This window comes from Lycium barbarum, chromosome 4 (assembly GCF_019175385.1).
Source record: "Lycium barbarum isolate Lr01 chromosome 4, ASM1917538v2, whole genome shotgun sequence".
NCBI classification, from domain to species: Eukaryota; Viridiplantae; Streptophyta; class Magnoliopsida; order Solanales; family Solanaceae; genus Lycium; species Lycium barbarum.
Window position 1 is genome coordinate 38,016,996 of NC_083340.1, and position 72,089 is coordinate 38,089,084.

The following is a 72,089-nucleotide window of genomic DNA, read 5'->3' on the forward strand; positions in this document are numbered from 1 at the left end:
TCTTTTTCATTTTTGTAATTAAAAAGCTGACACACCACGTCAGTTTTTTTGCGGAAATTGGTGCTTATAATTCCGCAAAAATTTTTAGAACGTCGGTTTTATTTTTAAAAATATATTAAATAATTTATAATTCAACTTATTTTTTAAATATTAATAAAATAATATAATTTTTATTTTTTTAAGAAACCGACGGACTACGTCGTTTCTTTAATTATTATTTTTTTGGTCAAAGTCGGGTCAAAATTAATTAAAAAATCGACGGACTGTATCGGTTTAGTCCGTCGGTTCTTTTATTACATCAACACCAAACGGGATTTCTTTTCCCATTTCCCTCTTTCCCCAGCACTTAAAAAAAACCTCACCTCCACCACCGCAGTAGCCAACCCCAGCCCCGACTTTGACCAAAAAATTGAGGTCAGTCCTCCAATTAGGGATTTTAAATTTCTTTCAATGTTAGTTTTATTTGTATATTTTAGGCCCAATGTTAGTCTCTTTAGCTTTGTTAAACAATATTTGTAATGTTATTGATGTTGAATTTGGGAAAATATGTAAACTTTATTTGACTAGTTTACTTTTCAATTTTTTTTTATTTTTTTTTTGCTTGAGATTGTGCTATATTTGTGTTAGCTTAGTTAACATCATTTGTAAATTATTGATGTTTAATTTGTGCAATAATGTATACTTTATTTGACTAGTTTTACTTTTTGATTTTTAGAATTGGTTGGGATTGTGCTTTTTGTTAGAATCCATAAGTTATTAAAGTTAGAATTATTATTGAGCATTCAAAATTAGTATTGGTGGAGATTGTGCTTTCTTAAATTATATTAAAGTTAGAATTGTTAAGTTATAATATTTCTATAACCTCAAAACTAAAATGTAGACTTTACTTGACTAATTTAACTTTTCAACTTTTAGAATTGGTTGGGATTGTGCTTTTCAAAGTTATATTAAAGTGAGAATCCATAAGTTATTAAAGTTAAAATTGTTATTAAGAATTCAAAGTTAGAATTGATTGAGATTGTGCTTTCTTAAGTTCTATTTTAAATTAGAATTCTTAAGTTATAGTATTTCTATAACCTCAATAATTTGTAGGTATATTTTTGTAGATGGATCGTATGTGGATGTATAATATAAATAATAGTGGTCGTGCGGGTGTGAATGATGAATTTTTTCAAGGTGTTAAAGGGTTTATCATACATGCAATGCCACTTCATCCTTTTCAAAATGAAGGGGTAATTAGGTGTCCTTGTCCGTCTTGCAAGTGTAGGAAGTATTTGTCACGACCCGCCTAGGGGGCCATGACGGGTACCCAGAGCTGACTACCGAGCACCACTCATTACGCTAGTCATCATACTCATCCTGGACACATATAATCTCGAAGGCAACACATGCATATATATATAAGCCCTCACGGCTGCAAAAATGATATACAAAATACAATGTAGTCATCATGGGCATCTACTACCCACACATACGTATCTACGAGCCTCTACTAGAGTACTAATACATAGGCACGGGACAGGACCCCGTCGTGCCCAAATATATATACACAAGACAATATCTCAAAAATGGCACCTCTGGAATAGTGGAGTGCTCTTGCAAATCTGCCGATAAAGTAAGCTCCTACAGGTCTGCACCGTCTCCCTGTCTACCTGTGGGCATGAACACAGCATCCAAAAGAAAAGGACGTTAGTACGAAAAGGGTACTGAGTATGTAAGGCATGAATAATACTAACATAATAAAGAGATGATGAAACATGAGGCGAAGATATAACCTGCTTAGCCTTTAATGGAAAACACATGTTACGCATATCAAATATACTATCATCGTTAACCCGCGTGCGGGTTACCATCACACGTTGCCCACTAGTGATGTCATGTCTGGCCATCTAGGCACGGTGTTATCTTAAGCCTCCCGCCTTAGCAGTGTCATGCCCGGCCATCTAGGCACAGTGTAATAATAAGTCGCCCGCCTTAGCGGTGTCATGCCCGGCCATCTAGGCACGGTCTAATCTCATCATCATGTATTTATCATAGAGTATGCATTAGAAATCTATTAAAAGCTACAACTCTATCGGGGTGACGTAAGGTCGAGAACCCCCGATTCCATTATGGAGTAGTCATGATCATCATGTCTCACCTTTAAGGAACTAGCATTATAAGGTGAGTCTAGCAACAATGAATAACGTCAAGGAATCACATAAGGACCATTAACTTCATAAGAATATCATATCGTAAGCTTTGGAATCTCTGGACTTTGAATCATCATCATCATCGTCATATTCGTAACATATCTCTTGTCTTTATCTCATGAGTAGTCCTTAATAGTCATAAGCATATAATTTTCGGAATATAGGAAAGCCATGGGAAGATAAAGGAGGTCATGTTATACGAATCATGCCTTAGAGAAAGAAGGGACTAGCCTCACATACCTTTACGTCTCTCCAACGTTATCAATTAAATGTTTCCCTCCAATGTTCACGATTCTACATTCAAGAAAATTCGTACTAGAATTAGATAATCGAAAACATGCTTAAACTTAGGCTAAAACTAACGAAAATTGGGCATCATCTCCTTTGTTTCTACATCTTTCTCCATATAATATAACAACTCCCAAACGTCCGCAACAACACTCACAATATCATAATCAATACACTTCATCAAACTATACATCATTCAATTCTCCCAATTCCATTTCAAATCATCCATAACCAAAATTACCGCACAACATCGTATTTGTCAACACACAATGTTTCTTAAACACTGTTAGTATAATTTATAATAAGATTATATTCATAACATGTCAAGAACTATAGTTCAAATCAAGTCACTATTCAAGAACATCATTATTCCCCTATTTAGACTTCATTTTCCACTTCCTTCCATAATCCAAGTCTTCTAACCACTCAATAATCTTAACAGCATGAAATGAACATAAAACTCACCTTTGAATATGTAGAAACGGCCTTTGGATGAAAATATTCCACTTGAGAAAACCCCAACTTCACCACTAAAGAAGTTCTTGACTTGTATAAACCCTAATGAGCATTCATGCTCTTGATTCAATCAACTCTTGATGCTTAACGCTTGATTCCTCTTGGGTATATGTTAAAATGACATGGAGAATATTCTAGAGCTTTCTTGAGGTGTGGAGAAAGGATGAAAATGAAAAATGAGGACTTGGGGGTCACTTTTTATAAAATTTAAAATTTGTCCCGACAGTGTTATACGGACACATATACGGTCCGTATAACTTATACGGTCCGTACATGTGACTGTATACTACTTCCAGTGGAGGACCCTTCTCTGGACAGGTTATACGGTCCCTCATATGGACCGTATAAATTATACGGGCCGTATAAGTTGGCCATATAACTCCCAGTTTCTCCGAAGTTGCTCTCGTCATTTCGTTTGATCTCCAATCCTTATGGAGCCTTCTTAACACTTGTTTAGCACTTCATTAACAATATAAGGAGCATTATAACTTTTCCTCAAAATATTATTAAATTAACATTAGCTCGGTACTTTGCAAGCCCTTTGCAAGACACGACTTATACTTGACATTCTTTAACGAACTTTCTTCTCTTGCCTCAAATGTCTTTGGAATATTAATTAAAATTGTTAAGTACTACTTCTTACTTATAGAATCATGATATACTTCTTATCCCTCATTGGTCTATCTATCACATAACGACATGAAATTTTCCGAGGTATAACAGTATTTGAAACAAGTATCACTGAAACAGTTATCATTCTAGCATTTAAATGGCTACATATGAAGCTCTATATGAAACTTTCCGTAATTTGAACATCATCTGCAGGCACAATTCTAGTAGGATCTCCGACACACTTACGGAGCATTGATACATGGAAAACTGAATGGACCGATTCAAGTTCTGGAGGTAAGTCCAGTTCATAAGCTACTTGGCCTATCTTGCAGACAATCTTATAGGGTCCAATATACCTAGGACTTAATTTTCCCTTCTTACCAAATCTACTCACGCCTTTCATCGGTGACACCTTTAAGAATACTCAATCATTAACTTGGAATTCTAAGTCTCGCCGACGGCTGTCCGCATAAGATTTCTGGCGACTTTGGGCTGTCAATAATTGATCTCAGATAGCCTTAATCTTTTCCACTACGTTTTGGATCAACTCCGGACCTATTAGTTGCATCTCTACTACTTCAAACAACCCAATTGGGGATCTACACTTTCTTCCATATAGAGCTTCATATGGAGCCATCTAAATGCTAGAATGATAACTGTTGTTGTATGCAAACTCAAGTCGGAAAATTTAGCTCCAACTACCACTGAAATCTAGCACACATGCCCGTAACATATCTTCCAAGGTCTAAATGGTGCGTTCAGTTTGTCCATCCGTTTGTGGGTGAAATGTTGTGCTAAGTTTCACTTGAGTACCCAACCCTTCTTAGAAAGACTTCCAGAATTTTGCTATAAATTATGCTCCTCTATCTGTGATAATAGATATTTAAACACCATGAAGTCGCACAATCTCTTTAAGATACAACCTTGCATAATCTACTACCGAATATGTGGTTCAAACTGAAAGAAAATGAGCTGATTTCGTGAGTCTGTCCACGATTACCGATATGGAATCATACTTGCGTCGAGAATGAGGTAACCCTGCAATGAAATCCATGTTAATCACTTCCCATTTCCATGGCTTGTAAAAATCCTCCTGGCTTTTGATGCTCGATTTTCACTTATTGGCAATTTGGACATTGAGCTACAAATTCTACTATGTCTTTCTTCATTCCATCCCACCAATACATTAACTTAAGATCGTGATACATCTTGGTTGCTCCTGGGTGAATGGAATACCGAGATTAATGAGCTTCTTCCAGAATCTGACAACGTAGTCCTACAACATCTGGAACACATAGCCTGTCTCGGTATCTAAGAACTCCATCTGTGAAAATTTCAAATGGAAACTTCTCTTTCTCAGGAAATGTATCTCTATAGTGACTCAACTGAGGGTCTTCGTATTGGCGCTCTCTCACCTCCACATCTAAGGACGAAACAGCTGGGTTGTGAATACCAATTCTTGCATCACCAAAATCAATTAGACGAACTCCGAGGCTGGCTAGCTGGTGGAGCTCATGAATTAATTCTTTCTTCTCCAAAGGGACCTCACATAGACTTCCCATTGATTTGCGGCTAAGTGCATCAGCTACTACATTCGTCTTTCCGGGGTGGTATAAAATACTCACATCATAACCTTTAATAATTCTAACCATCGCCTTTGTCAAAGATTCAACTCCTTCTGTTTGAAAATATATTGGAGACTCTTGCGATCTGTATAAATATCAACATGAACGACGTACAAATAATGTCTCCATATTATTAGCGCATGAATAACCGCGGCCAATTCACGATCATGGGTCGGATAGTTCTTTTCATGTTTCCGCAACTGCCGGGAAGCATAGGCAATGACCTTATGGTGCTGCATCAACACATAGCCTAACCCAACACCAGAGGCATCACAATACAGAACATAACCATCTAGCCCTCCTGGGAGTGTCAGGACCGGGGCTGAACTTAATCTATCCTTCAATTCCTGAAAACTGCGTTCACAAGCATCAATCCACTGATATTTTGTTGATCTCTGAGTTAGTTTCGTTAATGGTGCTGAAATAGAAGAGATGCTTTCACGAACCTCCTATAATAGCCTGCTAATCTTAAGAAGCTACGAACCTCTGTTGGTGTTGTGGGCCTTGGCCAAGTCTTCACAGCCTCAATCTTTTGAACATCTACTCGAATGCCATCAGCTGAGATAATATGGCCCAGAAAAGTCACAGAATTTAGCCAAAACTCGCATTTTTAAAATTTTGTATACAATTCTCGAGTCCAAAGAATTCCAAGAACAATACGCAAGTGGTCTGCATGCTCCGTTTCTTACCGAGAATATACTAAGATGTCATCGATGAACACGATCACAAATAGGTCTAGAAAGGGTCTAAATACATTATTCAGCAGATTCATAAACACCGCCGGAGCATTAGTCAACCCAAATGACATCACCCGAAATTCATAGTGTCCATATCTCGTTCTGAAAGCCGTTTTGAGAATATCTTCTTCTCTAACCCTCACTTGGTGATACCCCGATCTTAGATCAATTTTGAAAAACCATTTGGCACCCTGTAATTGGTCAAACAAATCATCGATTCTTGGAAGCGGATATTTATTCTTTATCGTCACCTTGTTCAGCTGCCTATAGTCAATGCACATCGAAACCATCTTTCTTTCTCACAAATAGGACAGGTGCTCCCTACGGTGACGAATTGGGCCTAATGAATCCCTTCTCAAGAAAATCTTTCAATTGTGCCTTTAGCTCTTTCAATTCTGCAGGAGCCATTCGGTAAGGAGGGATAGATATAGGCTAGGTATCCGGCAACACATCAATAGCAAAATCAATTTCTCTTTCCAGAGGAAGGCCTGGAAGTTTATCTGGAAATACATCTGGAAATTCGTTCACTACTTGGACGGATTGAAAAGTCAGTGGCTTTGCTTCGGTGTCATGAACTCGGACTAGGTGATAATATAACCTTTAGCTATCATCTTCCTTGCCTTAAGGTAGGAAATAAACCTACCTCTGGGAGACGCTGTATTACCTTTCCATTCAAGCACAGGTTGTCCCGGGAATTGGAATCGAACTACTTTCATTCTACAATCGACATTAGCATAACAAGAGGCCAACCAATCCATACCCATAATCACATCAAAATCTAACATTTCTAGCTCAACTAAATCAACTTTAGTCTGACGATCACATACCACAATTACAAAATTCTTGTATACTTGTCTAGCTATTACGGGCGCATAGACGAGGAAGAACCAGCTGTTGATCCTATGGGCTGGACCCCACCTCTACCGTACCTCGACGGACAATCATGCATCACGTGCCCAGTTTGTCCATAAACATAACAAGCATCTGAACCTTGGCGACACGGGCTCGAATGTAACTTTCTGCACTAACTACATCGTGGAACCGATGGTCTCCTCTAACTATAATCACCACCAAACTGGGAACCCGAAGCTCTCGAGCTCGGACCCTGTCTTGAATGAATGGGGCGGTCAGATCTCCTGCTTGCAAACCGAGGAGGTGCACTAGTCGCCGACTAGCCTGAATATCTAGAATATGACTGCCTCGATCTCCTTTATAGTCGCTGCCGGCACCAACAGATCTGGCCCTCTTATTCTGCCCTTTATCAATATCGCGCTAACCCCTTTGCGGATGTTGCTGCTCTTCTAAGTTCTGGCCATGGGCCTGAATACGGAAAATATCCATCCCCTCTTGCAATGAAGCTGTCAAGCAATATTTGAACAAATGTGGCCCTAAGCCACTTGCAAATCTATGTACTCTGTCTACCATGTCAGCCACCATAGCCGCAGCATACCTAGCCAATGAATTAAAGTGAAGGCTATACTCCTGGGCACTCATATTCCCTTGATTTAAATTTAGAAACCTATCAGCTCGGGCCCTTCGAACCTCGGGTGGCAAATAGTGGTGGATGAAATCATCTACGAATTCTTGCCAAACTGGGAGAGGTGCATTTTCCTTTCTTGCAAACATCCAGTTATTATACCACAGAACTGCCACATCCCGGAGTCTATAATATACTAACTCCACAGATTCAGTATCGGAGGCATGGATGATTCTCAACGTTCTCAGAATCTCATCAATAAAACCTTGCGGGTCTTCATCCGGCTTTGACCTGAAAAATTTTGGGGGATTTAAACTCATGAAATCACAGGCTCTAGTACTAGTCGCCCTATCACCTGGACCCGTACTCTGCCACTGAACCTGAACGGCAACTAGCTGTGTCAATAGCTGAATAGCTTCGGTCATTTGTTGACCCCAAGCACCCAGTGGAGGAAATGAAGGCATAGGAGCCGGAGCTGAAGCCCCCTCGTGTTCTTCTAGAATAGGCGGAGTGTGAGAGTTATTGGTGGAGCCTCATTATGGGATTCACCTTCTTCTATACCCGTTAGTGGCTCCCTTTCCATTCGCCGTGTTGTAGTAACCATGCCTTTCTGGGCGGCTGTGGCTCTTCTCTTTACCGGCATCACTGAAATCATAACGCACAATTAGGGAGGAGAAAATCTTATAACATGGCTCTATGGCACGATCTAATAAGAAAAAAAATGGTCATTTATCCTAAATGCCTGCAGCCTCTCGTTTATAAGTTTGGCGCGCTTCACACCCATAAACAAGACTCTACTGGACACGGCTCGTAGACACACCCTAGGACAGAACTGCTCTGATAGCACTTTTGTCACGACCCGCCTAGGGGGCCATGACGGGTACCCGGAGCTGACTACCGAGTACCACTCATTACGCTAGTCATCATACTCATCCAGGACACATATAATCTCGAAGGCAACACATGCATATATATAAGCCCTCACGGCTGCAAAAATGATATTCAAAATACAATGTAGTCATCATGGGCATCTACTACCCACATATACGTATCTACAAGTCTCTACTATATTACTAAGACATAGGGACGGATAGGACCCCGTCGTGCCCAAATATATATACATAAGATAATATCTCAAAAATGGCATCTCCGGAATAGTGGAGTGCTCCAGCAAATCTGCTGATAAAATAAGCTTCTACGGGTCTGCACCGTCTCCCTATCTACCTGTGGGCATGAACACAGCGTCCAAAAGAAAAGGACGTCAGTACGAAAAGTGTACTGAGTATGTAAGGCATGAATAATACAAACATAATAAAGAAATGATGAAACATGAAGCAAAGATATAACCTGCTTAGCCTTAAATGGAAAACACATGTTTTGCATATCAAATATACCATCATCGTTAACCCGCGTCCGGGTTACCATTACACGCCGCCCACTAGTGGTGTCATGTCCGGCCATCTAGGCACGGTGTTATCTTAAGCCGCCCGCCTTAGCGGTGTCATGCCCGACCATCTAGGCACAGTGTAATAATAAGCCGCCCGCCTTAGCGGTTTCATGCCCGGCCATATAGGCACGGTGTAATCTCATCATCATGTATTTATCATAGAGTATGGATTAGAAATCAATTAAAATCTACAACTCTATCGGGGTGACGTAACATCAAGAACCCCCGATTCCATTATGACGTAGTCATGATCATCATGCCTCACCTTGAAGGAACTAGCATCATAAGGTGAGTCTAGCAACAATGAATAACGTCAAAGAATCACATAAGGACCATTAACATCATAAGAATATCATATCGTAAGCTTTGAAATCTGTGGACTTTGAATCATCGTCATCATTGTCATATTTGTAACATATCTCTTGTTTTTATCTCATGAGTAGTCCTTAATAGTCATAAGCATTTCCGGAATATAAGAAAGCCATGGGAAGATAAAGGAGGTCATGTTATAGGAATCACGCCTTAGAGAAAGAAGGGACTAGCCTCACATACCTTTACGTCTCTCCAACGTTATCAATTAAATATTTCCCTCCAATGTTCACGATTCTACATTCAAGAAAATTCGTATTAGAATTAGATAATCGGAAACATACTTAAACTTAGGCTAAAGCTAACGAAAATTGGGCATCATCTCCTTTGTTTCTACAGCTTTCTCCATATAATATAACAACTCCCAAACGTCTACAACAACACTCACAATATCATAATCAATAAACTTCATCAAACTATACATTATTCAATTCTCCCAATTCCATTTCAAATCATCCATAACCAAAATTACCACATAACATTGTATTCGTCAACACACAATGCTTCTTCAACACTCTTAGTATCATTTATAACAAGATTATATTCATAACATGTCAAAAACTATAGTTCAAATCAAGTCACTATTCAAGAACATCATTATTCCCCTATTTAGACTTCATTTTCCACTTCCTTCCATAATCCAAGTCTTCTAACCACTCAATAATCTTAACAGCATGAAATGAACATAAAACTCACCTTTGAATATGTAGAAACGTCCTTTGGATGAAAATATTCCACTTGAGAAAACCCCAACTTCACCACTAAAGAAGTTCTTGACTTGTATAAACCCTAATGAGCATTCATGCTCTTGATTCCATCAACTTTTGATGCTTAACGCTTGATTCCTCTTGGGTATATGTTAAAATGACATGGAGAATATTCTAGAGCTTTCTTGAGGTGTGGAGAAAGGATGAAAATGAAAAATGAGGGCTTGGGGGTCACTTTTTATAAAATTTAAAATCTGTCCTGACGGTGTTATACGGACACATATACGGTCCGTATATGTGACCGTATAATACTTCCAGTGGAGGACCCTTCTCTGGATAGGTTATATGGTCCCTCATACGGACCGTATAAATTATACGTGCCGTATAAGTTGGCCATATAACTCCCAGTTTCTCCGAAGTTGCTCTCGTCATTTCGTTTGATCTCCAATCCTTATGGAACCTTCTTAACATTTGTTTAACACTTCATTAACAATATGAGGAGCATTATAAATTTTCCTCAAAACATTATTAAATCAACATTAGCTCGGTACTTTGCAAGCCCTTTTCAAGACACGACTTATACTTGACATTCTTCAACGAACTTTCTTCTCTTGCCTCAAATGTCTTTGCAATCTTAATTAAAATCGTTAAGTACTACTTCTTACTTATAGAATCATGATATACTTCTTATCCCGCATTGGTATATCTACCACATGACGACATGAAATTTTTCGAGGTATAACAGTATTTGAAACAGGAAACAATTAAGCTTCATTTATATAGTTGTGGGTTTAAGGAGAGATATTTTGTTTGGACTGATCATGGAGAGATTGATGGGGTCAATGGTATATTTTATAAGATGGTTGTTGGTGGAAGTAGTAGGTCGCAGGAAAATAGTCGTGTCCATTATGATAGAGTTAATGATATGGTTAATGATGCTTTTGGCGTACATTTTGGGTTTGAACCTGAGCAAAATTTTGAGTAACCTCCCAATGAAGAAGCAATGCATTTCTATCAAGAATTAGACTAGGCTAGTCTTCCACTTTGGATAGGGAGTCAGCATTCCAAGTTTTCTATTTCAGTTAGAATGATTAGTATTAAATTAGATTGGACGGTTGCTCAAGCTGCTATGGCCTCAATGATTAAGGTTGTTGGGGAACTAGTTAGTCTGGAATTCGACATACCTAAGAGTTACTATCAAGCAAAGAGATTTGTTTTCAAGTTAAGATTGTCATATGATAGAATTCATTGTTGTCCAAAAAGTTGTATGTTGCTCTATAAGCGAGATGCTGATTTAAATGAATGTAAATTTATGTGGACATGCGTGTTTTAGGCCGGATCCAAGCGGGAAGACGGTTCCAATTAAGGCAATGCATTATTTAGCTCTTATACCTAGGTTAAAAAGGTTATTCGCATCGCTGAGTTCTACTCCTCACATTAGATGGCACATCGAAAATAGAAGGACACCTGGTGTTATGTGTCATCCATCCGATGGAGAAGCATGAAAACATTTTGATAGAACTTATCCTGATTTTGCCAGTGAACTAAGGAACATTTGTTTGGGTGTGTGTGCGAATGGTTTCACACCATACTCTGTTTCGGCTGCACCCTATTCTTGTAGGCTTGTATTTCTTACTCTGTATAATCTCCCGCCTGAGATGTTTATGACAAGTCCCTACATATTCCTAAATTGTATTATCCTTGGTCCCCGTAATCCAAAAGTTTTGATTGATGTCTTTCAACCTTTGATTGATGACTTAAAACAATTGTGGTGTGAAGGTGTGCTGACATATGATGTATCAACTAAGACAAATTTTAGTTTGCATGCTTCTTCAATGTGGACTATTAACGATTTTCCTTCATATGGGATGATGTCCGGTTAGATGACTGCTGGAAAGCTAGCTTGTCCTCATTGCATGAAAAATAGTAAAGCAATTACTTTAAAACATGGCCACAAAAATTCATGGTTTGATTGTCATCGTCAGTTCTTGCCTATGGATCATGAATTCAGGAAAATGAAACAGGCATTTAGAAAGAATAAAATTGAAAATGATCTGCCACCTCAAACATTGTCAGGAGAGGAAATTTGGGGAGGATTTGTCACTTGCCTAAAGTCACAGAAGTTGCACCTTATAGATTACCTGGTTATGGCGTTGAACATAATTGAACTAAACAGAGTATATTCTAGGAGTTACTATATTGGAAGGATAATCTTCTACGGCATAATCTTGATGTAATGCATATTGAAAAAAATTGTTTTGATAATTTATTAAACACAGTTATGGATGTTAAGGGCAAGACAAAAGATAACCCAAATGCTAGATTAGACTTAAAGGAATATTGTAGGCGCCCTAAATTTATCTTGCTAGAGTTAGCGAATAATAAAGTGTTCAAGCCCAAGGCTAGTTTTTCATTCACTATGGAGGAGAAATGAGAGATTTTTCAGTGGGTTAAGAATTTGCAGATACCAGAGGGGTATGCGTCCAATTTTGACAAGCATGTTGATATGAATGAAGGAAAATTGATTGGTATGAAAAGTCATGATCGCCACGTTTTCATGTAAACTTTGATTCCTATTGCATTTAGCCGCCTACCGAAAAGAATATGGAAACCAATTACAGAGTTAAGTTTGTTCTTCACGGATTATGTCCTAACACTTTGACGGTAGAAAACCTTCAATGAATGGAACGGAATATGTTAGTCATTACAACTAAGCTCGAGAAGATCTTTCCATGTGGGTTTTTTGATGTGATGGAACATCTTTTTTCCATTTATCTTGTACAAGAGGCACGCCTTGAAGGCCCGGTTCAAACTAGGTGGATGTATCCTTTCGAGAGGTAATAAACCCAAACTTACTAGCTCTTTCTTTAATGTATTTTTTAACGAATTACTGTATAACGTGATATTAAACATGTGCAGGGCCATGGGCAAATGCAAAAAATTGGCTAAGCAGAGATCGAAGATTGAAGGATCTATTTGCGAAGCATATCTTGCTAAGGAAACAACGCATTTATGTTCATATTACTTCGGAGAGCAAGTGAAGTGTATGAGAAATAGGACCAACTGTAATGATGAGGGTGAGGTTAATCCTAGCTACCCACCAATGTCCATCTTTAATCAACCAGGCCGAGGTTCTAGAAAGCCTCCAAAACAAACCTTGAGTAGTATAGAGATACAATCAGCTGTGACACATGTTTTGCTCAATTGCCCTAAAATTCAAGTATATATTCGGTAAGTGTTGAATTTTGTTATTGAATTACATGGGTAACTGATAAGGGTGAAACTAATGAAAATCTTGCATATGTCGAATAGTTACTTCGTAGAACTCGAGGGCGATGAAGCCATATATTCGAAGTTTTCCCTTTGGCTGTACAATTTTGTAAGTATGGAAGTTCATTGCATAATTTCAATTAAATGTAGGCTATATATAAGTTATTGATTTTTAATTTTCCTCCTTATTATATAGGTTTATCATACAAGAGAACATACCCAATTTGTGAAAGATATAGCTCTCAGACCTGGCAGTCACGTTAAGACAATGAAAAAGTACATTGTGAATGGTTACAAGTTTCAAACTGAAGAAGTTTCTCAATATAAGAAAACCAATAATAGTGGAATGTGCATTAAAGGCGATGCTGATGCTAGCGGTGTAACTGTTGATTATTACGGTGTGCTACAGGAGATCATACAACTTAAGTATCCTAGTTATCCTAAGAAAAAGATAACATTATTTCGGTGCAAGTAGTTTGATCCAAACCAAAGAGGTACAAGGGTGAATCGTCAGCATAATGTAATTGAAGTCAAACACACAAGACAATACAATCACTAAGACCCCTTTATAATTGCACAAAATTCTAAGCAAGTGTATTATGCTCCATATCCTTTGCGTAGGGATAAGGCTGATTGGTGGGTGGTTATAAAGACTAAGACTATGGGTAGGATTGAGGTCAAAAATGTGTTAGATATGGCATATCAAAATAATGTACCAGTTTTTCATCAAACGGTGGACACAGAGTTTGAAAATAGTCTAGAACATCCTCAACACTTATTAGAAGAAGTTGGCGAAGATGAGTTAACTGTCGTAGAAAATATTAAGGAAGAATCGACCTATGGAAATGAAACAAGCAATGGGGAAGAATCATCTGATGAAAATGAAACAAGTGAGCATAAGTGGGAGGATGAAGGGGCGGATGACTAGTTGCATGTTAGTTTATACTATACTTGCTAATGAAACAATTTTATACTTGTTAATTTTTTATTCTAACGCAATTAACTTTTTGTACTTGTTAATTATATTAGTTCTTTTATACTAACGTAAATTTGTATGCAGATGTCATCAGGTGGTAGTGATCAAGGTAGAGGTAGAGGTTGAGGTACTAGTAAGAAAAAAGATAAGAGACCTGTAGATCCTGAAGCTACCACTAGCCAGTCCATTCCCTCTGCTCCACATATGCACTCTACTTTGCCTCCTTTTTTTATGTCTGGTTCTACTATGCAGCACCAGTCTGGTCAGTGGGTCTTCCGGGTGGCACCACCTCAGCCGCTCTCATTTACCCATCCTACTTTTATACCTACACCTATGTATTGTCTACCATGGGGCTTCTCTCCGTCGACATCGGCCTCTTTGTCTCCTTCTTCTTCTCCATGTGGTACATCTCCCAGTGTATCTAATTCGCGCCTCGGAGATAGCAGCTCTGAGCCGGAGTCACATCCATCAACACCAGCTCTGAGCTAGGCTCAGACCTATCCTCCTGCACCGACACCGACACTGGCACCAAAAAATCATAGTCTACTGTCTGGAGATACAAACTCGATGGGTTGAATTTTCATCATGCCTAAGGGAGCTGGGTAAGATTGTCTTTTATTAAGTTTTCATAAAGTTTTTTCCATCTTAATCTTATGTGCGATGAAATTTTTAATTTCATGTACTATCCAGACCACGAAACTACAAAAGCCATACTGGATGTTGTTCGAAGGCTTTATGGCGATCGGTTTTATACTTCATAGGGTGAAATTCTATATGATACTCGACAGGCTATGTTTAGAGAGTTTAACGTATGCATCTTATTATACATTCCATAACTTGAATTTACTTTTATATATCATCTAACATTAGCCATTTGATTTGCAGATGTTGTGTACATGGGATCCAATACACAATAAAAGAGTTGTATCGAACTTTGAGAATAAGGGGAGTGCAAGGTTGTCTGACTGGTTTTCAAGGGCTAGAAAGCATATGAAGAAGCCCGAATGGCTAAATGAAGGACAATGGGAGAAACTTAAGGCATATTGGGGAACTTCTGAGTTTATCGCCAAGTCTAAGTAGGCAAAGGTTGCCCGTGCATCACAGAAAGGTGGCTTTTTGCACACTGCAAGTGCAATAAGTCAGGGGCACGTGGCTAGGACAATGGTAAGTAGTTTTATACTTTTAAAGTTACCTACGATCAATATTTCATTATTGAGTTATTAATTCTATCTTTAACTTTTTTTTGTAGAAAAAGGCGATGAACAGATGCCAACTCATGATGAGCTATTCCTAAAGACCAACACAAAAAAGAAGAAGTCAGAGTCGGATCCGATCGAATGGGTCGAGAACAGGGTTGAGAATTCTTATGTAAGTGATAATTTTATTATTTAAGTAATTATATAAGTCTAATTATGATATATTTGTTATATACTAACTTTCATTTTTAAACATACAGAATCAATTTATGCAACAAGTGGAGCAGTACAGCCAAACTCAGCCTGAAAGCCAGCCAAGCCGTCCTCCACCGGAATTAGAGATAGAATTTTGGTGTAGATCAGTTGGGGAGTACACACTACAAGAAAAAATATATTTGACAAGAAAATTATTTTTATTGTCATAGATTGATCATTGTTACAAAAAGTACATTTGGCAACCAAAAAAAAAATTGTTGCATAGACTTTTCCCAATGGCTGTTATTGCAACAACGTGCAACAACTCTTTTTTTTTTTGTTGCCAAAAGTAATTTTTGCAATAATAATCAATACTGTGGCAACAAAATTAAATTCTTTAGCAACAAAAAAGTTCATTTGCCAATAATAAAACTAAGTTGTTGCCAAATATTAAATTTTTATTGTTATTTCTATACTTTCTTGTAGTAACAAAGGGGTAGAGTGTATGGTCTAGGCCCAAGGCACAACTTAAGTCGCGTTCAGTCAGGATTGTGAGGTGAAGGGTCTTCTTGACAGGCCGAGGGAGTTGATGGTGTTCAGGTCGCAGCTATGGCACAACAAATCGAACAACTTAATCGAAAATAAGCGTAGATCAAGGCTCAAAGAGTTACGAAAAGGAGGGTGATGAAAGAGAACCTCGAATCGCTCCAGGAACAAGTTAAAAGCCACATTACATGTGGACGATTTGGTGTGCCCCCTTCTCCCCCGCGCTCCGAACCAGAAGATGATGAGGACAGTGAATTCGAAGCCCGGACACCGGATGAAGAGATGCCTTAGTTTGGATTTCATAATGGACTTATATTTTATACTTTATGGACTTATGTTAGAACTATGTAGAACTAGTTAATGGTATTTTTGGTGGAATCATTTGAATGTTTTGAACTTTGATGGTCTTTTTAGATCGTATTTGATGTGTTTGATTGTTACTTAGGGTGATTTTATGTGTTGTAGCTCTTTTAGAATTCATTTGGCAACATTTTAGTGCTAGTTTTGTGCATGTGTGGCTACAAAAAATGTAGCAATTTGCTGCTGGTTTTTTTTCTAGAAAACCGACGCAGTCCGTCGGTTTTCTAGAGATTATTCAGAAATAATTTTCAGAAACCGATGGACTGCGTCGATTTTCTAAAAAAATTAATATAAATTAAATATATAACCGACGCAATCCGTCAGTTTTTAATAAAATTTATATATTTCTTTTTAAAAATAAAATATTGAAGGGAAATAAATAAATAATAGAAAAACGACGCTGTCCGTCGGTTTTTAATAATGTTTTATATTCTTTGATTTAAAAGCGACGGACGTCGTAACCGTGATTGTCCGTCGCAAAAAAATGACGCAGTCCGTCAATTTTCGAAAAGCGACGTAATGTAAAACGACGGACCATGTGCGTCGATTTTTCGTCAGTTTCATTAAAAAACCGATGCCTTTGGCTGTCGGTTTTTGACCCCCACCAAAGGAGCATAGCCGCAGACTTGATGTCCTGTTAGGGATACAATTCATAAGTTCGAGGTGGAGAAAAAAAGTTGATTCACGTCATGTCGCGACGTTAACTAAGGCGCTTATTGGGAGGCAACCCAATATATAATGATTTTAGAATTTTATTTTTATAGTATCATGTTTTATTTTGTTTTTGTTTTGCAGATTAGGGGAAGTCTGAGTATCCGAAGTTGAAAGCTAAGGAGCATGTTTGAGCTTAAGTGTGGGGTCGTGCCGAGCCTTGATGTTGAGGATCATGTTGCTAGCTAGGCCCTAGAGGGTCTCCGGGAGTATTTCTCACCCTTGTTTTAATTTTTTCTCTGCTATACATGCACTGAGGATAACACATATGTTTAAGTCTGGGGTGGGGTTACTTCCGATACTTTTAGGTCAAAGATGATTATGCCATAGGATTTTTTTTCTTAGCCTTATATATATAAAAACAAAATCAGAAATCATGAAAAATTCAAAAAGATTTTATTTTGGTCTTTCTTTTATTTTTCATTTATACTTGTTTTTTCTCATTAGCGGCATAGATCATCCACCCCTTGGGTTTTCTTATGGCCTCGATTCTTTCCCGAGGCGGGGCCTTTGAACCGGGTAGTTTTTTTAATTTTTAGGTATTTTTTAGGAGTAGTAAAAGAGGGAGAAGAATGACCTTGTGACTTATTTGATAGTAGCATATTTAGGCTTGAGCTTGAGTATTACTTTCCTGTGAGGTGCTAATATAGACACAGACTTTCTAACACCTACACTCATGGTTGTTACTCTGTATATATCTTATTCTTGTTTTATAGTTCGCCATGACCCTATCTGTCCTAGAGTACAATTGATCCATCTTGATTGATAATTGCGCCATGTGAGGTGAGGATTTCTTGCATATATTCCATGTTTTGCATCATAGTCTAGAACTTGCCCTGCATGATATTGAAGCGAAATAAAAAGTTTTGTTCTGTTTAGAGATGATGATAGGCTTTCTTTGATATGGTTTGTGCATTTTTAGCCTTTTCAGATATTGTACCACTAGCTAGCCCTTTGAACCTGTAGCCTTTCGTTTGTTAGCCGTATTTTTGCCTTGATCTTTTTATTGAATCCCTAGTTTTTGCACCTTGCTTCCTTGAGCACTGTAGCATACGCTGTGATATAATTGATAAATCTTAAGAAAAGTATGGTCGAGTGTAAAAGGTTACCAATGATAGTTGTAGAGTGATGAGAAGGCCCTCTTAGAAAGAATGTGACATGAAAAAAAATGATTGAAACGTTCTTGACATGATAAGAATTACTAGTGAAATAATTGATGAAGAGAGGGTTGAAAAATAAAAGCTAAGAGATGAAAATAATGGGTGACGAAGTCTAAAAGTGCAATGTGCTTAAGGAAGTGAAAGTCACTATTACATAGTTCTCCTACCCCTCTCCTAGCCAACGTTAAAACTAGTTAAAGTTTATTAATCGATCGAAAATGCATGAAACTGCAAAGTGTATAGTTTGATATCTAAATTAGGGCGCAAAATTGAAAGAAAGCATAGTTATTGAAAGACGATATCAATTTCTTCAAAATACTACATCAATTTCTCAAAAATCAAACCCAAATAGAGAAATCTTCATCAGAAAACAAATGGAGAAAGGGGAAAACCAATACCTTGAAATCCAGTTGATGCTTCGGAGAGATAGAGGCGCTCAATTTTGGTTGGGAGGAAAAAAAAATGAGGGAAACAAAATAATTTCAGGAAAAATCTGTGATAGGCGCTCTTTTTTTTTATACATAAAACAACTGAGGTTCTTAATTGCCGCAATTTGTATCGAACTTGCGTAGGTTAAATAAACCCCACAATTTGGTATAATTTGTGGGGGTTAGTGCGACCTCCACAATTAAACTGTCGCAAATCTAACCTTTTTTTGTTATGCATCCTTCTGGGATTAATGTCTTATTTCACGTAATGCTTCATAATCGAAAATTCTTAGTCACTGGACCATTATGTCAGGAGGCTTAGTACTTCAACTAGTCGATCATATTTCTTGAATGGATCTTTTAATTGTTGAGAAGGTTGATCAAGAGCGGTATATTAGGCCCGTTATAACATTTTCATTTTTCTTCACCAATGTATACATATTCTTTGCTTTTGTGAAGATATTTGAAATCGAAAAATTCCTTCTTCCTTTCTACTGATCTGTTGGCTGTTTTCTCTAAAATAATTCTTTGTTACTTCTGCTCTTAATTTATATTAGAAGAGTACTTTGTTCAATTCTGAAAAGTATATCTATATCAACAACAACAAAAATTAAGAATAATGTCCTTGACATGCCTCAAGCTACAAGAATTATCTATGTATTTCCAACAAATAGTCCTATACTAATTTTATCTTCTGGTCTACTAGGAAATTAATTATGTATGAATGATAATATTAGACGACTAACTCAGGACAAAATTGAGCAATAGTTATACTCTCCATTTTATTTTGCATGATGGTATTTTATTGGACATACAATTTTAAGATACTAATTTTATCTTCCATTGTATCGATGGAAATGAAAGAAAATATTGAAATTGAAAAAATTGTTATAAATACACTGCATTATGGATGTCCATTCAAATACACAATCAACTGGATAAGCTTACAATCAAGCAGGCAGCTTGCAAGTATCTTAAGCAGATAGCTTGCAAGTAGCTCAAGCAGGCAGCTTGCCAGCAACTTCCTGAAAAGTCTTGCAGCAGCTTCCTCAGGCTTGCAATCAAGCAGGTAGCTTGCAAGTAGCTCAAGCAGGCAGCTTCCTGAAAAGCCTCGTAGCTGCTTCTTTTCTTCTATAAATAGGAAGTCAATTCAGTTCATTTGTACAATAATTGAAAGAGCAATAAAAGATCTCTCTCCCCCTAGCTTCTTTGGCTATATTTCTTATTTTAGTGTACTTTTAATATTATTTCATAACACGATATCAGCACGAGTCTCTGTCTTAAACACTTACTTTGATAATATTTGAGAAAAGGAAAATCAAAGTTTCCTTTGTACGAGGTGTATCAATAAGCCAGAGGAGTTGCGTTACAATTTTCTTCAATGTTAACAAAGTTAGTATCATGTTTTTATCTGACGATTTTATTTCTTATGGATAAGAAAAAAGAACTGCTGTTTACAAAAGTGCCAAAAGAAAAGTACTCCCTCCATTTTAACACCATTCTCCTAGTTCGAGACTTTAGAGTTCTATTTGACATTTGATATTTAATCAACATTGGCTTCTGGAGGAGTAGTTCTCCTTGTTTCTGGATCCATGTATGGATTTTACCGTTAAAGGCTTGTTGGATACAATTATTAGCTATATCCATACTTGTTAATAATTGAGATTTCATTACTTGACAACACGAAAGGTTAACTTCCAATGTTTATCTTAGTTATGCTTTTATATGATAAGGATAGCCCACGAGGAGTATATATGGCTATCACGAGTTTGCTATTATTATACAACTTATTGGGTTCGTTCGATGCATGGGAACTGGTTCTGGATCATATACATATGCCTCAAATTTGTTCCTGAAGAACAATAATATTAAAAGGGATTATGATGGTAATTTCATATCCCTTAATGGCTAAATGAGAATTTGCAAGAAATATATAATTGATTACCAGACGTGATAATATTTCTATGCGTTGTTGTGGCTACAATTGAAGATGTGGTGGAGAAAAAATTTCTATATCATATGTATGCCTCGATTTGCTCCGGAAGTAGCAATATCTTAAAATAGGTTCTAAGCTATCATGATTTGATATGTTTAAGGCATGTTCAGATGATTGTGTTCCATTCCTGAAGAATGAGAACTTTTGATAAAAGCTATAAATATAGATTCATTCCCTGAAGTGAATGTGATAATATTTCGTATAGCTTATCAACACAGACGTGCACTTGGTTGTGAAGATATCACGACCCACCTCCAGAAGAGGTAGAATATTTGAAAAGAAATATTCTGAATATTTTTATGCTTTACTCCTGAAGTAGTAAGGCTTTGAAATTTACTCCCGAAGTAGTAAGACTTGCAACTTATTCCCTGAAGTAGTAAGACTCTAAATTTTACTCCCGAAGTAGTAGAACTCTTGAAATCTACTCCTGAAGTAGTAGATATCTGAAATTAAAGTCTCTCGAAGAGGTTATATATGATAGTGACATTTATCCTAGATGGTAATTGTTACGATCGGAAAATAAATTCTATTAAACCTGAAGTTTACTAGATAGAAAAATGGCTATCATAGTGAGACTACAAATGATTGGAAGACTGAATATCTTCAAGTTACTACGGGTAAGAAATACTTATATGAAACGTTACCCGAGCATGATAAGATCACTTGTCACAATAAACAAGAAGTTTAAGACATAAAATCTCATGCAATAGTAAACCAGAAGTTTACTAAAATAAACAGCACTCGTCATGGTAAACTTGAAGTTTACGGGTACAAATAATTTTATCAGTTGACAAGACCATTGATCGTCCTGATTTAAATCTGACGTGCTAATTGAGTATTCAAAACATATGGAAGAACTAGAAGATTCTTCAAGAATTTGTTTGTGTTGCAAGAATTTGTTTGTATTGTTTGTTCTCATAATAAGTTGATTACACCAGCTAATGTGGGGACTGAATCCCTAAAATTCTGAAAATTATAAAAGGTGAATGTGGGCCCCTTCACCTATAATGTGATGTCTTAAATAGATGCATCTATGAGATGGTCACATGTAAGTTTATTGTCAACTGGCAGTTTGACATCTGCGAAGATGCTTGCTCAGAATAATTGAGTTGGAAGCACCAGAATATGTAATCAAGACAATTCATCTTGATAATGCTGGTTTAAATCTAAGTTGGTTTGGTATTGGATGCCTCCATAATATAGTTAACCATTGCTTATGAGAACAGAGCTTCAGATGTTGGTCCGAGATATGATATATTGCATACAACGGCACTTATACTCGGACCAATAAACTATGATAAATTCTTCCCTCATAATTGGTTCAAAGTCAGGAACTAGATATTTCTATCTTATAGATTTTGATGTGCGGTATATGATTAATGGATATACCATGATGCACACAGATGGATTTCCCAAAGAAAATGGGGATATGTGTTAGTTTTTCTAACATAAGGGGGAGAGAATATGTAGCTAAGAAATATGTTGTGAATTATCATCAGTATGATCATCAGATAATTCAAGTCAAATGCTGGAAGCATTTGCTGACCCCACTATTTCATATTTCATCTGCAAAATGCTCCTAATGTCCCTGAAGGACAGAGTCTACAGCATGCATAGAGCATAGTAGACCAATCGGTTCCAAATGTAATAACCCTTGAAAAGGGTAAGGAGCAAGTGATTTAAAGGATCGTAATAAGGAGGCAATGTGCTCTTGAAGAGCCTACAACATAACACTTCATGAAACCTTATGGGAGGTTCAGGTACCTGAAAATAATAAAGTGATGAGATCTCAGTAAGTTATTTCGAATTACGAACCAATACAACATGATATCTCGTCGACGATATCTTTGATACAATATGGCGCGCAATATTGTATAAGATTGTGAGGATCTGAGTTCTACGTCTCTTAAAGCATGCTGAAGTAGAAATAACTACCAAGTGATATGATACATCTTGGTAAACGTAAAATTTATTGGACCTGCAGTCCTGACATTACAAGTTCTTGGGGAACTTGTTCATAATCTTTATATGGATTAAATCAGGTAACGTGAATGTGATTAATCACCTTAGTAAATATTCCTTAACAAAGGGCACAAAGATGACTATGTTTACCCTTGTTTCTTTATGATAATCAGAACCATTCATATTATTGTGCAAGTTGATGATTTGAATATCATTGGAGCTCTTGAAGAGTTTCCAAAAGCAGTAGATTATCTGCTAAAAGAAGTTGAAATGAGAAAATTATATTGGTCCTAACGTACCATATATTTGTGCAATTAATGCACTTATTTATCTTGCTATAACTATGAGCATGATATATTTCCCTCCTTCATAGAGATATTGAAATAAGATCAATTACATATTGTCAATGAAAGCCCTCACATGAATATGTTTATCCTAACAAATGTTGTCAAGTGTTTTGGATATACAGGGCATTCATCTGATCGACATAAGAGTTCGATCCAGATATGTTATCTATTTGCATGAAGGATTACTGTCGTACCATGCTGTTTTACATGATAGTCAAATCATAGAAGGATAATAACAATTTATGAGCAAGTCAAGAGTGTACTTGGCGTGATTCCAACAATATTATATGGTGATGATGCAACTCTATCTAAGTAATAAAGATGCAAATGATCAATCAGTTCGTTAAATGATTATTTGATAGATCCGATCGCAAAGGCTCTGCTAACCTCAAGATATGATAAGTTAGTATACAAGATCGGAGTGTACCATCTTCAAGAGCAATGTAATGCTTTAATCAGGGGGAGTAAAAGTACGCGTTGTACTCTTTTTTCCTTAGCCAAGGTTTTTGTCCCATTTGGATTTTCCTGGTAAGGTTTTTAATGAGGTAGCTAGCAATGTGTATTACTAGATACGTGTACTCGTTTTCCTTCACTATGATTTTCCCACTAGGTTTTTCCTAGTAAGGTTTTAACGAGGCACAAATCTATTAATGAACATCCAAGGGGGAGTGTTATAAATACATTGTATTATGGATGTCCATTCAAATACATAGTCAACTGGATAAGCTTACAATCAAGCAGGCAGCTTGCAAGTAGCTCAAGCAAATAGCTTGCAAGTAGCTCAAGCAGGCAGCATGCCACAACTTGCCAGTAGCTTTCTGAAAAGCCTTGCAACAGCTTCCTCAGGCTTGCAATCAAGCAGGTAGCTTGCAAATAGCTCAAGCAGGCAGCTTATCAGCAGCTTCCTGAAAAGCCTCACAACTGCTTATATTCTTCTATAAATAGGAAGTCAATTCAGTTCATTTGTACAACAAATGAAAGAGCAATAAAATATCTCTCTCTTCCCCTTAGCTTCTTTGGTTATATTTCTTGTTGTAGTGTACTTTTAATAGTATTTCATAACAAAAATAACTTTATATAAGAGTCTAAAATTTGAATAATTGAATGACTTCAAAATTTTAAAAATGTGCAAGTTGTATCAAACAAAATAGTAAAATAATGTCAAATATCTTTAAAATGTTCCAAAAATAAAAAGAATTTTCATTTAAACAGCAAAAGTAGGTGTTCTTATTGTTAGGGTTTGCCCTGAATATCCTACTTTATTTGGATTCTACCATAATTGTGTTTCATTTCAAAAAAGTTTTCTTGATGAAAGAGGTTTTCTTGGTGGAAAAGATTTCTTCTATATTTGAATAATCCTTTCTTTGAGGAGAAGTTTTAGACTTCTATAAATAAAGTTCTTTTCTTCTCATTCAATAACGCAATAGCATCCACAATGCAGTCCTTAAAGAGTTTTGTTTAGAGAGAGATTATTCTCTCAATAGTTTTATGCTTTTATTAGATTATTCTCTCAATAGTTTTATGCTTTTATTTTAGTTTTTCATATGTAGCTAGTTGGCCAAATCATATAATAATATTACGCTTATTTTAGTATAGTTCTTTTTGTCGTCTGATTTATTGACGTTCGAGGTTTGTAATTATTAGCTTCCGCATGATGCTCTATCTCTGATTTCGATCCCAACACTTATTGCGTGTCTAACTAGGCATTGACACTTAATAGAGCTAATTCAGACATATACTCTGATTGGCCAAACTTTCAAAATCTACTTAGTTTGAAATTTCTTTTTATCAAAGAATTGCTTTTTCGAAAAAATAGTTTTGGAGGTCAACAATTTTTATTTGGCTAATTAATTGAACACATACTTTTGTCAATATTAGAACAATCATTTGTGTTTGACCAATGTCAGCTTCTGCTACTACTGAAAACACTAATTTTTTCTCCTAAAAGTTGGGTCAAACACTGCTAACACTCTAAAATAAATATATTTTTAAAAAAAAAAAAAAGTATTTTTAGCTACCTTGATCAAAATAGGCTACTAGGCTCAAGCTTGGGTTTCGCGTGCCTCGATCTATAAGTAGTTGTGGTCTGCTCGAGTTTTGGTATCTAACCAAGTACGGATGAGCAAGTCTACTCGGTCAAAAACAAAACTTATTTTTTAGGCTCAAGTAGTATTTCACGAGTGGGGTCTAGGAAGGGTAGCGTGTATACACATCTTATTTCTACCTTTTTAGATAGAAAGGTTGCTCCCAATAGACCACCGGCTCAAGGAAAAGCATTTCAAAGCAGTTCGAGAATAGAAATAACAAGAGTGAAGACGCCACGATAAAATACTAAAGAAAGCATGACAAAGCATTCTGAAAAAGGAACAAGTTTTTTAGGCTCAAGTGTTTTTAATTAACTTGAACTTAACATGTTAAACTGTTGATAAATTAACAATCTTGTACTCTACTTCTAATTTAAGCATTTTAAATAAACGACTTAATCATATTGCAACTTAAGCATACTTTTTGGTAACATGACATTTAAATAAAATTGTTTTAATTCAATTATATTTGAATTTTTTTAGATTAACTTCATTATGTTTATATTTTCTAGTCAATCAACTTAACACGAATTTTATATTTATATTTGTTATAAACGCTATTGTAACCTAAACAAACATTTAAGAGCCAACTGGAGTCAATCTCTATTACATCATGGCAAAGATGGATTGAGTTAGACACAACTCGATAGGAAAAAAAAAAATGCACCTTAAAGTTGTTCGAATACAAACTCTAATTAATCGGATGGCCTATTACCCTTCTAAACATATCATAAGTGAATTTAGTACCACCCTGAGACATATATCACCACTGTCTCGGTATGTAGTACTTTACACTCGTGCGCCACATCGGCACCATGTCAGCGTCATGTCAGAAATCTTTTAGCTTTAATTTTTATACTCTTTTTCTTTTCTTTTCTTTATTCATTGATTTTTTTCTCTAATTAATTATGTTTTACACGAATTAATTTCTAATTAACCATTAAAATTCTCCAATAATTATATCTTCTTCACCGCATAACCACCCCATACACCCCATCTCTCAGCTCACCAGAATCACTATATTTGCCGCCACCGATTTCTTTGCTCTTCACCACCACCGGAAAATCCATCACCATACCACCTTCAATTCCTTCTTCTTTGCCACCCATCACCAGCAAATCCACCACCATACTTTATTTTTTCTTTTTTAAAATTTCAGAATTGAAATAAATATATTATAATCAGTTCATAGAAGAGAGTGGATATTAAAATGTAGAAGAAACGGGTGCGGCTGTGAGGGTGTGACCGTGTGAAGATAGAAGAAGAATGGTGGGATCCCAAAAATCTGTGTTTTACAACAATAAAAAGGGGGAAAAAAAAGTTGAACAAAACGCGACTCTTTTTTTTAAGTATTTTTATTTTTTGTGACACATTAAATTGACTTCTGGTATATGTAGGGGGTAATAAATCGTTGATTAATTAGAGGATGTATTCAATTTATTCGAACAACTTTAGGATGTATTTGATGTCTTTTCCCCAACTAGATACTACTCTCTCTGTTTAATTTATGTGATACACTTTATTTTTTTAATTTATTAAAAGAAATGATATATTTTTAATTTGAAAATAATTTGACTTAAAATTTTCTCTTTTATCTTTAATGAAATGATTTAGGGTCTCATAAATATCTATAATCTATGTTGCTCGGACTCTTCAAATATATCGACGGGAGCGTGTCAAGTCCCAAAAAAGTAGTGCATTTTTTTAGGATCCCACATGGGTGCGGCGAGAAACTTGATCTACAACTTATTTTTATTTCACAAATTTTAAAAATCTTCCTTAATTTTTTGAATTACATGCCCAGTCAAATAAATTAGGAGTATACTCAGCAATTAAATTTGGTAAGCAGTTAAATGTAGTTAGGAGATTCAATTGGACTCACCTTGTTGTCTCGGGTGAATTGACCGATCAAATCAAACCCATATAAAAAACAAGTGAAAAGGGGACTCAACTCATCTTCCATTGGCAATACTCTGGGCGCGGTGCTCAATGGACTCATCGCATGCCGTCGGCGGGAACGGAATAATAAACCCTAAATCACCGGCCAACTCTGGGGATGAGTCAAAACAAAATCTGAATCAAGTCATTAATTCAATAGACAAAACCCTAGGAATTCTACACCAGCTCTATCTCACCGTTTCTTCTTACAATGTTTCCTCTCAACTTCCCCTTCTTCAACGCATGTAAGTATCAATCTTCCTTTTTTACGAAAACTACGCTCTATGTCTACTGGGTAGCCCATATTTTGAGTTTGTTACTCTGTTTAGCCCATATTTGTCTACAAACACCTTTTGTACGCTATGTATAATGATTTCACCCAGGTATAATATTGTATATTGGGATACTTGGTTGGGGTGTATATTTTTGAAAATTTCCCTTTTATTCTACCTTTGTACTTGCGGTAGTACTAAATTCACGTTGGATTGTGGTTTAATTTGACTTTATTTTTTTATTTTATTTTTAATGGATGTAGGAATAATCTTGTGCTTGAGCTTGATAATATGGCGAAATTGGGAGAAAAATGCAATATTCAAGTGCCAATGGAGGTTCTCAAGTAATATTTCTATCTCTTTATGCTTTACTTATTTTTATTAGAGTTAATGGTCCAAAACACAACTGAACTATTCCTTTTTTTCACACCCCAACTATTAGTTGTTTCTTTTTCCTACCTGAATTATCAGCATCTATGTATTAAAATACACCTATTTGAGTACATGGCGATAGTTCAGGTAGGAAAAGGGAACAACTTATAGTTGGGGTATGGAACTCGCGAATAAGTGATAGTTCAGGTGTCTTTTTGAGCATGAACTCTTTTTATTATAATTTTTCTTAGTTTTGGTATTTACATGTGGTAATTTTCGCATTGTAGCTTGATTGATGATGGGAAGAATCCAGATGAATTTACAAGGGATGTGTTGAATAGTTGCATTGCCAAGAACCAAATCACTAAAGGGAAAACAGATGCATTTAAGGTTAGTTTTTTACTTCAATATTGTTTGCTGTACCTTTTGACCTAATTGATATCTGCAAGTTTCCTTATTAAGAAAATGGATATCCGGAAGTTTCAGAAAATTGGATTGCTTTTGGCTTTAAGAATTATCCTGAATCTAGTTTTGAACAATTTATTGTGTTTTGGTGCCTGTTTTAGGCTTTTAGCTTAGCTAAAGATTCCAAGTTTGAAAGTGAATGACTATTGGCAGAGTATAAGATCAGCTGTATGTCATTTTGAGATAGAATTAGTCAAATGAACAAGAAAAATATCATGAAGAAATAGTAAGGTAAAAATTTAAGAAGTATAGAACAATAATTGAAGGAACGGGGACCCCTTTTTCGGAAAGTGTGAGCTTTTCATCTAACTAATGGTTCTGGAAACTTATGTTAGGACAAGTTCAAATATTAAGGACCTCGAAATGCCCCTTCTTTTGAGTCATTTTCCTGACAACGTGCCGTGAATAAACTTGATACATGATTTTATCTTAACATAACAATATCCTGGCGAACCTTATGGACTGTGGTGACCCTATAAAAAATCAACCGCATCTAGATAAGCTGTCAGTAAATGGGGATCTACTACATATCAGTCATGAGTTTTTAGTACTTGTTTTTCAGCTCGTTTTAGGGGAAAAAGATACGTTTCTGGGCTGTTCTATTTTTTTCTCCATCTCATTGTTGCCCTTAAAGCAAATTTAAATCTCAGACTTAAGGATTTATAATTGTCAGTTAAATAACTGCTTGATTGGTTTAGGGTAGGTAAGAATCTAAATCTCTTAGAGCAAGCTAAAGCTCAATCATTAAATTTATTCAATAGTGGATCTAATTGGACAGTGAGGATTCGTATTGGCGATCCCGACTAGTTTAGGATTTGAGAGTTAGTTGTTACTGTTGTAGCGAATAACTTCTTGAATGAAAGAACTAGCCCTACAGCAGCTAAAGACTTTAAAATTAATGAGGTAAGGGATATTATTAATCCAACTTTAGAATGGCAGTACTACTGGAATCAATTTACTATATTCTGCTATGATGCTGCATGGATGGTGCCTGCTATAAGATATTCCTATAAGAACTTTCTGATATGCATAGGGAACTTTACTATGCAGCTTTGATGGGAAAAAGATGGAGAAAGTTCTCTCTTTTTCTGAGAAGGAGATAGAGAAAGTTCCTTTGGGTTTGTCATTTTCTTTTCAGCGTACAATTTTGAGAGCGTCAACTTAGTCAAAAAATTGATATGCTACCTATCACCCACATATCCGTCCCCTCCGAAAAATAATTATATCAATCTCGTTTACTGATTCATCTGCGCGTGAGAGGGCTTCCGCATCAGAAAAATCTCCTCCCGTGGATATGGTTAACCTTCCTGCTGATTATACAACAGCAACTACTACATTTCTAATTTCTGTGAAATGGTGACATTCTTGGATCCCTTACATTATGGTTTCATCCTAGGGCATTTTTCCGTGTTTCACGACTAAATTTCCCCTCCAAATTTGAAAAGCCTTGAATGTATGAGTTCTTTACTCGTGAGGAGGAAACAGAAACTGGCAAACACTTATTCCTACACTGTGCTGCCATATCACAGTTGTTGCAGACATTACTGAATTCTTTGGGCACTAAACGGGTAATGCCAAGTTCTGCAGCAGAGCTACTGTCTTGTTGGAGTATGTCTTTCTAAGCATCTTAACAGAGCATGGAACACAGTAACAACAAAGAAATAATCCTGAAGATTTTTCAAATCTGATTGTATTTCGTGGATAACTTTGTGGTGTAAAATGGAATTGATAGAGAATAGTGAAACCCTGTTACAGTTCATTGAATCTTTTGTCTGGATAGTTGGGTTCTTTTCTTTAGCTGTCTTTTTGGATGTGATCAAAGTACTTTCTTAGTGCTGGTTTTTGACATCAATACCATTTAAAAAAAAAACGTATTGAGTTCGTACTCTTCTGTCACAGGGTTTGCGAGGGCATCTCTTGGAGGAGCTTGAACAGGCTTTCCCTGAGGAAGTGGAAGCTTACAGAGAGATTCGGGCAGCTTCTGCAGCTGTAAGTTCTGTCTGCGTGTTCATTACTTCAGATATACGATGAGCATTTTCATTGTTCATGTTAATGTACTAAGCTTGCTTCTCTGGCTAGCTATCAAGTTAATGCTCCATGGACCGCCATCTTGTAGATTCAGCACAAATTTCTTGATCTAGGAGAAGTAGATGGCCATCATCATGATATTTCTGGAAATATAAGGTCCTCGAACTGGCAGGGTTAATGAAGACCCAATCTCTTCTAGGTTCATCTGGGAATGTTTGGGACTCCATTCAAGGATGACGCAATCCTACACTCGTGTAAAATGGAATTGATAGAGGACATATTTATTTATTTTAACATTCAACACGTCCGTCATGTGTTGGTATTTTTCCCCGGCCAAGCACGTCGGAATTCTTTTCAGTTATAGGGTGCCAATAAGACTTGAACCTAGGACTTTCCTTCAGGGGAATAATTAACTGGTTTTACCAAATTGTTAGATTATGCTTAGATAAAAAAACTGAGTGAGGAATATTAGGAATTTATGCTCTGTTTATAGTCGGACAAACATATTACTGGAGTTTCAGCTTACAGTTTCTAGTGCAGCTTGGCAGTATTGCAGTGTTAATTCAAGGAACACGTAAAAATCACCTGAGAAGGTTTCATGATACAGTCTCTGTGCAATTGATGCGTCTTTGTGCAGTATCTTGTGAAAGACTAAATACTGTCTTGTTCAGTTTTTTATGACACTGTTGATATGCTTTGATTATAGAGCTATTTTTGAAACTTCTGTGTACACCGTTGCTAGTTTCTGGTTGTTGTAGCTGACATTTTACGTTGTTTTCGTGTAAGCAGGAAGCAAAACGCTTGGCTCAAGCACAGAGTCTTTTGCCAAACGGAGATGTAAAGGTGAAGCCCGAAATATAACAAGCTAAATGATGAAGTTTGTACTTTACTACTCAGGTTACTTTAGGCTTTAGCATATTTCCTTAATGGGCTTCAATGTCCATGCTTGTTCAAGAAGCCTTTTAATTTTCAAGAATGTAAAATGTATGTAATAGATATATGTATCATGGATAAATTTCATAATTATGATGTGTAATCAACCATCGCTCGGCTTCTCTCCCCGGTGGAACATACCAGAATAGAAAAGATAGATTGTCCAATTAGTGCAATATGTGGAAGGGTGGGAGAAGAAGGATTAATAATAGAGTTGTCTGGGCTTTCTAAATTCATCCATTGTGTTGCTGAAAAATGTTTGGTGTAAATGTTAATAAGTCCCTGAGGTCATTAGAATTAAGAGTTCAGTTCTTCCTCTGAATTTCATGCACCACATATGAGCGGGAAATTGACTTCATCAATGGGAATGGAGAACGATCTAACTAATAAGGTAGTTTCTTGCAACGAGTTTTTAAACTTTGAACCACGTCTGCAATTTTGTGGACTGACATGGATATTCATTCAGGTAATGTTATCTGTTGATGCATCAGATATGAGTAATTTCACTCTTGCAGATGATCCTTTAAGAGAGATATCCATGTCACGTGGACTTGAAATTAGTTGCCTGAGCCAGTTGTTTAATATGATCATAACTGCACATTTGTGGACTTAGAGCCCGTTTGGATTGGCTTATAAGTTGGCTTATAAGCTGTTTTCAGCTTTTTTGAGTGTTTGGCTGGCCAGCTTAAAGTCATTTTATGCTTAAAATAAGCTCAAAAAAATAATTGGACCCATTTGACTTAGTTTATCTAAAGCAGCTTATAAGCTGAAAACAGCTTATAAGCCAAAAAAAATAAGTTGGACTACCCCAACTTATTTTTTTCAGCTTATAAGCTGCAAACAGCTTTAAGCTGTAAGCCAATCCAAACGGGCTCTTAACATCCTGATATCACTTCAAATAACCTTAATCCCAAGTGACTAAACATCCTGATAACACTTTAAAGTAATGCTAGAGACATCATTCCTCCTTCGTATGATGAGAGATTGCCAGTGACATTAATATTCTACTGTTGGGACTTGGGAGTGCAGTCACCGATAGAGCGAAGAAGGCAAATGTCACAGCTAACTATAGTGAGTTAAAGTCACCGGCAATGGGTGGGGTATATCATATTAAAAAAATAAAAAATAAAAATCATCTTCCTTGAAAAATTAGAGGGAAGAGAGACCAATAATCGACATACATTTATAGAAGTATGCAATTATTTTTAGGATTACTAAAGTTTGAAATCACACTCTGAGGGCGGCCTCGGTGTCGAGGAACATGTGAAAGGCGTGTGCGCAGCAACTCGTTTAGATCATGAGGTGCGAGGCGTATGCGCAACAACTCGTTTAGTGAGGTGGTACAGAAGAAAGATGACGGGCTACTAAATTTTACTCCTTCCGGTTCAAAAAGAGTGTCCACTTAATTTTTACTTTTTGGTTCAAAAAAGTGTTTACTTACTAAACAAGAAAGAATTAACTTTATTTTTTCAGATTTGCCTTTATTAAGTGTTGAGTGATCAAATCTCAATACCTCTTTATTAGGGATAGTTTAATCAAATTACCTATTTTTTACCTAAGAGTTAGTATTTTCTTAAGGAATGTGCACACTCTTTTCGAACCGGAGGGAGTATTAAGCATTAATATTTTCTTAAGGAGTGTGTACACTCTTTTCAAACCGGAGGGAGTATCAAGCAATCCATGTACAAGCTCAAAGCCATGGGCTCGTGATTCATAAGCAATATACCTGCCAATGTGCTTTAGTTACCACAATTTGCTTAGCCCAAGGAAGTGCATTTATTTATTTAGGGTCATTTGCACTTTTGTCCCTATTTTGTGCTGGTTTTAAACTTTTGTACCTCAAAACAAATAGTAACTTCTTTGCGGGGTGTAAGTTTATATTATTGCATCATAATATCCACAAGTTATGCTTCGCGTCATTAAAGAACTTAATGCCGGCAGTCATAAGTTCAATTTTGAATGACAAAATTAAAGACCAACCCATTTAAAAGGATTCTTGTGGATTAAAGACCGCGTGCAATTAAATCAATGATTTATTTATGGTCTAATGATTGATTACATCATACATGGTCTAATGAGTGATTACATCATACATGTGGCTGATACGCCCCAGGGAAAATGATTCTTGTGGATGTAGTTTTGAAGTGTTCCGCGAACACTATTTCTATATTCAAAAGTACTTGGGATTATGTAAAAGGATTTTGCTTATTAGGCACCTCAAGTTTAGGTGGTACGTTTAATGATTCGTTTGATCCAATGGCTCAGTTAAAATCATTTTTTTTATCTTCTTTTTGGTATCGGGCTGACCCGCTATGAACGAAAAATATCAGGGTGACATATAATTACAAAATATTAAGGTAAACTTACTCAAATGACTACCTTATTGTAGCTTCATACCATTTATAGCTACCCTTTTAAATATTACCATTTGTAGCTACATTTTGGCAAAAATAATGTATGTTTTCGCGTGTATTTGTTGCCAACAAATACATGAGAACATGGCAAAAAAAAACAGAATCCTTGATTTTAGCCTTTAACGGTGGAGCTATTAAATTAGATATTAATATGTTTTTTTGATGTATTTTAGTGATTTATTTTTTTTGCTTTGATATATTTCAGTGATTTTTTTTGTTTTTTGCTATAATGTATTTTCGTGTCTTTTTTTTTTTTATGTATTTCAGTGATTTTTTTTTTTATGTATTTTACTGATTTTTTTTTCGATATATTTCAAATACATTGTGTACATTCCAACTATATATGAAGCTAAATATATTCAAATTTTCGTGTGTTTGAATGGATTTCAACAAATACATTCATATACAAGAGAAAAAAAATCAAATGCATGACAAATACATTCAAAAACGGTGTGTTTGGCTATTAACAAAATACACTCAAAAAATACAAAGACAAATACATTCAAACATAGTGTATTTGTGAGATGTAAACTTTTTAATGTATTTGTATTTGGCTTTTAACAAATACACACAATCAGATCTGAGACACTACCACCACTAAAAACCCTAATCTCTCCACCACCACCAAAAACCCAAATCTGAGACACCACCACCACCCAAAAACCCCTAATCTTTCTACCACTAATAAAACTCTAATCTCTCCACCTCCACGTCATCTTCTCCGCCACTATCTCAAAACCAGTGCCATTGCCGCTACCACCAACAATACATACGACCAGATTTGTGCCATCGCCTCATCGGATAGAGTGAAAAGAGAGAGAAGAGAGAGAGGGGTGAGCACAGAGGAAGATGGAGAAGAGAGAGAGGCACGACGGAGAGAGAGAGGGGTGAGCACAGAGGGAGAGGGAGAAGAGAGACAGGCGCGGCCATGGTGTGGTGGTTGAGAGAAGGGAAGAGAGATTTTTTAGGGTTTTAATAAATGAAAAATCAGACATGGATAGTGATTGGGAAAAAAGAAAAATATATGTGCTTGGGTATGTATTTTTTTATATAGCTACCATTTGTAATTTAAAAAAGTTAATTAGCTACTAAATATAATTAAATAAAAAGATAATTAATATTAATAATTAGGTCTTAAAAGAAGTTACAATGAGTAAAAATTCCAAATATTAATCTCGTACTTCTAGGATACATGTAGGACTTAAAAGTCCAATTACAACTTGATCCAAAACCTAACTCTTCGCGAATGAGTTTGGCTATGAGGCCAGCCCAACCCAACCTGCTGGATGGGTGAGGCTTGGCTAACAATTCAGCCCATTTAAGACTTGAGGCTATTAAGCCTAGACTGGTCTCTAGCCTGATGAGGCTAGTCTGGCCCTTGAGGCCAAAAACAAATAAAATAATTTATTAATTTTAATATAAAAATATAAAATAAAAGAAGATGGAAAACTAAAAATATTTCTTTAGAACTGACCATAACAAGGCCAGAGGTTCTTGTAGAATCAGGCTTTTATTTTTATTTTTAGACTTTAAACTATTAGCTAGTCATGTAAACTTTTGAGCTCTTATTTGGCCCCACTCGCACTTCGTATTTTGAAGTATGCATGGATGCAACTAATACAGTTTTGTGTATATATTGTTTGGACAAACTAAAAATATATAGCCACATGAAAATCACATTCATTAATTAATATTATCATGAATTTAAGAAAGCTATGTTCTTTATTTGCATAAAACAATTTTATTAAAACTCTTATACTTACCTCAGGCTCTTTAGTTAATTTAGTATTTGTGTATACACAAAAATACTAGTGTTGATGCATCAAAAATAAAATTTAGGCGAAAATGTGACGACTTCAAATGAAATTAACAATTATATAACTTTTAGCACATTTTATTCTTTAATCTTTAATAATTTTAAAAATAATAAACCTTATTCACATCTAACAATTAAAATTTCTTCCTCCAAAATAACTATCTCATAATTATTATTTTTCTTAAAAAAGGCAAGCTAGCCTGTAGCCCCCTTAGGGTTGGGTTGAGCTGATATTTTGCCTTTAAAATGAAGGGTTGGGCTGGGCTTGTCTATTGCAGTCTCCAGCCCACTAGGCTTGGGTTGGGTCAACCTGTTTTGACTGTTCTATTAGCAACCATGAGACTCTTGTGGTTCTTAAAAATATGTAGTTGTTCTGTTTAGTATTTGAACTTCCTTAGCTTTCTGTTTTCTCTTCTTTTAATCTTTGGTTCCCTGACATTGCTTATTCTATTATAATTATTTATTTACATTGTTAGCGCAATAAAAAGAAAAAATAGAAGAAAGAAAACAATTTTGTACAAAAGTGCACATATAAGTTCGTGAGATTAGTGTGTTGCTCATTGTACTAGAGATTTTATTAGGACACATGTAAAACAAACACATGAGCATTAAAGGAATGCAAAAGTTCTTCATTCAACTTAATTAACTTACTAGTGTGTAATTGTCAAATAAGTCGGGTTGGGTCAAAATTATAGATAAAGATGAGTAAAATTTAAGTTCATAGTACTTGTTTCACCACCAAAGATTGTTATAAAATGATTGAAATTTCCCACCCATAATTAAAGATTTCGCATTGGAACTTAAGGATGGAGAACCTTTTGATGGAGCACTTTACGTCCCTCTAAAAGGTTTTGCATTTGAACTTAAGAATGGAGAACCTCTTGGTAGGAGCACTTATCCCCTCCAATCCATCTACCTCATGCATATTGGAATTAGTTGGATCAATGAGTTCTGAATTGCATGTGCTGATCTATTAGCCCAAAATAGAATCGGGTGAAATGTGAGTTGATTATCGTACATACGGTTGGAAGTTTAAATCTTTTAGCTGGAGAATTAAGTATACTATTTAGATTCAACCAAATTGGTTGTCCTCTTTATTACTTCACAACTTTGACGTATCAATAAAATTTGACCCAAATTTAATTATGTTGCTCACCCAAGTTATCTGACATTGAATCTTTTCGTATGAGTTGTCTAGATCTAAACTTCTTGCGACGCCTCTATTTAAATGCAATCTTCAGAAAACGTGAGGCGAAAAGACGACTGCATTGCGTTCAAATACTATCTGACCACCATCTTTGGTGATTCCAAAAGATATTGGCTAAGAAGTGAGGGAGCGTCAATATGAATTGAAGATAGAGAATTGTTTTTAAAAATTAAATAAAAGGTTCTGGAGTATTTCTAGCCATAAAAGAACATTTTGCCACGTACTCTACGTTGAAGAACCCTTTTAATTCTTGAATCAAACTGATATTATAAAATCCATGCGGAGTAAGTTTTCATCTAGATGAACCTCCTCCTCCAAATAAAAAAGAAAAAAAAAAGAGTTCTATTTCTTCCATTGACCTACACATCTAACCCCTGCCCCCCCCCCCCCCCCCCCCCACACACCCCACAAGTCCAACAAATAAAATAGAGAAAAGAAGAGTGATTTGACCATTTATTTTTTTATTTTTATTATAGAAGTTGGGCTCCAAGTTTTGCTCCTATAAAAGGAGTGTTATCTCTTCATTCCAAGAACACACTAATTTGAGAAGAATTTAGTTGAGTTTGTGTTATTCTATAGAGAGTATTTGTAAGAGAATTGTATTGGGAAACACTTGTGTGAACCCTTTATTGAAGTGATCTTGTGAGATTATTCTTTTGGGGATTTTGAGATATTAGAGTATTTAATTACTCTAATTTTGTACTCTCTTTTGTTGTTCTGTACTCTCTTTTATATCCGTTGGTGTTAGTAAATTTGCTTCTCTTTTGGTTGTGGATGTAGGTCAAGTTGACCGAACCACGTTAAATTCTTGTTTCCTATTATCCTTGTTATTGTCTTTAATTAACTGTTTTATCTAATTCTGCACTATTCCGGACTCCCGATCTTTAACAATCAGTGACAATATTTTAGATATAGCGCACATCTCAAATTAACTGCTGCATCCTCGTTAGAAGCATTCAATGAAAGTTGGGCCAACTCTTGTAATTAAGTTATGACCACTACTATATCTAAAACTTTCACATCTACTAGACAGTCAATGAGCATTCAAAGTTGCTTTACATTTTTTAGTTCGAAATGGAAGTGCATACCTCTTAAATTTCATCCAACCAACCAACTGCAAACTCCTGGCTAAAGTTTCAATTCTTTTGTCCAATGTTAATATAAAATTTTTCTAAGTTTGCTTGTGTTAAATATTACTCCAATTGCATTCTTTTTCTGATATAGAAGCCACAAACTGAGGAGCTTTGGGTCGTCCTGCTCCAGCTGTGGTTTCTCATTGGTTGCACATATAATTTATTCTGGTAGCTCTATTTACTTTTCATTTGTGTTGTCTCTTTTGAGTTTTTGTAGTAGCACATAACAATTTGTTATACTGAAAAACTTTCACGTGTAGAGTACTAATGACACATATAATTTCCTTTTTTATTTTACCGTTAATTTGATGTTTATTTATTGTAGAATAATATGACTGAGCTAATATGAATTATTACAATTTTTCGTTTGTTTTTAAGAAACTCATTATAAATTACTGTTCCGGTTTAACTAAGAATATTAGGGGAAAAAACTGTCATTTCTGCCATGCTTTTTGGGAATGGAAAAGGAAAGTATTAAGATAAGTTCAACATATTTTGTATTGTTTATTTTCGAAAAACCATTTATAGACATTATTTACAAGTATCAAATTTTAATATTTAAAATTTATTTTAAGTTATCTTTATTTATAAGTAACTTCTTTAATTTTTTTTTTTTTTTGGGTAAAAGAACAAATGTAGCATGTATAAGCTGGCAATTCTTGAGCCAAAGTATTTTTTCTAACATCGCACAAAAATTAAGGGCAATCCGGTGCACTAAGCTCTCGCTATGCGCGGGGTCCAATGAAGGATCGGACCACAAGAGTCTATTGCACTCAGCCTTACCCTACATTTCTTCAAGAGACTGTTTGCACACGGCTCGAACCCAAACCCGAACCCGAACCCGAACCCGTGACCATTACAGGATAGTTAAGTTCAAAATAATAGCATTTGCTAAAGCTCAATTAGGTTTTGAGAAAGTTTACAACAATTGACTAGGGCCTATCACAACTAGTGTATATATATATATATATGTTTAAAGATTTTCAACTCTGCGTAAATATATAGTTTGAGCGAAAAAATAGTACGTACCTATTGTCTAAAGAGTAGACCCAACCCTAAATTTTTAGTGTATTATAGCTAAGAAGAGTCCAATCTAGTTTAGGACGAAGTATATGCATGTCTCAATAATGCTAAAGCATAAAAATCCTATTGATCTATTAATATTGAATCAAGTTGTTTGTCGTATAGGAATCCAAATTGTGAGAATTTAAAAATATAAAGAAATAGATATAAAAAATAAAAATAAAAAATAAAAAAATTCAACATATTATATATTTAAAAACTTTTTGGCATATCTACGCAATATAATATTTCAATTAAGAGGTGTTAATTGACTATTTTACTACTCTATAGAAACATGAGTTTCTATACAGTAGTAAATTTGGTCGTCAGTCCTCCCCCCACACACAAAAAAAAAAAAGATGGACCCCAATCTTTAAAAAAAATTTAATAGTAGAAAAAATGTTTTAAAAAAAATAAAGTGAGTCCCAATCTTTTATAATAGTAGAGATAAAAAAAACAAATTAAGATGGGGCTCACTATTCTATAATAGTGGAGATTAACAAAAATTAAAGTGGGGTTCACGTGGAGAATTAAGACAATTGCAAAAGGTGGGGTCCACATGAAGAAGTAGGAGATAACTGCTAGGAAAAAATTAAGGTGGGTCCACATGAAGAAGTTGAAGACAATTGTAACCGAAAAAAATAAGATATTTAAATAATGATAATAAGTTCAGAAAATGGTAAAGGTACGCTTAGAGAAAATGTAAAGAAGAGAAGTTCGGGAAAAAGAAATAACAATTTAAATGGAACACAAAAACTGCTAAATAAGTCACAAAAGCAAAACATTTAAAACTTATACCTTTGGGTATAAGTTTAGACACATACGTCTCACACCAATAATGAGGAATAACATCAAGAAGGCAAAATATAGACGATCTTAAAAATAATTAAGATGGGGCTCACTCTTCTATAATAGTAAAAAAAAATTTTAAAAAAAATTGGGACCCACTTTTCTATAATAATACAAATAAAAAATAAATTTAAGGTGGGAGCCCACTCTTCCATAATAGTAGAGATAAAAAAAAATTAAGGTAAGATTCACGTGAAGAATTAGGAGATCCACCTCTACTCATGTAAAAAAAAAAAAAATAAGGTGAGAATCCACATGTGTGTTATGGGTCCTACCAAAACTTTCTCCCTATTTTTTAGGCTCATTGTCACTTATGCCCTTATTTTGTGTTGTTGTTTAATTTTTGTCCCTAAAAATAAAAAAAAATAAAAAAATTGTGGGTATAAATTTATATTTCTGCATCATATTATCTCACAAGTTATGTTCCGCACCATTAAAAACTTATGTCTATTTGGGAAAAATATTTACCTGAAATGACTCATATTTTTAATATTACCCAAAATAACCCTTTTATACATTATTATACACTTTTATATAAGATCGACATATTCTGTACAGTAAGTGTATAATGTTGTATATCGTGTGTATAAACACTATTGTAAAAGAAGTTGGTTATACAGATGTAAATTAAAAATATAACTACGTGGATATAATATTTTATGCTGGATTATATATTACTGAAATTATTCCTAAAATTAATTGCTAAAGGCATAAATTAAATACCAGCCCATTTGAAGGACAATTCATGCAATTTCTTCCATTTTTTCAGTTTTTAATTTGTAATAGACAAATTCCCCTTTTTAAAACTAAACTATATAAAAGTATGAGTTGAAGAAGTGAATCATCAACCAAGGGCAATTTGGTCAAAGAACTTGCCATTTTCATTAGTTAAAAGTAGAATCCTACTATAGCTTAGTATTATATATATTCGTACTTTTTCAATTTTGCCCCTGCTCATAAAAATTGCATCACAACAGATGATGTCATTTCAAGTAGCAGGTATTAATTATGTTTTTGCCACATGTCACTTTTACACTCCTTTTACTTGTCATTATTTTATCATGCTCACATAATTCTACTTAATAAACAAATAATATTTGTGTATATGTATTAATGTTCATCCATATATATGCATCGACAATTAGGGCTGGGCATAAAATACCGAAAACCGAATTATCGAACCGAACCGGCTATTTCGGTATTTCGGTATTCAGTAATTCGGTTTTCAGTTCGGTATTCGGTACTGAAATATAAAATTTAGTATTTCGGGTTTGGTATTCGGCATTTACAATTATACCGTTCGGTAATTCGGTAAATACCGAATATCGAAATTAAGTCCAGTAGTCGAGCGACTCCAGCTGATAATGCTTTGATTATCTGAGTGTCCATCGACTCCAGTAGTCCAGTCCAGTATTCGGATTTGTTTAACAAGACCTACTGCTCTTTGGAACATGTCTCTGAATTGAATGCTTTGATTATTAATCTGATAAAGAAATCATGTCTTTTAGCCTAGAGGATATTAGTAATTGTTTTGCTGAATACTAGTCTCCTACAATGATTTCAATGTATCTGAGTGTCTTGCTATTGATCTATTCATGCATGTGATGCAACAGCTAGCTCTGGGCTTCCAAAGACTTGTCATTGGTCCCTTAGTAGTCGTTTTTAGCTCAGCCAAACTCATTGATTAAAGAAGTCAATTTACATAGATAACCTGTTACTATATGTTTAATTACATTGATAGTGTAAATATTTTTACACTGTGAATAGTTATCAACTATAAGTGGTTCTGGCATCCGTTAAAAATCATTCCTTACACTGTCAATAATCAATGTATATGTTAAATCATGTAATGTATAGGATAGCAGTTGGTTTCCATTGTCGTTGAACCCTCTGCCTGTTTCCTATAGTTCTGCTGGTTTCCTTGCTTAACATATTCCATAGAAACTTTTTCCTGAAAATTGAGGGGTAATTGTGATGTGAACTCTTGCACATGATGAATGAATGCAGCTGCTAGCAAAAAAATGGTATTACCGAATACCGTACCGAATCGAAATTTGATTTATCGATTCCCGAATTACCGAATCGAAGTTTGAAAGTTCGGTATTTGGTATATACTTTCAATTACCGAATACCGAATTACCGAACCCGAACTTTAAAAATACCGAACCGAATACCGAACGCCCAGCCCTATCGACAGTGTAAATTTAGGTATGTTTATTAGCAATATAAAATATATATGCTATCACTATCCAATATATAAATCTTTACAATTGTACACAACGACATATACATAGATACACTATATAATCCAAAGTGGTTTCGCCTTAAAAAAAAAGGGAAAAAAGTGAACCCCAACACCTCCAAGCTCATGTATAAAAAGAAAAAAAAACAAGTGGACCTCATATTAAAAAAATAAAGCAACAATGTCAAAAAAAAAGGGCACTCCATATTAAAAAATTAAACAATATTCATGTAATTCCCAAAGTATCCCCATTAAGTCAATAATGATGAATCCATTGCCACATGCGTATCAACTCATTAGTGGGAGCAAATGAAATTATTGTACAGCAAAAAACGTAGACCCCATATTATTGTTTTTCTTCAAAAGGTTAAGTAGTTAAACCATACAATTTTCTTTCTTTTCTTATATTAGCCTGAGATCTAATCTAGATATTTAACTATTGTATTTAATATTTCGCCATGTCATTTATTTGTTATGTTTACGAAAATAATTATACTTAAAATATTTATATTTTAAAATAAGATAGAATTTAATTACTTTTTCATTTTTATTCTTACTCTAGTAAATGTAAAAAGAGATTAATGTCGTAAAAGAAAAAATAATATTAAATGGAGATCAACTAATAAGTATGGTAAATTAGTCGAATTATAATTCTAATTGACGTCTTCTTAAAAAAACATGCAAAAGACAACATGAAAAGTAAAATGAGCTAAACTAAGAATATTCACCAAAAATTAAAAAATAATAGTTCTTCGTTTAAATAGAAAGTCAAATTTCTACTTTGTTTCGTTTTAAACATGTAAAATTAATTTAATAATTTGAATTAGAATTATCCAAATCAAAATTTGATAAAAAATAATAAATATTGTTTAGGTCCAATCTACATACACTAACAATAGAATATTTTACACCTTTAAAATAATCGAATTAAAATTCAAAGTATCAACTGATACTTAAATATTGCTATTGTTTTGTCCCAAAGAGAGGGAAATAGTTTCCTTTTAAACAAGTCTTCTCTTTTAAAAAGTATTAATAATTTTTTGCAAAATTTATATTCGTAACAAACACTAATATTATAAAGTTTTGGATACGAAGCACAAACTATAATAAAAAAAAATCGCAAACTTATGTATGTTTACTAGCAATATAAAATATACATATATTATCACTACCTAAACACAATTACATACACATAGATATATTATAATTTAAAGTGTTGAGCCCGTCATCTAGTTGTAACTAGATATGTTTGAGATTGTTTTGACTATTTCAATTAAGACACGTAAGTAGACAGGTTGCGAGCTAGAACGATTAACTGGAGAAGAAGATTATTATGGCCACAATGATTATTAGTACTATATAAGCAATTGTTATTGTATGGGGAAAATCTACTTAATTTGTACCTATCTCAAAATTAAGTCAGCTTTTTTGTCCAACATACACAGTTTTTTTTGTCCAACATACACAGAGCTTACAGACCACCAAACATAAAAAAAGATATTGCAGTCCTAGATAAAAATTTTATATTCCCTTAAATTGTACTCCCTCCGTCCTAATATATGTGATTAGTTTGACTGGATACGAAATTTAAAAAATAAAATAAAAATTTAAATTTTATGATCTAAAATAAATCAAAGATATTTGTATGATTATAGATTATCTCCTTAAGCATGAAAGGTAAAATTTAAAATTATTATCAAATATGAAAATGTATCATTCTTTTTTAGACAGACTAAAAAAAAGTGCATCACATAAATTGGACATAGAGAATAAGAATTACTGTCACTAATCAACACAAAATACTCTTCCGTAATCGATAAAATGATCATTAGAAGAACCAAACTTTTACAAGTAAAAATGTATACTAACTTCAGATAAAAATATCTATCTTTAACCTAATTAAAGAAAATATTTAGCGCAAATTATTATTCAAATTAAATTAAACAGGGAAAGAACAGCCGCGGGATTAACTCGTTGTAGAGCTGTCCCTTCCCTTACAGTGTTCAGTGATTGAGTAAGTGTGCTGTCTGCATCAATCTAACTCACACCTTTGTTTTTTTTTAAACTCAGCTTTGTTGTATAAATAAATTAAAAAATAAACGAAAAAGATGAAGCTCACATTAAACTCTCTGCCTTTTTGCAGGATCTTAGCCACCTCTTCTCTTTTGTCCATTTCCTCTCTGTTTCTTCCACATGCTAGATCCCAAGAACCAACAATAAACAAATGAATACAGTACAATATTTGTAAGATCTTTCTCAGTTTCATTTTATATTTTGTCTATATTTATTGTGCACGAAAAAAAAATGTTATGTTCACATGTCAAAAATACCTTTAAAAGTTTCGTTTAAAATGTCATAATAAGTCTATGACTATAAGATTATGTCTTCAGATAAAAATTTAATACTTTTTTTAATTATAAATGCTATTATATTAATTAGAAAAACATGTCATATAAAATACAGCAGAATAAGTATTAATTTTTCTGTTCAATTCTATGTGATAATATTAGACACGATCTTGATCGTTTTGGATGAAACTGAAATGTCGTAGTAATTAATAATTTGTGATACTAACAACCATGATTTAAAACAGATAAGAATGTATTATAATTAAATGACTATATATTTAATAATGTCAAATTAAATTAAACGTCTTTATTTACTAAATTTGAACTTCATTTGTTATTTGTTTGTCATCATCAAAATATTCTTCAATTTAGTTTTACTTGCCACTTATGAGAAATCATAAAATTGCTCATTCATAAAACACGTTTCAATTTAGTTTTACTTGCCACTTGTGAGAAATCATAAAATTGCTCATTCATAAAACACGTTTCATTACAAATAATCCGAGATAGTGACATAGAAGGTCACCCAACTAGGGTAACGATCTCCCAAAGTTATTTTTCTTTTGTTTTTTACAACAAGTCACCCAACTTTTCCTTTATCACTTCGAAAGTCACCCAATTAATATTTGACCAACAAAATATGATATGACATTTAATTTAGTACACATGAACTTTTTTTTTTCTCAGTCCACATGGCAATAAGACCTGATCCGATTCAAACCCATAATCCAAATTAACCTTATTCTATCTTAATTAAAATAGAGTTTCACTCTCTCTGAGAAAAAAAATTAGCCCATCACTTTATTAAAATCGTGTCGTCTTTTTTTTTCCTACTCTCATATATTCGACAGATCATAGCATTAGTGATTTTCCTCATATGGGACTGATTTACTAATTTAAATTAGAGACATGGTAAGTAATGTTAAAACAATTTTTTTTTTAATAAAGTGATGGGACAATTTTTTCCCAGAGAGCATGAAATTCTATTTTAATTAAGAAAGAATAGGGTTAATGAGGGTTAATTTGAGTTATGAATTCAAGTCGGGTCTTGTCATTGTCATGTGGACTGAGAAAAACATTTCTTGTGGATTGAATTAAATGTCATGTTATATTTCGTTGGTCAAATATTAATTGGAGTTCCCAACTTAAATGATCTAAAAAGTGGCTTTAGGGACCAAAATAACCCATTAAAAAAAAAGTTACCAAAGTACCTTTTGCGCACTACTTTAGTGCCCAATAGGACTTAACTGTAATGTTACAGTTAAGTCCTATTGCGCACGGAATTAGTGCGCAAAAGGGGTTTATATAAACCCTTTCAGCTGGTCATTTTCAAGTCACTCTTCACCTCCTCCATTTTCACACTCTTTCAACATACTTTAACCCCCCCACACCCAAAATCATGTCTCAAAGCTCCAAAACGTCAAACTTTGCCATAAAACTCGATGTTTGTGAATGCGGTTATTATTGTAAGCTAAGAACATCAAGGACCCAAGATAATCCGGATCGTCGTTTTTAGCGTTGTAAAGTGCATGAAGTAAGTGTTTTTAAAAGTTTTTAGGGTTTAGATTTTTTTCACATTATCTACATATTTTACTTTCAAAAACTGATTTTCTTGTAATGTTTATAGGATATGAATGGTTGCAAATATTTTCGATGGGAAGATAGCATTCCTGTGGATAAAACGGTTGCGGCGAAGTTTAAAAAGCCTCTTGTTGATAGACATACCGCGACCTCACGTATCACTAGAGATATCGTGAAGTTTGACTTGCAGTTTAAGCTTATGGAAGCTCAAGAAAAAAATTGATCTTTTGGAGGTCTTGCTAAAAGAATACAAAGAAAAACAAAGTAAAGAAAAACAAAGTTTTTTCAAGGCTAACCTTAGAGACACTCAACACAAGAAAAATGCTTTGTAAGAAAAACTGAAATTTTGGAAGATTATTTGTGCTATCTTGTTGTTGTTTATTATTTCTATGTATTTTGTTTATTAAGTTTATTATTTCTATATATTTTTTTGTTATTTTTATGTATTTTGTTTTTACCAGTTGTACGTTTTCACGTATTATGTAATCGGCACCTTTTATGTACTAGTTTATTTGTATTTTCTTTAAAATTGTCATTGTTGAACTTTTATGTATTATTAACTCCAAGAAGCTTATATAAATTAATAATAGACTATAACAATCAAAGCAAATTAAAAACATACTAAATATTTTTAAATTGATGACTTCATAATAAATTAAAAATACAAATTAAATCATGAGGCCGAAACTTAAATGACCCAAAAACTAAGATAGTGAACTAAAATAACCCCTAATCATCATCAAAATAGAAGTTCTCAATATCGTCCTCAGAATAATATTTTGGGTTTCTTAAGACATATCTTCTTTCTATAGATGTTAATTCTCTACCTGTTGATGATGCTTGTTCTTCGGCAAACTTTAGCATGTAAAATCTACAACGTCTTGCTAGCATTCTGTTGATTTCTTTTCTAATCCTTTGTACGGAAAGCTTGCAAGTGTGTGCACCTACTCGAGGCATGGTCATTGAGAACCTTGTTGGATTTAAGCGTTGAGATTTTCGAAGTCACGAACAAGACGTTCTGATTCGGCTTGCCGATATGCCCATTCTCGGTGTAACCCGCAACAATATTCTCGGGGATCTGAATATTTCACGTTGCAAAAATTGTCATTACGCTCTAATAAAAGGTGGGACTTCAAATCGTCTAGCATGAATTCATTGTTATCAAGAAAACTCAGTTCATCGGAATAGCTGCTATGCTTTGAGTTTCATCCCACTGCTATTCGAATCATTTGGAAGGAATACCGACCAATCTACATTTCTACTACTCGACATTGAATATGTTGTAGTTTAATAACAAATGAAATGCTACTTATATAGTTGCAAAACCCCAAGTACCCTTGGGGTTCTCCTTATGACCCTACCTACTTATTTTATTAGAAAAAAATACTAATAGGATCACGGGGATTCATCTTCATCAGACATCTCACATTCCAAATCTCACTTGGATCTGAGTCTGACGTAACCTTGTTGACCATATTCTACCCTGAGGCAGCGTATTTTCATTCGATTGTTCTCTTCACGAAAACGGTTAAGAGCAAAATTGAACTCTTATGGTATACCACGAGACATTGACGTAGCACGACTTTTTGGACGTTTGAGTCCGCATGCCCTCATGTTTTGTTCTAGCATTTCAGCCTCCCTAATACGCCAATTCCACTCTGCTTTCATTATATTATTGTATTCTTGATTGTATCTGTAGTTCGGGTTATTTGAGTATTTAAAATCATCCTCATCTAGTTCCCATGTCCTACCCATTGCTTCGAATATGTTTGCTGGGGTAAAACAAGTAATAGAAGCAATATCAAAAAATTGGTACCAAAATGCCATAATAACTTGTTTTAATGTGAATGCTAGTTGCTCGTCATTCATGTTATATACTACTCCTTGATGTGACAACACCATGCTCATTCAGACGCTTTATATGACACACTTATATTGTCACAATATTTATATGCATAAAATATGAGTTTTCAGATACTTGATGTGACAACACCGTGCTCAATTGCAGACGCTTTTTATATTGCGCAACATTTATATGTGCAAAATTATACTTTTTCAAATACTTGATGTGACAACACCATGCTCAATTGCAGACGCTTTTTATATTGCGCAATATTTATATGAGCAAAATATGAGTTTTCATATACTTGATGTGACAATACCATGCTCAATTGCAGACGTTTTTTATATTGCGCAACATTTATATGCACAAAATATGAGTTTTCAGATACTTGATGTGACAACACCATGCTCAATTTCAGATGCTTTTTATATTGCGCAACATTTATATGCGCAAAATATTGAGTTTTCACATACTTGATTTGACAACACCATGCACAATTTCAGACGCTTTCAAATGCTCAAGTTTTTTCTATTTAGTATGAATTTTGGATGAGGTAAACACTCATCCATTTCATAAGTGTGAATATTCTTTTTTCACATTCTTGAAAAAAAAAAACTCCAAAGTTCTTAAAAAAAATGTCTTCTCCCCCTTAAACTGTTAAGTTTTCTTTATTTTGAGATGGAGAGATTATTTATGATAATAATACTGTTCGTTATAGTAATAAACCAAAAGCCCAAGTTAAGTTTCCAACTACGTTGGAATACCAAACATTACTCAATGCCTTACATAGAAGAATGAAAAGTAATCGTGAATGTGAATTATATGTAGTAGGCAGATACCCAATAGCCATTGCAGCACAAGGTTTAGTGCTTTATGGTGAGTGGACTATTGATGATGATGACTCTTAGAGGAACTATTTGATGGAGCCGGAAGAATATAAGGGGTTAGTCAACATCAATGTTCTTGAAATGTATGTTGAAAGGATACCTCACAGTCGTCAGGAAGTCCCTCAAGTCCAGCCAACTCGCGCATGGTAATACTTATACAAACTTGAGTTCTTATGGAGACATTTTGAGTGGTCAAGTGCCGTTGGAAACTCTAAGCCAGCAATTTAATAAAAATTATGGTGAAAATTGGTAAATATCCATTTTTAAATTATAATTTTGTGTAGCAGCACATGTTTATTTTTTATACGTATTGTAATAGTAATGTTTTTGGTCTCTTTTTAGGGGTTATACACCTTATATGAGTAATATTGGGCAATCGCCTCAATGCAGTGCAACTGATTATTATCGGTAGGCATACTTTTTATTAATTAAATAATATAAGTGTTTTGATGTTTAGTATTTATAATACTTGAACTGTCTCTGTAGTGAAAATTACACACAAAACTCGCTAGTGGCACCAAATGTTGATTTCGATGCAGTTATTCCTTCTTCAAACCCTGACAATATTGAACACTATCAATAGGTTCATCACTTTGATATTAAATAATCCATATATATTTTGATGTTGGTATTTAAAATATGTTACCTATTTTTCGTGTAGGAAGAGCCATTTACTAGATGGTGATGATTATCCTAATTATATAGAAACATCATCGAGTGATAGTGATACGCTCAAATTACACCTATTAATGGCGTAAAGCAGACGTTGTCAAATATAGTAACCCAAACAAGGTTAGGGTCGAATCCCACAGGGAATATGGAGAGAAAATGGTACTAATTGTATGCGATACTAGTCTTTAAAGGATTTAATCCTATTCCGAGTATTTTAAAAAGGAGATTTGGTTTGTATTTGCTATTTTGAACTGTTTGGAATTTGTTTGGATTTTGAGAACCAAAGTTGTGTCCCCGTAATGATTAGACGTTATGCTATGGGTGTCAATATGATATATTTCTAATGGGTCGCGGTTATGTATGCACTTAATCTCTAACACACTTTCTAATATTTTCCAATAGTTAGAAAGTATTTCTTTTCATGATTTTCCCAAATGCAGAAAAGTTATAAATAAGGTTGATTAAATATGCCAAGTAGAACTCATCTTATTCCTAAGCAAGTTCATTAAACGAGGGTTAGCGTCCCGAGTCCTTGTTCTATTATTTCAAATCACACCCTAGTTCATCTTTCCAAATAAACTAGGGTTTGTGCATGAACAAGTGTTTGCAATCACTTATAGAACAATGAATACGAGAAATAATAAAACACATCACAACCCATTATATATATATATATATATATATATATATATATATATATATATACAATGTTAGATACCCATTACATAGCACCCATCATTTGGGTCCACAACTTTGATTGAAGGAACTACTCAAACATTATGGCCTCAAAAGTATTAAGCAATAAATGAGACATAAAGCTTACAAATGTAATAAAGATGGTGGAAAATGGAATCTTGTGTCTTCACTAAACTCCCAAAGGGGAGTATTCAATGCTCACCCACCAATGGGACTTTTTAAGTGAGTATAATAAAATCTGGATACAAACAAAAAACCTAAAATGTTTTTTAAATAGGCTCCAAAACCGCACAGCAGAAAACTGACAAAAGTGCCCCCGATAGCAAGATCGACGGACCGTCGATCGTTCGACGATCCGTCGAGTGTTCCGTCCTTTGTACCTTCAGCACTGTGTAACATTCGACGATGCCGTCGACCAGTTCGACGCTCCGTCGAGTATTCCGTCTTTTTCTCCTTTTGTTGAGAGATCCTGTTCGACGATACAAACGACGAACCGTCGATCAGTTCGACGCTTCGTCAATGCCTCCGTCCTTTGTCGTCTTCAACTTTGTCATCACTAGAAAATCGAGCTTATAGACGCTTCAAAGGACGGTTCGTCGGCTGATCGACGGACCGTCGATTCTTCATTTCTGGCCAATTTTTCTTTTGTTCTTTGCTTTTTGCGTTTGGGCCATTGTTTTCCTAAAACACAACAAAACATATTAACGAGAACCAGACTTACTTGAAAACAACAAAAATTCATAGTTAAAAGGCGTCGAATGTGCCACAAATCCGCGGCACATCAGATAGCGATGATATACTGAATGCAAAGGAGTCTGACGATGATGATGATGATGATGATGAGGTTGATGTTAATCCTCGTATGCAGGAACTACAATTAGTAGAAATCATGCAAAGTCAGCCAAACCAGCAAAAACCGGTGGCTTTGGTTTGCCCAAGTCACCAACAAGAATCGATGGCTGAAAGCCCAATGCAGTGGCATTCTGACGTGATTCCATATCTTGACCATCTTCAAGGTCGTCCTGATGCCTTCGTCTACACCAGAGAAGATGATCCAATTCGCCATAAATTGTGGAAAGAACTGGTCGATCTTGTAAGGGATCAAGTTCACCTTGCAAAAGGCATGATGTTCGAATCCAAAAAGGCATTGCAAAGGGCGATCAAAATTTATAGCTACCAGGGAATGAGGGAGTTTAAGGTTGATGATTCAACCCAAAAGATCTTGAGACTGGTTTGCAGACGACAGTATCAAGGTTGTCAATGAATGCTTCGTGGTATTATTAAGCATGATAGCATGTGGATTATCACAAAATTCCACCTACGTCACACTTATGATATGGGAGAGAATCAAGCAGACCATTTTAACTTAGATACAAATATGATTGCTCAAGTGTTACTTGTTCACGTTGCTGAAACCCCAAGGTAAGCTATTCCACCAAGTTCATTATAATTTTTGCATCAATTAGATTATCATATCATTGCTAAATGTTGTTTGTTTACACTTGTCCAGGTATCCCATCAAAGATTGCATTAGAAATGTTAAGGAAACATATCGTAAAATGATAAGCATTTTGAGATGATTTATGGTACATTGAAGGGCTCTTTCCAGCATTTGTCGAGGTATATGGCAGCTCTATAGAAATTCAATCCTGGTACTGTTGTAGAGTGGAAGCTCATTGTCGGTAATATTTTCAATTTTGTGTTTTGGACATTCAAATTATGCATTGATGGTTTTTCTCATTGCCGGCCAGTCATATCCATAGATGGAACGCATGTGTACGGGGTATACGACATCAAGCTACTGATTGCAGTAGGGATGGATGCCAATGTGTCGATATTCCATCTTGCTTTCGCCATTGCCGCTAACAAGAGCAACGAGACATGGGGATGTTTTTGACACATTTGATGCGATATGTTATTAAGGAACGTATGGGCATATACACGCTATCTGATCGACATCAAGCCATATTATATCAAATGTCTAATTTACTGGGGTGAAAGCCTCCCTTTGCTTACCATTGCTTTTTTTTTAAGGAACATGAAGGCAAATTTCGAAACAGCATACTAAATGAATTGATGTGGGCGGCTGCAATAGAGCATCAACATAAAAAAATTTCTTATACGGATAGATATGATCAAGATAGTGAATCCAATAGCATATAATTGGTTGAAGGATATCGACGTTGAGAAATGGACATTACATGCGGATGGAGGCAGGAGATGGGGGATGCTAACAACAAACAGCTCGGAGTCATTCAATGGTTTGCTAAAATCTGCTCGGGGACAGCCCATTATTGCAATGGTGAGAATGACTTTCAAGCAAGTTGTGGAGCGGTTTGCCACTAGAATAAGACATGCCAAAGCCATATTAGCGGATGGTGGAAAATTGATTCCAAAACCCGCACAAATGTTCGAGCATTATAGGAAAAAATGTGAGCTACACCAGATGGTAGAGTTATACTATGCTGAACGTGTGTATGAAGTTCGGACAGGCTATTACCAAGGTCGGGAAGGAAACCTTCATACCATTTATGAGAAAACGAGAACGTGTAGTTGTGGTAAGTGACAATCATACCACATGTCGTGTTCTTATGCCATCAAGTGTTTCGAGCCGATGGGAAAAACAGTATCCACTTATGTGGCATCCGAGTATAACGTCGAAAATTATCTTAAAGCATATGCCGGAGGTTTCTACCCACTTGGTGATCAATCTTATTGGCCAAACGAGCCATTTTCAATGATTGCTAACAAGGAGTATATTCGTAAAATTCATGCTAACGCACGAACTCGGATTCCCAATCAAATGGATGTTACGGATAGGACATACTCTCGAAGGTGCTCGACATGTAAGAAGTTTGGCCATGATAAGCGTTTGTGTCACCTACGAGGCTGTGGTGGTGCAAGTATCTCTGGTGATGGAAGAACCTCTCGTGGTTGAAGATTGTCTTGAATTATGAATGTATTTTAATCCTTCTTGATGTATTGGAATTGCCTTGAATTATCAATGTATTTTAATTCTTCTTGATGTATTCGAATTGTCTTGAATTATGAACGGCAAAACAAAAAAAAGAACTCGAAAAAAATATCGACATATCCTTAATAATGTAATGCCTTGACTAAATAATAAAACGCTTAAATCAAAATCTTATAAAATAAAACACTTAAACCTAAAGATAACAAGTTTCCAAACAAACAAAACTTACTTCGGGGCGCTTAACAACCCCTAAAACGATGATCCAAACGTACGTATACTTGATGTATTGAGCCTACATTATAGTTTGCAGAAAAAGATATCAGGTTTTATATAAAATATTGATATTCCGACGTTTTGAAACAAGACTAATATTTGGTCAAAGTATGAAAAAAACGTGAAATTTCAAAACTTTGAAATTACACAAGTGTTTTGAAAATGAAAATAACCCCTTTTGCGCACTAATTTAGTGCGCAATAGGACTTAACTGTAATGCTACAGTATAGTCCTATTGCGCACTATATTAGTGCGCAAAAGGAACTTTGGTAACTTTTTTTTTTATGGGCTATTTTGATCCCTAAGGCCACTTTTTGGGTCATTTAAGTTGCGGACTCATATTATTTGGGTGACCTTTGAAGTAATAAAGGAAAATTTTGGTGACCTTTTTGTTACCAACAAATAAAATATGATTTTGGGAGATCATTACACATAGTTGGGTGAACTTGTGTGTTACTACCTCGAAATAATCCTAATAATGATTCGTCTTGACTTTTACATTAGATCATAAAAAACACTAAGCAATTGGAAATTGACCTCTTGAATTTATAAATTGTTCATGAATCATATGGAGACAAAGTCATTCCATATAAATTGTTCATGGATAATATGGAGACAAAATCATTATCGGAATGACCATTTTTCTCCAAACAATTTTCTAGATATTTTGGTTTCAATAAAATCAATTTTCATGTCTTGTGATGATTAAACTCGTGGTATTATACAATCATGATGATTGATCTAAAATATAATGATTGATCTAAAATATATAAAAACAAATTATCCTATGATCAAAAATATAATATTTTTCTTACTGTATATTTTAATTTTTTTTTCATTTAGTATATATTTTCCTTCTCATTTATTGTCAACATAAATTTGAGCTTTAATTTTAGTAATTGAAATTAATTATTTGACAAACTTAATTATAATTTAATCTATTGCTGGTAAGTTTTTCATTATTCCATATTTTTGGTTTTTGGTTTATTTATTAAGCTTTCTGTTACGTTATGTTATATTATACTGATACACAGACCATAGTACGACTTTTCTTATCATAGCTCAAGAAAAAATTATTCAAATTCAAATAAATGCTATCCTTTTATATTTGTAAAACTGATTTTTTTTGTTCCTTGTCAATCATTATAGCATTATGATTACTCAGTGTTATCATATTGTCATTGTCATGTGACCTTTTATTAACTTACCTCTTTGTTAAATATATTGATCATCAAACACTTTTTGATACAACATAGATGATGAGTATATATTTTCTTACTCTGGATATAAACTGTTGATATGTTTTTAAACTTTTATTATATTGCGCGGATTCTTTTATTATTTAGATTTATCTTTAATATTGTTTTAGTATTATTCATTTGCTTTATCTTTACTTGATTCAAAGTCTATGTATTGTCACGTTGTCTCTGCCTAATTTCTGTACAATATTTTTCCTACAATAATAGTTTAATTTTCATTTATAATCCAAATAGTATCATACTTTAGTTTTAAATTATAATTTTAAGTTAGTCTGAAATATAAATATTTTCATGATTATTTTGTTATAATTAAAGGCGCTGCCAGTGTTTGTTTTTTCCACCTTCATATTTGGCTTGTTCTTTTGTTTCTTTTTCGTTATACAAAATATTTATTTAAGAAAATAATGGTATTGAAAACAAATACATTATTTTAAAAAAAGTTGTTCTCGTTATTCTAGTCTTACCCATGAATAACGCAAGCATAATTTTCTATGAACTTCTATTATATATAGAAGAATGCATTAGATCCACATCTAAGATCTAGTAATATTTTTACTTTAAAAGTAATCACAATCAATAAGAGAAATTATGTTTTAACTCAAATTCAAAAAATAATCACGCTTATCTCAAAATTAACCACACCCTAGGGATTTAGTAGCTCAGTTGGTTGACTACCTGAACTCTCACCTTGTTGGTGAGGGTTCGAATCCCCACGTTGTAATCCCCCCCCCCCCCCCCCCCCCCCCCATTTCCTCTTCCCTTACCCCTATGTAATAAAAGCAATTTAACAAACAACAAACAAAAAAAAAAAAAAACAAAAAAAAACCCACACCCAATCTTATCCATTTATGTTTTGAAAAAATCCCATCCATGTACCGTTTATCGATTTTTTTTTTTCTTAACGCCATTTTTAACCATTTGGCTAAGATTAACTTTTAACATTTATTCATATCAATTTTTCTTCTTTGCTAGAGTATAAAACGTTTGTTTATTCATAAAATGTTAGTTCACCTGATAAAGTACCATAGAATGTATGTTGCCAGAAAAAAAAAAAAGTTAGTTTCCTAGATATAAAATAACTTTTGCTTTATTGTTTCCACAAAATTTAGAAATTAGTCTTAATTGTATGATCAATGTCTTGCTACTGAATATGAAGTACTTAATATTATTGACAACTAAGTTTGTAAACAATAAAAAATTATAAATGAGCAATGAAAACGTAGATAGAAAAGGTAAAAGTTTTGAGATAAGACTTCAGCTGTATGTTTTTCAAAAGTAAACAATTTTTGCATCGTTGAATTCAAGGATGGCTTTGGATTCACAATGTTGCCTGCTAATTCCATTTTTATGCATCAGAATTACTCAATTAATTCACATAAATAAATAAAAAATATAGCAACAATAAAACACGATCAAAAGAGAAAGGGGAATATGGTGCTAGATCAAAAGAGAAGAGGGGCAAGTTTCTTTCTAAATTGCAAATAATTTAACTGAAACCTTTCAATTTTTACCGACAAGTTTTTATGGCCACACAATAGTATGACATTTTTAAAGCCACAAGTTTTAAAAAATTTAAATTTATGATACTTTTTTTTCCGGAGAAGTCTGCCTTATCTTTTAGCCTTTATACTAAATCAAATAAGTTTACTTAAATGAAAAGGGAATATTATATTTCTATGTTACTATTTGATGCTGTCCTTCTTACCTATGCCTTTCTTAAGAGATCAACAACAGTTTTTCACTTACCTTCATGATGATTAACCACGACTTAGCTTAGACTTGAGGTAGAAATTGTTAATTTCTGAGTCAATTCATCTCGTCAGTATATCACATATATTGCCAATTTACAAATAAACATTCGACAAATTCATCCTCCCCTCCTCCTTATTAGGGGTTTTAGAGTCTCCTATTCATAACTGTTCAATATTGAATCGAAATCAAGCTAAACGGACACTATATGAACCTTTTCTAAACTTCTTTTATATAAAAATTATTTTTATACTAATTTTATGAGTTATATATATTTCTTAAATTTCTTATTTATCTATGAGCTTTGGATGGTCGGCATGCGATTTGTACCTCTTTAAGTCAAAATCATCTTATGGGACACTTGAAACAATATAAAAAAATTAAAAGTTCTCCTAATATTTTGTCGCACTCATAGGATCTATTGCACATGAGATCAATTATGTCAAAAGTTTGATATATTTGACTAACTATAAACTATAAATAAAGTAGCCTATATACAAGGGTAGGTGTACTATAAGTCCATTTTCATTATATGCGTTGCTCTATAAATTGCTCCACGAATATTTGAAACTTTGGTCTACAGTCTTTATGCTTCACACAATTGTGAAACTAGTTATGTGAGAGTGCTTACATTTGATAGTTGAATTTTCGGAACCCAAGATATATTATCAAAATTTTGAATTCCACTTATCAAAAATAAAAATTATTGATGAAAAAAAAAAAACGAGCCTTAAATCATTTGTGTCAGATGAGTTAGACACAGTAATTTTTTCGGTTTGATCTAATATTCTATCTCATCTTCTTTTTTACAATATTTGTTAATTTTTATCACATCCTTTTATTTATATTGGAAATGTACATAAGATATGATTGGTTTATAATTTTACAATACCTCTGTATGAAATCTAATATAATGGACATTCATAGAATCAAGGAAAAGAAAAAAATAGAAGAAAATAAAAAGAACTGACATTAAATAAAAATTACTCTGATTTAGTTTCGTTCGATTTGTTTTATACATTTAATAATCAAATATAGTTTGCGATGATTTTTTTTATATAAAAAATTTGACTCAAAACAAATCATGACCATCTTTACTCATTTGTACGACATTTTTAAAAAATAACGAAATCACGTCAGACCAGATTTATGTTATTCAGAGACTAGAGAGAATAACCGGACTGGTTATGTTAACCAATAACACCTTTGGCTAAATAATGAAAATGCCAGACCGGTGTGATGTCCACTTAATGCGGATGATTATAAATTCTAATTTATGATAAATGTGACGCATTCTACAGAAGTATTAATCACGACAAAGAGTTTTCAGCCATGAAATTGATTATTTGTTACATGCTCTTGAAAATACGTTGTATGTTATCAAAAAAGAATTTGTGATAGCTACACAACTATGCTATTTTTGATGATTAAAGTCCATTCCAGAAGCATGGATTTCAAAAGTTTTTGAGCCACCAACTTCTATGGGTTCTATTATATGTTACGTTATCTTTTATTTTGCTAGCTGCCTATTTCAGTCAAATGTATTACTACTCTAAACCTATACTCCAGGGTTTGTCCTGCTTTTTTTGTTTGTTTGTTTGTGATAGACTATGTAATAGTCTATGTAAATATTGTAAATATTCTCTTCCTTATGTATCGTAATTAGGTCCTATAATTTAGCCTAGTATCATTCTGATAGGAAGATACCTACTTTGTATATAATGACTTTCATACATCAATACAAATTACGGATTGATTTCCTACATGGTATCAGACTAGGTTTCTCCTAAAAACCTAGCTTCCTAAACCCTAGCCGTCCACCTCCCTCTTCTCTCCTAACCCTAAACGTAGCCACTACCCCTTCCTCCTCCCTCTTCTCTCTTCAATGGCTGACAACAAAAATTTCCATTCTGCTTTAACCGTCACGAATGTGAAATCTTTAATCCCAATCACTCTAGACATGGAAACCGGCCATTATCACGAATAGGCGACACTATTCAAAGTTCTATCCCGCGTCCACTCCGTACTTGAACACATCATACCACCAACTGACACCACTGAACTCACCGCGTACAACGCAACAAAGGCGGCTAACCTTCCGCTCTGGAAACAGCTAGATGCGGTGGTCCTTCAATGGATATACGCCACCGTATCTCATGATATTCTTACCTCTATTCTCGTGGCGGATGATGTTGCAGAGAAGGCTTGGAATCGAGTTGCTCAACTTTTCCAAGATAACAAGCACTCAAGGGCAGCGTACCTTGAAACTGAATTCACCACCACAAAAATGGCCGACTTCGGCTCGGTTATGGCCTATTACAATAGGCTCAAGTCTCTCGCGGATCAGCTTGCCAACGTGGGGTCGCCGGTGTCCGACCAACGTATGGTCTTACGCCTCCTTGCAGGCTCACCGGAGACATATGCACACTTTGTCACCACCATCCAGCAAAAGGATGTGCTGCCCTCTTTCTCTGAAGTGTGCTCCAGACTCAAGCTCGAAGACGCAGCAGCCAAGGAACGTGCCCGCGATTCCAGTCCCGCGGCTCTACTTGTTGATAATAATACTCCCTCCCCGCCACCTGGCGGCAACAATAATTCAACTAACCGTCGTGATAATAATCGTGGCAGGAATTCTAACAGGAACAAGGGAAAGGGGAACAACAACAACAACAACCGCGGGAAATCCGACCGCGGCGGACAGACCAGCAACGGCCAGTGGCCGACGGGACAGCCACCGGCAGGGGGCTACTACTGGCCTGCTTGGCCGCCCCAGTAGTGGCCAACGCCCCTTGCCCGTATCCGACGGGACAGTGGCAGCAGCGTCCCACCACACCGCGGCCCGGCAGCGGCATTCTCGGTGTGGGTCCACGACCTCAGCAGGCCTATTCCATGCATGGTCCGACCTATTCTGGGTACACTCTGACAGACGTGGAGGCAGCCATGCACACTCTGTCCATGCATCAACCGGATGATAATTGGTACATGGACACCGGAGCGACTTCCCACATGACTGCCAACTCAGGTACTCTTACGTCTTATTTTAATTTGAGCAATAATTCTGGAATCATTGTTGGTAATGGTAGCACTATTCTAATTCGAGGTTATGGTCATACATCCCTACCCCCACCTAATCCTCAATTACGTCTCCGAAATGTCTTGCATGCTCCAAAACTAATCAAAAACCTTATTTCCGTACGTAAATTCACTAAGGACAATAATGTTTCTGTTGAGTTTGATCCTCTTGGGTTTTCTGTGAAGGATTTACTGACGGGGAGCCGCCTAATGAGATGTGAGAGCACCGGGGAATTGTATCCTATCATTGCCACAAAATGGACCACTCCACCATCCACCTTCATTGCCGCATCACCTAGCTTGTGGCATTCCCGACTCGGCCATCCGGGAAATGCTATCCTTAGTTCTCTTCGTAGTAATGCCTTAATTGAATGTAATAGGGCCCGAACTTCTTTTTGTACCTCTTGTCCTTTGGGGAAACATGTTAAATTGCCATTTTATGATTCATTGTCATTTACTACTATGCCGTTTGATATCATTCATAGTGATTTATGGACATCTCCTGTTTTAAGTTCTAATGGGCACCACTATTATGTTTTCTTTCTTGATGATTATAGTAATTTTCTTTGGACTTTTCCAATCTCTAACAAATCCCAAGTCTATTCCACTTTTCTATCTTTTAAGGCATTAATACGGACTCAATTCGAAAGAGACATTAAAAACATTCAATGTGATAATGGCGGGAGTTCGCCAATGGGCATTTTCAATCTTTTTGCGCCTCAAATGGTTTAAATTTCCGATTTTCTTGCCCCCATACCTCGTCTCAAAACGGTAAAGCGGAAAGAAAAATTAAATCCATTAACAACATAGTGCGCACTCTTCTTGTCTACTCTTCCATGCCCCCCTCTTTTTGGCATCCTGCTCTCCAAATGGCCACATACCTCCTTAATGTACTTCTCACCAAAGTCCTTGGGTATAAATCACCAACGCAAGTTCTCTATCAACTAACCCCCTCCTATTCTCATCTCCGGGTTTTTGGGTGTCTATGCTATCCACTTTTTCCATCTACAACTATTCATAAGTTACAAGCAAGGTCAACCCCGTGTGTATTTTTGGGCTATCCGTTGAATCATAAAGGATATAAATGTTATGATTTATCCACCAATAAAATCATCATCTCAAGACATGTCATCTTTGAGGAAACTCAATTTCCCTTCTCCAAATTGCACTCACCAACCCCAACTTCTTATGATTTTTTGGACCATGGGATTTCTCCATATACTCTGCATATTTTCTGTCACAGCCTCCTCTACCCGTCGTTCCCTCGGTCCAGCCCCTCCCCCCCACTGCCGAGCAGCCCCTCCCCCCCGCTGCTCCACCTGTGACTGTCCAGCAGCCCTCCCCCCCCCCCCCACTGCCCCACCCGTGACTGCCCAGCAGCCCACCCGCATGGTCACTAGAAGCCAACATGGGATTTTTAAGCCCAAACAACCGTTCAACTTAAATACTTCTAGCACTCCTTCCATCTTGCCTATCCCACGAAATCCTGTCAGTGCTCTAAATGACCACAATTGGAAAGCTGCCATGGTTGATGAATATAATGCTCTAATTAGTGATAAGATGTAGGAGTTGGTTCCACGTCCCACTGATGTGAATCTTATTCGTTATATGTGGATTTTTCGTCATAAAAAGAAATCTGATAGTTCTTTTGAGAGGCACAAAGCCCGTCTTGTCTGTGATGGCAGGTCTCAACAGGTTGGAGTTGACTGCGATGAGACTTTCAGTTCGGTTGTCAAACCGGCTACTATTCGCGCTGTCTTGAGCATTGCACTTGCACACTCTTGGCCCATTCATCAGTTGGACGTCAAGAATGCTTTCCTACACGGTAATCTTAATGAGACTATTTATATGCATCAGCCTATTGGGTTTAAGGATCCAAAGCATCCACATCATGTCTGTCTCTTGAAGAAATCGTTGTACGGACTTAAGCAAGCTCCCCGTGCATGGTTCCAACGCTTTGCAGACTATGTCTCCACTATTGGTTTTTCACATAGCCGATCTGATCACTCTCTCTTTATTTATTGTCGAGGTTCTGACATTGCTTACATTCTGCTATATGTTGATGATATTATTCTCACAGCTTCCTCAGATGCTCTCAGAAAATCCATCATGTCTCTGCTTAGTGCCGAATTTGCTATGAAGGGTTTGGGCCCTCTAAGCTATTTTCTGGGTATCGCTGTTACCCGGACTTCACACGGCATGTTTCTCTCTCAGAAAAATTATGCAGCAGATATTATAGAGCGTGCGGGCATGAATGCCTGTAAGCCAAGTCAGACACCGGTCGACACCAAAGCCAAACTTAGTGCCACGGCCGGGCCTCCTTGCAATGATCCCACCCAATATCGTAACTTGGCCGGCGCGTTGCAGTACCTTACATTCACAAGACCAGACATCTCCTATGTGGTTCAACAAGTTTGCCTTCACATGCATGATCCAAAGGTTGCACATATGCATGCTCTTAAACGCATAGTCCGATACATTCAAGGTACTATTGAGTTTGGTCTCCATCTGTACAAATCCTCCATTGCCTCTCTTGTTTCTTGTACAGATGCAGATTGGGGCGGTTGTCCAGACACTCGCCGATCCACATCAGGTTACTGTGTTTTCCTTGGCGATAATCTCCTCTCATGGTCATCCAAACGGCAACCTACTCTGTCTAAGTCGAGTGCCGAGGCCGAATACCGTGGCGTCGCTAATGTCGTCTCTGAGTCCTGTTGGCTTCGCAACCTTCTTTTGGAGCTCCATTGTCCCATCCGGACAGCTACATTGGTTTATTGTGATAATGTTAGTGCCATAAACCTATCAGGTAATCCAGTTCAGCACCAACGCACTAAACATATTGAGATGGACATACATTTCGTACGTGAGAAAGTTGCCTGTGGAGAAGTTCGTGTTCTTCACGTCCTGTCCCGTTACCAGATTGCAGATATCTTCACTAAAGGTCTTCCGCGCGTGCTCTTTGATGATTTCAGGGACAGTCTAAGCGTACGACAACCTCCCGCTTCGACTGCGGGGGTGTGATAGACTATGTAATAGTCTATGTAAATATTGTAAATATTCTCTTCCTTATGTATCGTAATTAGGTCCTATAATTTAGTCTAGTATCATTCTGATAGGGAGATACCTACTTTGTATATAATGACTTTCATACATCAATACAAATCACGGATTGATTTCCTACAGTTTGTTTGTTTGTTTTTTTTTTGTTTTTTTAAATTTTGTTGCCTACTTTAATCAAATGTATTAGTCTCTAAAGAAGCATGATATATGATTTAAGTTTAAATTGAATATGTTGAGCAAGTTCGTTTAGTCGAGTGGAGTACACTAAGTTTTAGTCAAGGACCCATCTTTAGTAGGGGTGACATGTATGGTACATATGTGTATCTAGTATATCGGATACTTTGTAGTATTAATGAAAGAAAAGTCGAAATAAAAAACAAAAAAGTTAAAGCTGAAAAACTGATTTAATTTGCTTTGAGTTGATTTGATGCATAGTTTTAACAAACATAGTTAACACTTGGTACTAGTTTGTTTGATTCTTTAATAAAATTACTTATATCAATCACGGCCGTCCCTACACCTGTTTAGTTGCGATTAGCAAGAGCACAAGATGTTTTTTTTTTTTTCCTTTTCTTTTGTATTTTTGGTTAAAATCCTTTTCTTTTGTTGGTCATTAATCATAAAAATATATCTATACTAAATGTTGCTAGTCGAAGTGGCTCCTACAGATACAATTCTCTCGCATTATTCCTGCCCCTTCTTTTATTTACAAACTAGGTAAATTGTCCGCGCTTCGCGCGGTCATAAATGATCTCATTAAGATAACGAACTATCCTTCCCTAATATCCAAATAATAAAAATAACGAAAAGATAGATTCTTGTTAAAACTTGAGGCAATTAGAACTTTTTCAACATAAAGTAGGAGAAGATTTAGTATTGCAACACATGCATATCAAGATACTGAATAACCTAGATTTTTTCCTCTTGCATCAAGATTAAGTCTTTTCATCCTTCTCAAGCCTGCTCCCGTCATGTTGTCTTCTACATATTTTTCGGTGGTAACATTTGTTCCTCGACTTTCTCTATTTTGTGTACACAAAAAGTATAAAATACACTTTACTTGTTTTCAAGCCCTTAGCAGCAACTTTTCCTTACTGTTTATGACATTATGACACTGTCCATAAACATTCGTAGATGTACTATATCTTTTGATGGTGGCAGTAAATTTTATATTTGGATGTTCATAATCTAATCATGGGAAAGATAAATTAGTCCCTCGTAAAGGAACAGAGTCAGTGTAATAGGAGAAGGGTAATTACTCATCCTCACAGAGTGTCTACCCAAACCAATACAACTTACCATAGTTAAGTGATTCGATGAACTAAACTATCTATTAATTAACCATGACCAGGGGCGGAGCCACGTTTGCTCGAGGGGTGTCAAGCGACACCCCTTCGCTGGAAAATTACATTGTATAGATAGGTGAAATTTTGATTTTATTGGTATGTATACTAGTGTCGACTCCCCTTGACACAAGTTGAAGGTTTAGCGCAGTGGTTAAGAGATTGCGAAAAGTCCCTAAGGTCACGGGGTTGAACCTAAGTCACGATATATCTACATTTTTTGACACCCCTTAATATGAATCTTGGTTCCGCCACTGATTCAATTGATTAACATATGCATCCATTAATTGGTATAAACACCTAGTGCATATAATTTTTTATTCACAATGTCCTCTTTGAAGAGTTGACCTAGAAACATGTAGCTACTTAAGAATGGGAGATCATGAAATATATAACTAAAATCAAATGAACTTGGGCCCTCCAAATTGAAATGACGATTATCAAAATCCAAAGTCCAGATTGATTTTCTCATTAAATTGAAAATGCGAAGTCCACAAGTTTATAACCGATCTCCTTGTGGAGCATTTCCTTGTTAGAAACCTTGTGATAGTACAAGCAGCCATTCGGTGTTAACAATGACGTGTAAAATTATATGGCATATGAATTCACTTATCCGTAATAAAATAATGTAAAAGTAGTAAATGCAATAGCATAATGTATGTACCGGTTGCATTGAGATGGCCTTAATGGAGAGAAAGTCTGCGTCCAGTGATTAAGAAACAGGGCGAATGCTTTTGGGTTTCTGCTATGTATAAAATGTTGAAAATCTTACGAAAAATACTTCATCGCGAACACGTGTAGGGACTTTTCTTTTTCACAAACACTTGTAGGGACTTCCCTTCATCACGAACACTTGCAGGAACTTCTTCTAAGCTTGAAGAAAAATACTTGATCACGAACAATTGTAGAGAATTCTTCGTAGCTTGAGGCATGCCAATGACACTGTCCTTAAGGATATTTCACCCGGTATGGGTGTATCCCCCAGGATTCAACAAGCTCTTCTAGTACAAAACTAGGAGCCAGAATCTAACAAAGATTTATCTCATAAAAACCCAACAATACAAAATGAGAAGAAGTAGTTTTCCCTATGTTTTTTGTTTCCTACTAATGAAAACAACTTTTAGTATATATAGATTGAAATAGGGACCTGATATTATGAATAGAATAAAGATGACTGAAGGCCATTCAAATGGTCAAAATACGTTTTTTACAATACAATCAATATTCTGAATATAATATAGTAAAAGCCAATAATGGCAATTCATAATGGTCTGTTGCCATTGCAACGTTAGGATAGAATTCAAGATATAATTATATATCATAAAGTGTCATCAAGTGACCAAATTAAATACAATTATACCGTTTGTCAATGACAAACATTCTGCCATTAAGGCTAATAAAATAAAATTAAATCTTTTGTATTAAAGTCAACAAGAACATTAAAAATATTCTTTTTATTTTTGAGATATTAAATAAAAAATAATATTTTTCTAACATAAAGTTAGTAAACGCCATTGTGGGTTCAGGTTTTTTCTTTTGGAAGATATTTTTGGAAACTTCAATAAGTTTCTTGTTTTGATCATGTTGCCGAACAGGCGCTTCTTCTATGAAGTGTACGTTTATGTTACCGAACGGACGCTTATTCTATGAGGCTCACGTTTACGTTTTCTGCCGAAACTTTTAGGCTTTTTAAGAGAAAGCAAAATAATACGGAAATAATTTAAAAAAGGAGAAAATAGATAAATATGATTTCTAATTTTTTAGAGCGTCGCGTCACTGAGCCTTTGTCCTGCAATTATATATATATATATATATATAGATTTTTCCCATAGGAAAATTCAAAGAGTGAGAACGACGAGTTGGCTCAACAGAAATGTTTATTAATCTTAGGTGTTGATTGATACAGCAATAAGATAATATGAGCGTAAAGCATAATAGAAAAATCACAATAACTAATTTACTAGTAATATATATTTATATTCTATGTCTGATTTATAGTACTAAAATATTACACATGCAGACCTTAATGCAGTATTGAGTTTTGAGTTGCAACCTGATTAACTTTAACTAATCGTTTTTTTCGCGGATTACCCTTCATTTGGGGTGGTCTTTAATTTTTGCCCTTCAAATTGGCGGTCTTTAATTTTTGTCCTTTGCCTAATACCTCGAGGTTCTTGGTGCGAACCCCAGCTTAGTAAAAATAAAATAAAATTTCGCAAGACAGATATTTGAATTCGCAAAGCAGAGTTTTGCAAAATTCTGCCCATGCAAAACTCTGCCTTAAGGCAGAATTTTACCTTCAGGCCAAAATTCTGCCTTAAGGCAGAGTTTTGTATGGCCAGAATTTTGTGTACAAAATTAGCATGATAAATAATGACATTAAATCAAGGGCATGAAATAGAGAAGCAATATGCATGTGTGTACCCAGAAGACAGACCAAAAGTTTCCTGCAAACTATGCCTTATTAGAGTAGAGTTTACTAAGGCATAATTTGCCTACCTGCCTTAAGGCAGAGTTTGCAGGCATATTATACCCGATGGTGTAGAGTTCGTAGGCAATCTCTGCCTAGCGATTTTTTTTTTTCAAATTTTTGCCTGAGCAGGGGTTCAAACTCGAAACCCTTAATTTTAAGCGAAGGGCAAAAATTAAATACTTTCATTTTGATGGGCAAAAATTAAAGACCACCCCAAAATAAGGGCATTACTGCGAATTGCCCTAAACTAATTAAATATTTGAGAATTAAGTAGAAACTAAACCATTAATTTATATGTTGCTAAATGATACAAAGTTGAGTGGTCATTGCATCTATGATCTAACCCTCCCGTAATTTTTTTCTGTTTTTTGTTTTTAAAGACCTACAATTTATTCTTTAAAACAAAACAATTAAGGAATATAAATATTGCGTTTCGCTATTCCATTTTAGGAGCTCAAGGACAAGATCGATCTCAGCAAAGAGTTTTTCATAGTTGGATTCATCATGTCATTTTCTTAATTTCTATGTATTTTTCTGCATAGCTTCATGAATAGCTAAGCATTTTACTAGAATTGTAAATCAGCTTTAGTGCGTATTGCGTAAACGTAATGGGAAAATTTAATTTTGACGGACATTAGATCATTCAGATCTGTTATTTTACTGAAACAAGATTATACTATTGTAGGAATAACAACACAAGAAGGGGTTTCCCCCCCCAAAAAAAAAAAAAAAAAAACACAATAAGGGATAAACAAACATAGGTGATAGGTGTGATAAGAGAAAGAACTCAAAATGAAAGAGCGGGTATCAAGTATAGGACAGGGGAGGGGAGGGGAAGGAGAAGAGCGGGAGAAGAAAATATGTTAAAAATATTTAGGGCTCGTTTGGTATGATGGATAAGCAAAAATAATTTTGGGATAAAAATTTAGTACCGCTTTATCTCATGTTTGGTTGGAATAAAAACTCGGGATAACTAATCCCGGAATTAGTTATCTCGGAATTATAGTGTTTTTTTTATCCCACATTGAGGGTGGAATAACAATCCCGGGATAATTTGTTTTCTAACCAAACGAGCCCTTAGAATGTTAGGAATGACAGAACAATCATACCAGCACTATTACATCGGATTCTATCAGAATTTTAAAGTTAAACGTGTTTGAGTGAGAGACGCACTAAAGTGATTGACCGCTTATGAAGTTCTTGTGTTATTCCTCTATTTGCTAAAAATTTGTTTGTTGATTGTAATATTTTCCTTTCAATTAGCGGTATATTAATTCGTTTTGGTTTACAATAGATCATCCAAATCCGTAATTTTACTGAAAAGAGATTATTTTATTGCGAGGCTAACGAAACAAAAAAAGGCAAACGAAGATAGGTGATAAACGTGATAAGAGAAGAAATGGAGATGGATAGCAAGTGTTAGCGATAGTATAGGGGACGGGAAAGGGGAGGACCGGGAGAAAAAAAGTGCTAAAATAATTTGGAGGATTATAAAGTACGGATGAGATCACACTAACACATTCAATCATCAAAACCTTAAATATACTTGCAATTTTAAAAATAAATTACATTTTTTTAAACAAAAAAACATGATTTTTTCACTTGCAAAAGATATGCTTTTCATAGCACACAATTTTGTATCATCACATACAAATTTTATACACATTCAATACTTATATATAAATAATTTACATTATTATCATCATAATTTAATTGATAATTTTATAAATTATATTATTATTTTATTATTCTAATTTTTAAGTTATCATATCAAATCGGAGTATAAATATTTACTCCTATATTTTTTGTAGGTTGAGTTAATTTGATTGGGAAAAATAAATTAAGCTTAAAAAAATCCCATGCCCACTATCATTCATCCCCATGCCCTGATCCCACCCACCACTTATTTTTTGATTTTTCACCCGGTGTTTAGTATTCATATTGAAGCTTGATTATATTTAAATTCGCTCCGTATAAGATTTTTATTCGAGAAAAGCGCTCCCTGTCAATTTTTTTTTTATATCCAAAATTCAACCTCGAAACATCTAATTAAGGGAGTGGCGCCATGGATTCGACCACATCCTTCCCACCCACCACTTACTATCTTTCCTCTGCTTTACCATGTCCAAACTCTATTCCTGACTCCACTCTCCTATCTTTGCTCTCCGCTTTCACTTCCACTCTCTCTCTAGAATTCCTTTCTCTCTCTACAAGATTCACCATGCTTGATGACTCTGTATCTACTGTTTATTCTTCAATCTGGACATCCATGAATAGCTGGTTCACTCCCACTATTCTTTTTGTTCTTCTCAATGTTATGATTGCTACCATTGCTTTTACTTCTTCCTTCGCTAACCAAAAACAAACTCATCCTAAACAACAACAAGAACAAGAACAAGAACAACAGCCTACTAAACTTGCTAGATCTCCTTCACTTCTTCAACGCATCAAATCCATAAATTTCTCAAATTACAGATCTCAAGAACACGTTAAAGATTACAACTTTGACCAAACCCATCATCAACAAGAAGAAGAAACCCCTTTTGAACCACCAACACATTACATTTTTGAACCAGCACCTGAACAAACTACCATAGAACCAGATACCAGTGCTCAGTATATTTTCAATCAAGAAAATATTCAAAAGCAGCAAACCCAGTACGATTTCCAACAAACCCATCAAGAAAATCTTCAAGAATCTCAGACCCAATACCTTTTTCAACACACCCACGAACAAAAACCTAAAAATGTAGATCAAGATTTCAACTTTAACCCAACCTATGAGCAAAAAAATGAAAATATGAACACCCATTTTGATTTTAAGCCAATCAACGAAGAAAATGAAGAAGAAGAAGAAGAAGAAGGAGGAGGTGAGTTTAAGAGCTTAGATGAAGTGTACAGTCAGTTAACCAGCGAACGCCACGTGTCAAGGAGCAGATCAGATACAAAGCCATATTCAGGTGAAGCTCAAGTGAAGTTACCAACAAAGATGAAGAAATCAGCAAGTATGAAATCACCATTTGCACATTTTGAAGAAGAAGCTATTGTTGAAGCAAGAAGACCAGCTACTACAAAGGAAAGGAGTGCTAATGAAGACAATGAAGTTGATGCTAAAGCTGATGATTTTATTAATAAGTTTAAGCAACAGTTGAAGTTGCAGAGGTTGGATTCTATTTTAAGGTACAAGGAGATGATTGGCAGAGGGAGTTAAAAGGTAAAATTCTCTGTTTTCTGAGGGGTTAATTTGAAGTTTTTGATTAGTTTTGGGGGCTGTTTGGAGAAATTGGAAAAAACTAAGATTGTGATGGGGATCTAATGAAAGTTCAAATGGGGGGTTATGTGGATGGGCATTTTAGTAATTTTACAACTACATTGCAAATGTATGGTTTGCAGTGTCTGAAAATGGGGCTCATTGTGTTGTTGGAGCTAATTTCAGTGTACTGTGAATTTAGTCCACATTTTAAACTCTCTGTTCAAATAGGTCATCTTTTTTTTAATTTCCTTCAACAAATGTCCTCAAAGAAAATCTCCAATCCTTTTTTTTTTTTTTTTTAATGTTTCTGATGTACTTTTCGCAATTTTATTATTTCTAATGACTGTTTATGGTGAAGAAAAGATCAAAAGACTGGCCCATCCATAGATTTTAGGGTCTGTATTTGTGTTAGTATCATATATATATATTTTCATTTTTTCAGTTGAGTCCAGTGCATTATCCCATCCATATTCCATATCCCATGTTACCTTTCTCTTTTTTCACAATGAATACATTTGTAAGTAGTTTAAGTTTTTTTTGATTGTGTCAAAAAATATTAAAATTGTCAGCCACTTAACAAGAAAGCAAGTGTCCACCCTAATCACGGGTTGATGAACTAGAGAAGATTGTAGATAATTTATTGTTTGTGAAATTGCAATAAAATTATGTAGACAACCTCTTGTTGAGACTTCTATTTTTCCCCTAGTATAACCTATACAAAAAAGAAGAAGAAAAGAATCTCTTAGCATATGAGATAAATGAAATTTGAAGTGAAATTCTTGATTCATTATGGGAACAAGGATTGTTGGGTTAAAACAAACCAAAGTACTCTTATTTATTGGATGTGGTATCATCCGCTTTGGGTCAATAAGTGTATCCAACATCGTTTTTTTTTTTTTTTTACTTTTCTTATGGAATTTTTCACACACCCAACAATCTTTTCTTTGAATTAAGTTTCACATGGCCATAACCATTTATGAAATTAATTGGGAAATTAGTTGTATGCCACCCAGATATTGAGTAATTATAGTCACCAAAACCCACTATCTTCTTTTGCGTATATGCATCCTGATATCAAAGTTATAGGTAAAGGTGCCAATCAGCTCGTAGACAAGTAAAGACAGTAAGTTGGCTTTACACAATCACTGGCATCTAGTATTAGTCTTGGTGATACTTTGATACTAATTGGATTTAAAACAGTTCAGAGATTCACTTAACATTAGTGATAATCTGCTTCAGATCAAGTTTGTACGATTTTCTTAAAAGACCTTATACTATTAAAAGCATCAACAGTACCTTATAAATATATTTTGTTTGTATTTGCTGTGTGGTATTTGTTCACACATCTTCACTTCGGGTTGCAAGTTCTTGAATGGATCTTCGGAGGGAATTTAATGGTCACTACTAAGGGCATCTCCGTCCCATTGTATCATTTTTTGCATCAAAATGGTGCAAACGCTAAGATGATACAAATTAACTCCAACCCATTGCACCAAAAAAGAATATTCCTTTTATATTCTTCTCTCTTTTATATTATATTATTTTCTTTTACTTAAATTTTATTTTTAATTTCATAAAAAAATTCTTTTTTTTTTCTTTTTTACATATCCATCCCATGTAATTCATAATCCTTTGTTATATAATCATTTAATATAAAATTATTTTATATCATAAAATTTTAAATAATATAAATGGTTAGCAAATATTATACGTTATACATATTAATGGATAATTCAAATAAAAGTGAAATCATTGATAAAATATAATTAAATAAAACTATTACATTAAGGTAGAATTTATTTTAATTTCTACATAAATTAGGAAAGTGTAACAGGTACAGTTTGAGTTGGACATGTGAGGTAAGTTCATCATTTTTTATACTGTTGTTGAAATTGGGAGCCCTGTGTGGCTATGATATTGTTGACACCCAATTTTGTCCCTCCTTTATTTCAATTTATTTACTCGGGCTTCTAATTTTATTGACAAGCTAAACACTTTATTTTCACCATCATTAATTTTCACTATTTTACTATCAACATTACTAGCATTACTTTATCACAAATTTCAAAGGGTGTCATCATTTTTATTTTTTTTGGATTTGGTATTCGTTAAATAATTATACTTTATTTTTTACATATTATCACTAAATTAGTATACATGGTACTAGTTATTAAATTAGAAACCCAAAAAATAATTGAAATAGAGGAGAAAAGATCAACATTTGTTAGGCCAATTAATGGCCCAAACGGACCAGCCCATTACCTATTTCCCAACGGACTAGCCCACTCCATTACCCGACCCGATCCGGCCCAATCCCCTTATTTTACCCTAATCCCTATCTCTCTCTCTCTCTCTCTTTCAACCAGCCTCCCAACTTCCATGATTAGTACGTTGCTCCCATAAATGCTCTACTAATGCATTACGAAGTGCAAAATGAGCATCTTTGTTCTTAATTTTTTTGTGTCGAGCTTTGAAACTAAAAGAATTTAAAGAAGAAAATAAAATTTATTGTCGAATTTAGATTCTATTGGTGATCCAAATATTTGTGAATTTATTCGACAAGAACAAAGACGAATAATGGATAAAAGAAGTCAACAATTTCAACAGCCACAACCACAATAATCCTCTGCCCCATACACTCAATATTTTAATGATATTGATGGATCTGGAAACG

General features: G+C 35.0%; 2 protein-coding genes across 2 annotated transcripts; both read left to right on the forward strand.

The window, feature by feature from the left end:
- The first annotated feature begins 27,066 nt into the window (after positions 1-27,066).
- On the forward strand, positions 27,067-31,319 carry LOC132635906 (mediator of RNA polymerase II transcription subunit 10b-like). Its single transcript, XM_060352505.1, has 5 exons — positions 27,067-27,384; positions 27,675-27,755; positions 28,071-28,173; positions 30,148-30,237; positions 31,066-31,319. The coding sequence occupies exons 1-5, from the start codon at positions 27,191-27,193 to the stop codon at positions 31,135-31,137; spliced, it is 540 nt and encodes a 179-aa protein (XP_060208488.1). The 5' UTR covers positions 27,067-27,190; the 3' UTR covers positions 31,138-31,319.
- Positions 31,320-68,205: 36,886 nt separating this feature from the next.
- LOC132635907 (pathogen-associated molecular patterns-induced protein A70-like) lies at positions 68,206-69,856 on the forward strand. Its single transcript, XM_060352506.1, has one exon. The coding sequence runs from the start codon at positions 68,228-68,230 to the stop codon at positions 69,371-69,373; it is 1,146 nt and encodes a 381-aa protein (XP_060208489.1). The 5' UTR covers positions 68,206-68,227; the 3' UTR covers positions 69,374-69,856.
- The last annotated feature ends 2,233 nt before the right edge of the window (positions 69,857-72,089 follow it).

What these genes read in the sequence shown, in the direction of transcription:
- LOC132635906 (XM_060352505.1), top strand. Translation starts at nt 27,191, where the DNA reads ATGGACTCATCGCATGCCGTCGGCGGGAACGGAATAATAAACCCTAAA. An exon ending in CTTCCCCTTCTTCAACGCAT is followed by an intron (nt 27,385 to 27,674) that starts GTAAGTATCAAT and finishes TAATGGATGTAG; the next exon opens with GAATAATCTTGTGCTTGAGC. An exon ending in TTCGGGCAGCTTCTGCAGCT is followed by an intron (nt 30,238 to 31,065) that starts GTAAGTTCTGTC and finishes TCGTGTAAGCAG; the next exon opens with GAAGCAAAACGCTTGGCTCA.
- LOC132635907 (XM_060352506.1), top strand. Translation starts at nt 68,228, where the DNA reads ATGGATTCGACCACATCCTTCCCACCCACCACTTACTATCTTTCCTCT.